We start from the raw sequence: 70,896 nt of genomic DNA on the forward strand, positions 1-70,896 counted from the left end.
CATTTGCGACCAAGTTTTAACTTCCTGACTGATGTCTTGGGATGTTGCTTCAATATATCAACATAATTTTCCTGCCTCATGATGCCATCTATTTTGTGAAGTGAACCAGTCCCTCCTGCAGCGAAGCACCCCCACAACATGATGCTGCCACCCCCGTGCTTCACGGTTGGGATGGTGTTCTTCGGCTTGCAAGCATGCCCATTTTCCTCCAAACATAACAATGGTCATTATGGCCAAACAGTTCTATTTTTGTTTCATCAGACTAGAGGACATTTCTCCAAAAAGTACGACCTTTGTCCGCATGCGCAGTTGCAAACCGTAGTCTGGCTTTTTATTGCGGTTTTGGAGCAGTGGCTTCTTCCTTGCTGAGCGGCATTTCAGGTTATGTCGATATAGGCCTCGTTTTACTGTGGACATAGATACTTTTGTACCTGTTTCCTTCAGCATCTTCACAAGGTCCTTTGCTGTTGTTCTGGGATTGATTTGCACTTCTCGCACCAAAGTATGTTCATCTCTAGGAGACAGAGCGCGTCTCCTTCCTGAGCGGTATGACGGCTGCGTGGTCCCATGGTGTTTATACTTGCGTACTAATGTTTGTACAGATGAACGTGGTACCTTCAGGCGTTTGGAAATTGCTCCCAAGGATGAACCAGACTTCTGGAGGTCTTAGCTGATTTCTTTTGATTTTCCCATGATGTCAAGCGAAGAGGCAATGAGTTTGGCCTTAAAATACATCCACAGGTACACCTCCAATTGACTCAAATTATGCCAATTAGCCTAACAGAAGCTTCTATAGCCATGACATAACTTTCTATGCTGTTTAAAGGCACAGTCAACTTCGTGTATTTAAACTTCTGACCCACTGGAATTGTGATACAGTGAATTATAAGTGAAATAATCTGCAAACAATTGTCTGAAAAATTACTTGTGTCATGCACAAAGTAGATGTCCTAATCGACTTGCCAAAACTATAGTTTGTTAACCAGAAATTTGTGGGAGTGGTTGAAAAACAAATTTTAATGACTCCAACCTAAGTGTATGTAAACTTCCAACTTCAACTGTATATACTTTATTCTATTCTACTGTATTTAGGCTATGTCACTCCGACATTTGATTTGATAAAGTGCAAATATTATATTATCATGGAGCTTCTCACATGACATTTTACACACATGACCAATCCTCATGAGATCCTGAAACAACAGATTCTGATGTTAGAAAGTGAGAGCCCATTTATACTATATAGGGAATGGTAAGTAGGCATTCTGTCCGGATTCTGTTTGGAAGTTATGTGGCTGTGACTAATGCCGCATTTAAAACAACTTTGAACTCAAGTCATGACACCCGTGATCTTCAGGTAGGAACGTCGGAGCTGTAAAAAGAGGCCCGAGTTCCTGAGTTGGAATTCCGAGTTGGATGACAGTTCAAATAGATTTTTCCCAGTCAGAGCTTGTTTTTTTCCCAGAGTTCCCAGTTGTTTTGAATGCACTGAAGTAGTAAGTATGAAATTTCTGAGTTCCCAGTTGTTTCGAACACAGCATAACATCATCCTAAATTCTCCATATTACACAATGATGGAAAGGGAGACCAGACTGGGCTAAATATGTTCTTTGTGTTGGTGTGGAGCAGACCCAGAATTGACCCATTGTAAACCGGGCCTGAGAGAGTCTGGTTAGTACCACATGACATGGCACAGCCTCACGTGGTGGCTGTCATCTACCCTCATACAGAAACATACTGGCCATAGGCCAGTTTAGGTAAGTGCTATGATGGGCCGGGACATCTTTAACCCAGTGGATCAGTCTAAATTGGGTGTTTTGCATAGAATTATCATTAATGGCCTAATAATGGTGGCCTCAAGGGGAAAAAAATTAGCAGTGTGTTACTTTGAGGTCCCAGTCCGTCCATGCCCCCTACACAATCAGGGGCCCAACCCTGGGCATAGTTCTTGTGTGCTCTGATAAAGCCAAGGCAGGCAACCAGGGTTATAGCTCTTTTTCATGTTTACCATTAAGTCAATGTTGACAGATGGCGGCGATCCAGAGAAAATCCTGCCTCCCCAGGTAACCTATTTCTTTTTTCTTTATTCTAATTTCAGTTAAAGGACAGTTAATCAAAATATATGAAAACCTAATGTTAGTGTTGCTTTAATGTCATATTGGAGGACAACAGACATCTTGCATGACCTTGATTACAAACATACCAAGCATATTCATGTACAGTGCACGCTGACAAAAAGTGTGGTTTCCGTTCACATTCGTGTTCCTGTTTTGGTTTTATGTCTCACAATCCTGACAAGGGAATAGTTGTTATGCTGAAGTCATGAAATAATATGCATTCAACTCAGTGATCATATTATTCTGACTGCAAGTCCCTACTGCAATGTTGGGCAGTCGCTAGCAAATGGAATATACATTTTTTTGTTTGTTTAACTGTGAGAAAAGCTCTACTTCCTCTCACTGTTATTACTTCACTTTCAATTTCATGTTTATTTTTTTAAGTGTGGTTAGTGATCTCTAACTCCACTCCTCCCTTCCTCTCTTATATGTCCTGTTTGAAAGTTTAATATTATGACTCTGTCACTGTATGTCAGTTGTCATAAGTGGAATGTAGGTTTTCATCAACTATAACTTTTATGGTTAGCGTTATTTGTTATGTATTATAACTGAAGTATAACAGAGTAAGGAAATCACACATGGACCTTTTGGGGTTCAGCTAGAATGATAAAATAGTATTAACAGAACAGGGTGGACACTAGAAGAACAAGGAATTTTGGATGGAAGTTGGTCGCCTATAACACCATGTTTTCAGAGCCACCAGTGGTGTAAAGTACTTAAGTAAAAATACTTAAAAGTACTACTTAAGTAGTTTTTTTTGGCTATCTGTACTTTACTTTACTATTTATATTTTTACCAACTTTTACTTTTACTTCACTACATTCCAAAAGAAAATAATGTACTTTTTACTCCTTACATTTTTCCTGACACCTAAAAGTACTTGTTATATTTTGACAGGAAAATGGTTGAATTCACACACTTATCAAGAGAACATACATGGTCATCCCTACTGCCTCTAATCTGGTGCTCACTAAACACAAAAGCTTTGTTTGTAAAAGATGTCTGAGTGTTGGAGTGTGCCCCTGGATATCCATCAATAACAACATAAGAAAATTGTGTCATCGGGTTTGCTTAATATTATGAATTTTGAAATGGTTCATACTTTTACTTTTGATACTTTAGTACATTTGAGCAATTCCATTTACTTTTAATACTTAAGTATATTTAAAAACCAAATACTTTTAGACTTTTACTCAAGTAGTATTTTACTGGGTGACTTTCACTTTTACTTGAGTCATTTTCTATTAAGGTATCTTGACTTTTACTCAAGTATGACAATTGAGTACTTTTTCTACCACTGAGAGCCGCCATATAATGACCATTGGTGACAGTGAACACAGACTGGGACCCCATTGTTTGAATTTTGCAGCCTGTTGAATGGCTGCCAAATTGTCCTAAAATGTTAAATTTCATATTGTGTGTTTTTTTGTTTTCAATCCCTTCTATGTGTTTGATGCTTAATCAAAAGGTTGACTATGGTCATATACTCATTAGACTAGCTACTGTCATAGTAGGCATGGGTGAAAAGAAAAGTAAAAGTAAATGGCTGAATATGAATATATCATTTACAAGACTCTACAATAGAGTAGTAGAAGTTTAAATGGTATAGGCGAGGTGTACGTTTTTCCGTTTCACCTAGGAAGTCTGATCCATCATCAAACAACCATCACTCCAATACAGTGACGTAAGGCCATGACGTCAAAGGGTCTGTTCTGTTGACTTCCAGATAGGGGTAGTGTGGGAAAGTGTCACCCGACCCGACCAGCAGACTGTAGACCAGACCAGGAAAAATAAAGAATATTGACTAAAAGAAAGATAGAAACTAACTGTAATCAATTACAAATGAGATACGGTGAAAATCAACTTTGCGATATCTGAAAGCCACCTTGGATAAACGCAACGTTTGTTCTGACACAAAGGTTTATGCCAAGACGCTCCTCTCAATGCATTGGGTTCGGTGACAGCTTTGGACAGGAATAGAGATAGTGACGGGAGAACAATGGTAAGTTTATATATATTTTTTTTTATTTTCAGCAAATTAAAGAATAAAAATGAGTGTATTAATATGTTTATGTTTTCATAAATTAGTTTCTGCACTTCTATTGTACACACGGTACCTGTAGGCTCAGAAGCGTTTTTTGTTGTTGTCACTGTCACTACATTAAGCTACAGCCTTGCGTTGAATTACATTTGACCGTTTTCCCACATTGAACTTGACTGATTTTATGTAAAATACACCTTATTTAAAGGCCGTGTGCTACAGTAATAATATTGCCTTTTTTTATTTTAGTTTAGTTTTGGTTTTCATTTATGAGAGATCATACAAAATTCAAACAAATTCATGCAAATAGATTATTTTATACAGACCCATGTGAGTTTTTATGAAAATGGTTTGTGAGTGTCATTAGAGGGTCAGGTTAATAAGTTAGAGTAGCACTCAATCAACCAAACTTAAATGATTAGATATGTTTTATTATGCTAGTTGATGAAATTGCTATGTGTATTCTGTGGACAACAGTTATAGACCCAGGTCTGTTAGTCTATCCTATAAATATCTGTAAAGTCCATGAGCAGACTATCCCTGTGCGCTTGATTGAACTAGACATGTAAAAATACATATTGTCGATTTGTGAGAGGGGGTTTCCTAGCTAAATGCCAGGTACTCTGTTGAGGCTGGAGTGAGTGAGGAAGGGAGTGAAGGGAGGAAGGAAGCAAGGAGGAGAACTGGAAAAGGCAGCAGTTCCTGTGTTAAGATTCTGTCGCCGGTTGATTTTAAACACAGACTATTCCTCAGCTATGAAAACTTCATTGGTGGGGGCCGAACTTAAACAGTGAAACGCATTTCCTCAAAATGTATGTGTCAATCCAATTTAACTTAAGCAATCCAGTAGCCTATTCACCATATGACAGCTGTAATAGTAAATAGAAATGGGAAAGAAATCCACCTTTCATTAAAGCTTGTATAACTCATGATGTATTGACCGGTAATGTATAACAGCTAGTCCTAACTTGTCACTACGAGGGCACTGAACTAGTGTTCTAACCTGTCCATATCTCATTCCGGTTCTGTGAGTCTAAAAGGGTGTTATTGACGGTGAGATATGGAATCACCAGAGTTACTGAGATTGTACTTGTTTTGTTTGCTCTCTTGGTTTCCTGTAAGTGTCAGCGCAGTCAGCATCCTTGACTCCTGAAACACTCACTTCCCTGTCCGGCACAGAGGGTAAAAGGTCAGGGATAGTCCCGTCAGGATATAAATTATGTTATGTTCAGTCTATTATTATACTGCCTAAATATCATGTTTTAAGTAGGCCTTCTTATTCACCTACAGTACATGTAGGCCTGAATCCTATCTTGAGATTTGTGAGTTTCCGTTCAAGCCTTCCATTGATATCAATCAATGTATTTACCTGAAAGTTAAGTGAAGCGTGCATATCTCACAGTTAGGATGTGGCTGCTATAGTAGATTTTGGTGGAATGCAAGAGTGTCATTGTCACAGTGGGTTGCCCAACATTTGTTGCCCCAGGCTAAAGTGGTTATTTGTTTGTAAAGCTGTAGCGTGCCGCCATGTTCCTCCAGATAGTCAGAGCTTACAGTAAACTGTCACAAGAATTTTCAATTCCAATGATAATAACAATCAATCAATAACTCTGACCAATCCCCTAGATCTGTAAGACCACGGGTTTAATAATAATTAGTCAAAGACTCAGCTTATGAAAAAAGATAGTACCGTTTATTCAGAGAACGTTCTGAAGTCCACAATACAAAGACATCCATTTTATAGCAGTGCACATACTTCCACACAAACAGTAGATATCATACGCACATACACACATCATCAGAATATAATTTTATGATTCTAATCAATTTCATACAATTATATGGTTTCAGGGTGGAATATTCTAATCATTAATTTAAACATATAAATTGCCATGTTCCTCCAGATAGTCAGAGCTTACAGTAAACAGAACCCTCCAAGTCATCCAGATGTCCAGGCTCACCTGCCCCAGTTCAGTTGTTGGCCGTCATCTTCCTGTTCTGTCCTGTTTTCCCCCTATGGAAGCTTAATCTCTCAGCCATTATGACTAATAATTAATGTTAATGTGAACAATGCACTGTTGTTAACCACTGCATAGGTTACACAACATAAAATACATAAAATATCACCTTTAACATGGTAACACAAAGACGGGGACAGATGTTGAAAAAATGTATGTGAGCTATTCATTGTGTCAATTATTGTGTCCGTACCTGCCCCTATTCAAATAAACCATACATCAAATATGCACAAAATCAGAAGTGGTTCCAACTAAGTCCTGTGGCCTTACCAGGATGTATCTTCCATTAACATCAACTTGTTTGTTGTGTGTTCAGGAGAATGGGAAGAACCGCCTGCAGCAGGCCCAGGATGAGGTGGAGGAGGTGAAGGTGATCATGCTAGATAACCTCAACAAGGCTGCCGAGAGGTCAGGCAAGCTGGGAGATCTTGATAACAGGGCAGACGAACTTCTGGAGAAGGTGATTGTTGTACTTTATGGGTGCTCCCCAAATGGCACCGTATTCCTCGATAGTCTACTACCTTTGAACAGGGCCTATAGGGATCTGGTCAAAAGAAGTGCACTATATCGGGAATAAGGTGCCATTTGGGACGTACCCTAAATTAAGAGGCGTAATAAGAGACGTCTTCATGGAACCAAATCATGACTTAATACAAAACACAAACATAATTTGAAGATACTGACTTTGAAGGCCGTACTTTGATGATTGCAATGCTATAATACTGATTAAACTTTAGGTGCGTTTCAGAGAGACACAATAGCACAAAAAGTTTCTCCTTTGGAATTCTCCTTTGGTGTGTCTCATGGTAGTTTTCCAATGTTCCATGGTTCCATACGAGTCCATGGAATAGCCAGGAAATATCATATTGCTGTCTATAAATACACGTTAGGTGGAGTTGGAGGCGAAAAATAATGGACAATTTACATCCTGATTGTGGTTTGCAGTGATATTTTTAGAAAGGTATTTCCTATTGTTGTAATATTAATGAAACCCACTGGTCTCCCTCTGTATTAAGAGAGGGGTGTCCAGGACGTGCCACAGGGCGCATGTCCGTCCTGGTCAACCCTGGGGTCAACCAACCAGGTCGCAGCGTTCCCATATGTTATGTTACAGCCTTATTCTAAAATATATATATATTTTTTAATCTCATCAATCTACGCACAATACCTCATAATGACAAAGCAAAAACAGGCTTTTAGAAATACCTTATTTACATAAGTATTCATAAGTACCCTTTGCTATGGGATTTGAAATTGAGCTCAGGTGCATCCTGTTTCCATTGATCATCCTTGAGATGTTTCTACAACTTGATTGGAGTCCACCTGTGGTAAATTAAATTAATTGGACATTATTTGGAAAGGCACACACATGTCTATATTATGTCCCACAGTTGACAGTGCATCTCAGAGCAAAAACCAAGCCATGACGTCGAAGCAATTGTCCGTAGAGCTCCGAGACAGGTTTGTGTCGAGGCACAGATCTGGGGAAGGGTATCAAAAAATTTCTTCAACATTGAAGGTCCCCAAGAACACAGTGCCCTCCATTTTTCAATGGAAGAAGTTTGGAACCACCAAGACTCTTTCTAGAGCTGACCGCCCGGCCAAACTCAATTGGGCAAGAAGGGCCTTGTTCAGGGAGATGACCAAGAACCCGATGGTCACTCTGACAGAGCTCCAGAGTTTCTCTGTGGTGATGGGAGAACCTTCCAGAAGGAAAACCATCTCTGCAGCACTTTACCAGTCAGGCCTTTATGGTAGAGTGGCCAGACAGAAGCCACACCTCAGTAAAATGCACATGACAGCCCGCTTGCAGTTTGCAAAAAGGAACATAAAGGACTCTCAGACCATGAAAACAAGATTCTCTGGTCTGACGAACCAAGTTTGAACTCTTTGGCCTGAATGCCAAGCGTCACGTCTGGAGGAAACCTGGCACCATCCCTACGGTGAAGCATGGTGATAGCAGCATCATGCTGTGGGGACGTTTTTCAGCAGCAGGGACTAGGAGACTAGTCAGGATCAAGGGAATGATGAACGGAGCAACGTACAGAGAGATCCTTGATGAAAACCTGCTCCAGACCTCTCAAGACCTCAGACTAGGGCGAAGGTTCGCCTTCCAACAGGACAATAACCCTAAGCACACAGCCAAGACAACGCAGGAGTGGCTTCGGGACAAGTCTCTGAATGTCCTTGAGTGGCCCAGACAGAGCCCGACCTTGAACTCGATCGAACATCTCTGGAGAGACCTGTAGATAGCTATGCAGCGACACTCCCCATTCAACCTGACAGAGCTTGAGAGAATCTGCAGCTTGTAGTGTAATACCCAAGAAGACTCAAAGCTTTAATCGCTGCCAAAGGTGCTTCAACAAAGTACTAAGTAAAGGGTTTGATTACTTATGCAAATGTCTATTTCAGTTTGTTTTATTTTATACATTTGTAAAAAAAAATCAAAAAATGTGTTTTTGCATTGTCATTATGGGGTGTTGTGTGTAGATTGATGAGGGAAAAAACAATTTAATACATTTTAGAATAAGGCTGTAACGTAACAAAATGTGGAAAAGTCAAGGGGTCTGAATCCTTCCCGAATGCGCTGTAGTTCTCTGAGAACACACTGAGCGGCTGACTGTGGCTTGTGCCCCAAATTACACCATATTCCCTATATAGTGTACTACTTTTGACGAGGCTCTGGTCAAAAGTAGTGCACTATATAGGGAATAGGGTGCCATGTGGGACGCAGAATAGTTCTTTGAGGACTTGCTGGTCGGCTGACTGGGTCACTGGGATAAACAAAACAGCAGTGCCAAGAAAACAAACACCAGTCTATATTCTTTGGAAAAAACATTGAGAAAGTAGTGTGCACTGTAACTAAAGACTTCTGTCTACCGAATTGTCAGGAAATGGTGGGTTTCATGACATAATGGTTTCTTTTTGGAGTTTAAAATATATACAATGCAGTGCAGCCTCAATTGCAGATATATAGAATACCCCCCCCCCCCCTCCATATTCAGACAGATATAGAATCATAGGGTCTTGGCATGAACATCGGACTAACTTTTAACATCTTATGATGATGTGTTTTCAGAGTAAAGCTTTCTCAAAGTCTGCTCGGAAAGTGAAACAGCAGAAGTGGTGGAAACACATGAAGATGAAAGTGTTGCTGACTGGCGTAGGGGTCGTCATGGCAGCCATCATCATTGGGATTATTGTATGGTCAGCATCTGGACCTGACGACGGAGAGCAACCTGCTGCAGGGCAACCCACCTCAGGACCTTAGGATCCAAGACTGTCTGTCAGAGCAAAGGACATGGAAGAAATGAAGATGGAGGATGGAGATGGACACAGGGGCAGGCGAGACCTCAGAGGAAATAAGGAGTCAGTCAAGACAGAAATAGTGGAGGTAGATAAAGAGTGAGGTTTTCTAGCCTGGTCCCAGATCTGTTTGTGCTTTTGTCAAATACATTGCTGTCATTGTCAAGCCAAACATTTGGCATGATAATGAGTGACAAGAAGTTGGCATGATGATGGCACAAACAGACTGGCACTCAGGCTGTAGGTTTTCCACCTGAGCTCAAACTAGGTTTTGTGGGTTGACTTTTCTGAACTATGCAATCTGTGATATTGTTTGTTTTTAGAGGCATTTCAGGCTCTGTGATCTGTGTGTAGATCGTTGAATGAAATGGTACCATCACCAGCTCAGCTGCTTCCCCATTCGGTATCATCTTCAACTGGCCCTAGTTGGTCAGGCTCACTGGTTTCACATTCATACTCAGAAATGCTTCAGCCTCACCATGAGATTTGGTATAGGTGAATGTTTTGTCAATTCAAATTAATCATATTGTGCCTTTGGAGTGTAAAAAATCCCCATTGGATGAATTGTGTGACCGTTTCAAAGTATTCCATTTAAGCTGTAAGGGGACATCACATAATTATATTTCTCATGAAATGTTATGAGTAATTTCTTCTCATAATTTCATTATTCGTTTTTACGGTCAAAAGAAATATATGAAAATGAACTTAATTTTGATATGTACATAAAACGCGGTTATGTTTGAGGCCAATTTGGGCAATGCAGTGTGAATATTTATATTTCATTTTTCATTCATTGTCTTACAGGTAATCAATGTGTACAGTATTAAAAAAAACAGTGCTAAGAAATCACATATCTTCAGTTGTCCAATATCTGTTTTTTGTATTTTATATTTGTTACAGACTTCCCTTGCCCCTTTGTTGTTTACTCTTGACTTACTAGTATTTGAAATATATATGTAAAACTGTAGTGCATTGTAAAATAAAAGGAATTGACCAGATATATCTGCAGAGAATCTTTATTTTGAATTGTGTGTACAACTGACAGTTGTTGTGTGTACAATTTACATTTGTACACCATAAAGTTACTTTTTATTTGAGAGAGAGACAAAGATTCCGAAAAAGGTCCAGTTACCAGGACTACAAATTCCAACTAGACACACAAAAACTATTCATACCTCAGTCTAAATGTAACAGTATAGCTTCCGTCCCTCTCCTCGCCCCAACCTGGGCTCGAACCAGGGACCCTCTGCACACATCAACCACCGTCACTCATGAAGCATCGTTACCCATCGCGCCACAAAAGCCTACTTCTAGGTCTCAGAGCGAGTGACATCACCGATTGAAACACTATTAGCGCTCACCACCGCTAACTAGCTAGCCATTTCACATCGGCCACACTCACTCCCCTTTTGACCTCCTCCTTTTCAGCAGCAACCAGTGATCCGGGTCAACAGCATCAATGTGTTTTAACTTTAGTTTTAACTTTATTCCGTCCCCTCGCCCCGACCCGGGGACCCTCTGCACACATCAACAACAGTCACCCACGAAGCATCGTTACCCATCGCTTCCCAAAAGCCGCGGCTCTTGCAGAGCAAGGGGAACCACTACTTCAAGGTCTCAGAGCAAGTGACGTCACCGATTGACACTATTAGCGTGCACCACCGCTAACTAGCTAGCCATTTCACATCGGCCACATAAACATCAGCACCACAGGTAACGTCCACAAAGCTGTGAACGATATGAGACAAGGCAAGAAGGGACTCTGCATGCAGAATTCTGCAAAAACATCCTCCATGTAGAACGTAAAACACCAAATAATGCATGCAGAATTAGGCCGATACCCGCTAATTATCAAAGCCCTCACCAACAGAGAGATGAACCTAGAGAATAGTCCCTTAAATTATCTGGTCCTAGGGCTCTGTTCACAAACACAAACAGACCCCACATAATCCCAGGACAGCAACACAACTAGACCCAACAAAATCATGAGAAAACAAAAATATAATTACTTGACACATTAGGAACAATTAACAAAAGAAAAGATCAAACCAGAATGCTATTTGGCCCTAAACAGAAAGTACACAGTGGCAGAATACCTGTCCACTGTGACTGACCCAAAATTAAGAAAAGCTTTGACTATGTACAGACTCAGTGAGCATGGCCTTGCTATTGAGCGAGGCCGCCGTAGGAAGACCTGGCTCTCAAGAGAAGACAAGCTGTGTGCAACAAAATTAGGTGGAAACTGAGCGGCACTTCATAACCTCGTGCCAAATATATTACCATTTTAGAGACACATATTTCCCTCAGATTACACAGACCCACAAAGAATTAGAAAACAATCCAATTTTGATAAACTCCCATATCTACTGTGTGAAATACCACAGTATGCCATCACAGCAGCACGATTTGTGACCTGTTTCCACAAGAAAAAGGCAACCGGTGAAGCACAAACACCATTGTAAATACAACCCATATTTATGTTCATGTATTTTCCCTTTTGTACTGTAACTATTTGCACGTCGTTAAAATGTACATAGCCATAATATGATATTAGATATGTCTCTATTCCTTTGGAACTTTTGTGTATGTAATGTTTACTGTTCATTTTGTATTGTTTTATTTCACTTTTATTTATTATATATTTGACTTGCTTTGACAATGTAAACATATGTCTCCCATGCCAATAAAGCCCTTTGAATTGAATCGAAAGAAAGAGAGATCCTGAACCCCACCCACACATGTGTGATAGGACGGAAAAAGTCACGTGATGGTGCATTGTCATACCCGGTAGACAGTGTGGTGTAGCTAGCTGGCTAGTTGCTGCACATTTCAGGTTATGACAAAACACACAGGTAATGTAAGTCAACTTTTGTGTGACTTTAATTTGATGTCGCAGTATAGCACAGTGTATTCACGGACATTTCTGTGTATTCGACAATTTGGCTAAAACAGCTCAATGAGAGTGGTTGAGCAGTATAGGGGTTAGCTAAATGGATTAGCCTACTGTGTAGCTAGCTAGCTTGCTAATGTTATTGAATCAACTCGAGATCGGAAGGTAGCTTGGGCTTTGAGTGTCATTTTGCTCAATCTATTTTTAGTAAATTCAAAAAGAGTCAAATTAAATTAGCTTCATGGTTAGCTAATGTGGCTAAGGAAAACAGTTTGACGTTCCACAGATTGGTAATCTGAAGATGGCTTCTTATTTTGATGAGCATGACTGTGAACCAACGAATCCCGAAGAACAGTACCGTCAGAATGCACTACTAGAACTGGCCAGGTGAGGTTCAAAGAGCTACCAAACTAACTAGCTAGCAACCCAAGTGATGCAACACAATCCATTCTGTATTTTGTATCCAATATCCTACATTAACTGTCTGCCACTGAGAGACTGACATCGAAGATGTTTTATAACTAAATCAAGATAGACCACAGCCTGTCGTTTCCAATGGGAACAAATTAGTCATAGTGTACAGAACAAGCAATATGGGCAGAGCCAAGCACGAGCTAGCGAGATCCTATTGGCGCGTTTTAGTTCGGTTAGGGAACACCTCTTCTGTGAAGTTTTCGTGTGATGTAACTCAATTCGCCTTTGCACTCCTTCTAAACAACGCAGTTTTTTACAACTTTTGCAAAGGGTAAAGTCTACAAAACATAATCCACTCTGTTCATAACAGATTTTAGTTTAGGGAACAGAACTTTATTGAGATACATTTTTTCATCGATGAGAAAATTTGCAGAATGTCGGCTAAAATCTATCTTTTTCCATATTCTGCCGGGCATTGGGCTTCTTCTCACTACAATATTTGGTAATGAGTGGAAACGCCAAGCGGATGCTTCACATTTATACATCCGGTGAAATATCTATCTCATTGATCTATCTGTGCTGACATTGCCTGTTCTTTTTCTTCGGTGGGGTTTATCGGCAGTTGGCATCCAACGTTATGGTGCCTTACCACCACCTACTGTTACATTGCCTGTTGACCTCTGTGTAGGTCTTTGATGCAGGGCCTCGACATTGACTCAGGAGCGTTTGACCTATCGGACTGGGACCAGCGTCTTCCTCCCCCAGCTGCTAAAACAGCTGTCCAAACCTTACCTGTGGTTGTCATATCCCCAGAGCAAGCAGGTGAGTCCTGCTGCACGAATAAGCTACCCTCTAGCTAATTACCTGTGAAAAACATTTGGGAATTATAGGCTACTATCAAAATACTATGCTGTCTCACGTGGTACCCAATTTTAATTCATTATAATTGCATGCACGACTACCTCTATAGTCTGCAAGTGTAGTCAGTTGTCTGTGGATGTTTCAGACTGTGTGATGGAACTTGCTCTCTCCCCCCTCATCTAGACAAAGGGCTGAAGTGTCCTGTGTGTCTGCTGGAGTTTGAGGAGCAGGAGACGGTGAGGGAGATGCCCTGCAAACACCTCTTTCACTCTGGTTGTATCCTGCCCTGGTTAGGGAAGGTGAGGGCCTGTCCACTGGATCGTCACACACACACACACACACACGGATACATTTTTCACATATAGGTTTGATGGTATGTACAAATGAATGTACTAATTACCTGAAGTGTAATTACTTTCTGAAGTGTCTGTCCTATATCTGAAAGATAGAAATAATCATGTTCCCTGATCTTTCTTATATGTATTTAACCCCTTATTTTTGTCACTAAAACAGTCTACATATATACAGTGCATTCGGAAAGTATTCAGACCCCTTGACTTTTTCCACATTTTGTTACGTTACAGCCTTAATCTAAAATGTATGAAATCCTTTTTTCCCCTCATCAATCTACACACAATACCCCATAATGACATTTATATATATATAATTTGTTTTTTACAGATATCCCATTTACATAAGTATTCAGACCCTTTAATCAGTACTTAGTTGAGCACATTTGGCAGTGACTACAGCCTTGAATCTTCTTGAGTATGACGCTACAACCTAGGCACACCTGTGTTTGGGGAGTTTCTTCCATTCTTCTCTGCAGATCCTCTCAAGCTCTGTCAGGTTGGATGGGGAGCGTTGCTGCACAGCTATTTTCAGGTCTCTCTAGGGATGTTTGATCTGGTTCAAGTCCGGGCTCTCGCTGGGCCACTCAAGTACTTTGAGACTTGTCCCGAAGCCACTCCTGTGTTGTCTTGGCTGTGTGCTTATGGTCATTGTCCTATTGGAAGGTGAACCTTTGCCCCAGTCTGAGGTCCTGAGTACTCTGGAGCAGGTTTTAATCAATAATCTCTCTGTACTTTGCTCCGTTCATCTTTCCCTCGATCCATTTGAGTCCCAGTCCCTGCCGCTGAAAAACGTCCCCACAGCATGATGCTGCCACCACCACCATGCTTCACCGCAGGGATGGTGCCAAGTTTCTTCCAGATGTGGTGCTTGGAATTCAGGCCAAAGAGTTCAATCTTGGTTTCATCAGACCAAAGAATCTTGTTTCTCATGGTCTGAGAGTCTTTAGGTGCCTTTTTGGCAAACACCAAGCGGGCTGTCATGTGCCTTTTACTGAGGAGTGGCTTCTGTCTGGCCACTCTACCATAAAGGCCTGATTGGTGGAGTGCTGCAGAGATGGTTGTCCTTCTGGAAGGTTCTCCCTTCTCCACAGAGGAACTCTGGAGCTCTGTCAGAGTGACCATCGGTTTCTTGGTCACCTCCCTGACCTAGACCCTTCTCCCCCGATTGCTCAGTTTGGCCAGGTGGACAGCTTTAGGAAGAGTCTTGGTGGTTCCAATTTTCTTCCATTTAAGAATGATGGAGGCCACTGTGTTCTTAGGGACCTTCAATTCTTCAGAAATGTTTTGGTACCCTTCCCCAGATCTGTGCCGTGACACAATCCTGTCTCAGAGCTCTACAGACAATTTCTTCGACCTCATGGCTTGGTTTTTGCTCTGACATGCACTGTCAACTGTGGGACCTTATATAGACAGGTGTGCCTTTCCAAATCATATCCAATCAATTGAATTTACCACAGTTGTACTCCAATCAAATTATAGGAAATGGAAACAGGATGCACCTGAGCTCAATTTTGAGTCTCGTAGCGAAGGGTCTGAATACTTATGTATGTCATATCAGTGTTCTTTTTTAAATGAATTAGCAAAAATTTCGTTTTAGATTAAGGCTGTAACGTAACAAAATGTGGAAAAGGGGAAGGGGTCTGAATACATTCCGATTGCATCGTATAGTGTACTTCCATACATTTTTTCAACTGGTACCGGGGGACCGTCAGACAAGTCTTGTGAGGGCATCCTAGCACAAAACAACCGACATGTTCGTGCGAGTCTCACCTTTCCACAGAGGGGTCATATTAGTGTGTAAACTGTTAGGACGCTACAGGCAGAAGTTGGCAGATCGGCTGTACCAACTTCAGACGAGTCCCAAGACGCTTATGGGGATCATAGATCAAAACGGAGAACACCCTGTCTTTGTGAGAGTCTCATCTTTCCATAGATGGGTCATAATAGTTTGCCTAACCGTTCTGACGCTACACACGATTTTGTGAGACCGATTTACCGTTCGGATGCTACAGACAATTTTGTGAGAAGACCGATTTTCGGGAAGTCTCATGGTCTGACAAACACCGCTTTATCTCTGTCAACTTTCACTGCAGATGTGGAAGTGCGACTCTGGCGGATGTGGTGGACTGAGATGCATCCAATGCAAAAAAACATATCTCTAGCTTAAACTGGCAGATTTTTATGGGGATTGTTTCATTATGCTTATTTAGATTTCCGGAGGGCGTGGGTCTTATGGGGTTAACAAGTGACATAAATAAGGGATCATAGCTTTCACCTGGATAATCTGTCATGGAAAGAGTTCATAATGTTTTCTACACTCAATGTATAATCGGTCTTCTCACAAAATTGTCTGTAGCATCCGAACGGTAAATCGGTCTCACAAAATCGTGTGTAGCGTTGGAACGGTTAGGCAAACTATTATGACCCATCTATGGAAAGATGAGACTCTCACAAAGACAGGGTGTTCTCCGTTTTGATCTATGATCCCCATAAGCGTCTTGGGACTCGTCTGAAGTTTACATTTTTGTCATTTACATTTTTGTCATTTAGCAGACGCTCTTATCCAGAGCGACTTACAGGAGCAATTGGGGTTAAGTGCCTTGCTCAAGGGCACTTCAACAGATTTTTCACCTAGTCAGCTTGGGGATTCGAACCAGTTACCTTTCGATTACTGGCCCAACGCTCTTAACCACTAGGCTATAACCCTTGAAGAATCCCTATAACTCTTGCTGTCTATCATCACAGACAAATTCTTGCCCGCTATGCCGTCTCGAGCTACCAACCGACAATCCAGAGTATGAAGAGTTCAAGAAGGACAAGGTGGGTGTGGAACTAGGGTATCAGTCATTATCCTGGGAAATCGAATTCAAAGTGCTTTTCCCTTTTAGAGTTGAAACTTGGTATGCGTCCCAAATGGCACCCTATTAACTGTAGTGGTCTATGGGCCGTGGTCAAAATAAGTAGTGAACTGGATAGGGAATAGGGTGCCATTTGGGACACAGCAATGGTCAGCGTCAACCCATTACTAAATGGAGCATTTCTGTCTGTTACAGGACAGGAGAAAACAGAGGGAACACAGACTGGAAGATCTGCATGGAGCCATGTACACATAACGGCTCAGAGCACACTGCTTATTGCTGATTTCACCTTTCTAGCGTTGGGTCGCAATAGAATTAAGAATTGACAAAAGCTGCAAATATTATGTAGCTATTATGTTTTATCGTATGTACTGTAAATATGTCAGTTTTAAATACAGTCAATTGTACAAAGACCCATTTTGTGATACAGATTGAAATTATGGATGATCATTATACAATGAAAGGAATACTGAGACAGTTGAGTCTGTTTGAACTCTACATTCACTGCCTTAACACATCATAGCATTTCTTCCTTTTCGCCAAGATGCAATACATTTACCAAAACAGATGATTAAATGGCTTTTCATGGCATATGTTTTGCTGGCCGCACCATATTTATCAGACTTTAAATTCAATCTGTTTATAGTGTTGATTGCTTTGGCATCGTCATTAAAGGCCCAGTGCAGTCAAAATTCTGTTTACCTATGTTTTGTATCATTTTGTACAACAGCTGATGAAACACACAAAATATTTGTATACAGTGGGGCAAAAAAGTATTTAGTCAGCCACCAATTGTGCAAGTTCTCCCACTTAAAAAGATGAGAGAGGCCTGCAATTTTCATCATTGGTACACTTCAACTATGACAGACAAAATGAGGGAAGAAAATCCAGAAAATCACATTGTAGGATTTTTTATTAATTTATTTGCAAATTATGGTGGAAAATAAACTTTTGTTATTGACCAAATACTTATCTCAATACTTTGTTATATACCCTTTGTTGGCAATGACAGAGGTCAAACGTTTTCTGTAAGTCTTCACAAGGTTTTCACACACTGTTGCTGGTATTTTGGCCCATTCCTCCATGCATATCTCCTCTAGAGCAGTGATGTTTTGGGGCTGTTGCTGGGCAACACGGACTTTCAACTACCTCCAAAAATGTTCTATGGGGTTGAGATCTGGAGACTGGCTAGGCCACTCCAGGACCTTGAAATGCTTCTTACGAAGCCACTCCTTCGTTGCCCGGGCGGTGTGTTTGGGATCATTGTCATGCTGAAAGACCCAGCCACGTTTCATCTTAAATGCCCTTGCTGATGGAAGGAGGTTTTCACTCAAAATCTCACGATACATGGCCCCATTCATTCTTTCCTTTACACGGATCAGTCGTCCTGGTCCCTTTGCAGAAAAACAGCCCCAAAGCATGATGTTTCCACCCCCATGCTTCACAGTAGGTATGGTGTTCTTTGGATGCAACTTAGCATTCTTTGTCCTCCAAACACGACGAGTTGAGTTTTTACCAAAAAGTTATATTTTGGTTTCATCTGACCATATGACATTCTCCCAATCTTCTTCTGGATCATCCAATTGCTCTCTAGCAAACTTCAGAAGGGTCTGGACATGTACTGGCTTAAGCAGGGGGACACGTCTGGCACTGCAGGATTTGAGTCCCTGGCGGCGTAGTGTGTTACTGATGGTAGGCTTTGTTACTTTGGTCCCAGCTCTCTGCAGGTTATTCACTAGGTCCCCCCGTGTGGTTCTGGGATTTTTGCTCACCGTTCTTGTGATCATTTTGACCCCACGGGGTGAGATCTTGCGTGGAGCCCCAATTTGAGGGGGATTATCAGTGGTCTTATATGTCTTCCATTTCCTAATAATTGCTCCCACAGTTGATTTCTTCAAACCAAGCTGCTTACCTATTGCAGATTCAGTCTTCCCAGCCTGGTGCAGGTCTACAATTTTGTTTCTGGTGTCCTTTGACAGCTCTTTGGTCTTGGCCATAGTGGAGTTTGGAGTGTGACTGTTTGAGGTTGTGGACAGGTGTCTTTTATACTGATAACAAGTTCAAACAGGTGCCATTAATACAGGTAACGAGTGGAGGACAGAGGAGCCTCTTAAAGAAGAAGTTACAGGTCTGTGAGAGCCAGAAATCTTGCTTGTTTGTAGGTGACCAAATACTTATTTTCCACCATAATTTGCAAATAAATTCATAAAAAATCCTACAATGTGATTTTCTGGATATTTTTTTCTCATTTTGTCTGTCATAGTTGAAGTGTACCTATTATGAAAATTACAGGCCTCTCTCATCTTTTTAAGTGGGAGAACTTGCACAATTGGTGGCTGACTAAAAACTTTTTTGGCCCACTGTATATTTCTTTTTAATCAGTGTTATTGGTTATAGTTGCTGGTTATAGATGCTGGTTAAAAATACAATCTACACAGGACTTTCTAATCAGCAGGAGTTCTGGTTTTCCATGGTGACATCACCATGCGGTAAATTGGATAATAGACCAATAACAAAGAGTTCCAAACCTCAGTTTGAATAACTGCTGGTTTTCAGTTTTCCCCTCCCCACTCAGACCACTTCCAGACAGTCCTAGCAAATGTCTTGCTTGAGAAATAGTTGTTTGCTAAAAAAACGATTTTGGTCGATTTTAATGTAACCTCTATTACAGTACGGTACTTAATTGTTATATTGATATAAAAATGGCTGCATTGGGCCTTTAACACCCTACCCTGGTATAGGGTATTGAAGAAAGCTTAAGGAACAGCACTCAGTACACACTCTACCTGTGATAATACACTGAACAAAAATTTAAACACAGCATGCAACATTTTCAAAGATTTTACTGAGTTACAGTTTATATAAGGACATCAGTCATTTGAAATAAATAAATTAGGCCCTAATCTATGGATTTCACATGATTGGAAAACAGACGGGCATCTGTTGGTCAGATCCCTTAAAAAGAAAATAGTGGGGTGGATCAGAAAACCAGTCAGTATCTGGTGTAACCACTATTTGCCTCATGCAGCACGACACGTCTCCTTTGCATAGAGTTGATCAGGCTGTTGATTGTGGCCTGTGGAATGTTGTCCCACTCCTTCAATGGCTGTGCGAAGTTGCTGGATATTGGCGGGAACTGGAAGACGCTGCGTACACGTCGATCCAGAGCATCCCAAACATGCTCAATGGGTGACATGTCTGGTGAGTATGCAGGCCATGGAAGAACTGGGACATTTTCAGCTTACAGGAACTGTGTAGAGATCGTTGAGACTTGGGGCTGTGCATTATTCAGCTGAAATATGAGGTAATGGCAGCGGATGAATGGCATGACAATGGGCCTCAGGATTTCATCACAGTATCTCTGCATTCAAATTGCCATCAACAAAATGCAATTGTGTTCATTGTCCGTAGCTTATGCCTGTCCATACCATAACCCCACCACCACGGGGCTCTCTGTTCACAAAGTTGACATCAGCAAGCAGCTCGCCCAAATACATGCTGTCCGCCATCTGCCCGGTACAGTTGAAACCGGGATTCATTCGTTAAAACACACTTCTCCAGCATGGCTGTGGCCATCAAGGATGAGCATTTGCCCACAAGTCGGTTACAATGCCGAACTGCAGTCAGATCAAGACACTGGTGAGGACGACGAGCACACAGATGAGCTTCCCTGAGACTGTTTCTGGCAGTTTGTGCAGAAGTTCTTCTGTTGTGCAAACCCAGTTTCATCAGCTTTCCTGGGTGGCTGGTCTCAGGCGATCCCGCAGGTGAAGAAGCCGGATGTGGAGGTCCTGGGCTGCCGTGGTTACATGTGGTCTGCGGTTGTGACGCCGGTTGGACGTACTGCTAAATCCTCTAAAACAATGTTGAAGCAGGCTTATGGTAAAGAAATGAACATTACATTCTCTGGCAACAGCTCTGGTGGACATTCCTGCAGTCAGCATGCCAATTGCACACTCCCTCAAAACTTGAGACATCTGTAGAACTATATTGTGTGACAGAACTGCACATTTTAGAGTGGCCTTTTATCGTCCCCAGCATTAAAGTGCACCTGTGTAATTATCATGCTGTTTAATCAGCTTCTTGATATGCCACACCTGTCAGGTGGATGGATTATCTTGGTAAAGGAGAAACTCACTAATAGGGATGTACAGTGCATTCGGGAAGTATTCAGAACCCTAGACTTTTTCCACATTTTGATACAGCCTTATTCTAAATTGGATGAAATTGTTTTTTTCCACTCATCAATTTAAACACAATACCCCATAATGACAAAGCAAAAACAGGTTTTTAGAAATGTTTGCAAATTAATAAAAAATACAAAGGTGAAATATCACAATGGCACAACTATTCAGACCCTTTGTTGAAGCACCTTTGGCAGCGATTACAGCCTCGAGTTTTCTTGGGTATGACGCTACAAGCTTGGTACACCTGTATTTGGGGAGTTTCTCCCATTTCTTCTCTGCAGATCCTCTCAAGCTCTGTCAGGTTGGATGGGGAGCGTCGCTGAAAAGCTATTTCCAGGTCTCCAGTGATGTTCGATCAGGTTCAAGTCTGGCTGGCCACTCAGAGATTTGTCCCGAAGCCACTCCTGCATTGTCTTGGCTGTGTGCTTAGAGTCGTTGTCCTGTTGGAAGGTGAACCTTCGCACCAGTCTGAGGTCCTGAGCACTCTGGAGCAGGTTTTCATCAAGGATCTCTCTGTACGTTGCTCCGTTCATCTTTCCCTCAATCCTGACTAGTCTCCCAGTCCCTGCCGCTGAAAAACTTCCCCACTTGATGATGCCACCACCATGCTTCACCGTAGGGATGGTGCCAGGTTTCCTCCAGATATGACGCTTGGCATTCAGGCCAAAGAGTTCAATCTTGGTTTCATCAGACCAGAGAATCTTGTTTCTCATGGTCTGAGAGACCTTTAGGTTCCTTTTGGCAAACTCCAAGCGGGCTGTCATGTGCATTTTACTGAGGAGTGGCTTCAGTCTGGCCACTCTACCATAAAGGCCTGATTGGTGGAGTGCTGCAGAGATGCTTGTGCTTCTGGAAGTTTCTCCCATCTCCACAGAGGAACTCTGGAGCTCTGTCAGAGTGACCATCGGGTTCTTGGTCAACTCCCTGACCAAGGCCGTTCTCCCCCGAATGCTCAGTTCGGCCCGGCGCCCATTTCTAGGAAGAGTCTTGGTGGTTCCAAACTTCTTCCATTTAAGAATGGAGGAGGCCACTGTGTCCTTGGGGACCTTCAATGCTGCAGAAATGTTTTGGTACCCTTCCCCAGATCTGTGCCTCGACACAACCTGTCTCAGAGCTCTACAATTTCTTTGACCTCATGGCTTGGTTTTTGCTCTGACATGCACTGTCAACTGTGGGACCTTATATAGACAGGTGTAGCATCGGTCCTCAGATCCTCAAAAGGTTCTACAGCTGCACCATCGAGAGCATCCTGACTGGTTGCACCACTACCTGGTATGGCAACTGCTCGGCCTCCGACCGCAAGGCACTACAGATGGCAGTGTGTATGGCTCAGTACATCACTGGTGCCAAGCTTCCTGCCATCCAGGACCTCTATACCAGGCGGTGTCAGAGGAAGACCCTAAAAATTGTCAAAGACTCCAGCCAGCCTAGTCGTAGACTGTTCTCTCTGCTAACGCACGGCAAGCGGTACCGGAGCACCAAGTCTAGGTCCAAGAGGCTATGAAAACAGCTTCTACCCACAAGCCATAAGACTCCTGAACATCTAATCAAACGGCCACCCAGACTATTTGCATTGCCCCCCCCCCCCCCTTTTACACCTACTCTCTGTTGTTATCATCTATGCATAGTCACTTTAATAACTCTACATGTACATATTACCTCAACTAACCGGCGCCCCCGCACATTGACTCTGTACCGATACCCCCCCTGTATATAGTCTCGCTATTGTTATTTTACTGCTGTCTTTAATTACTTGCTTTTATTTCTTATACATTTATTTTTAACTGCATTGTTGGTGAAGGGCTCGTAAGTAAGCATTTCACTGTAAGGTCTACACCTATTGTATTCGGCGCATGTGACTAATAACATTTCATTTGATTTTGTGTGCCTTTCCAAATCATGTCCAATCAATTGAATTTACCACAGGTGGACTCCAATCAAGTTGTAGAAACAGGATGCACCGGAGCTCAATTTGAAGTCTCATAGCAAAGGGTCTGAATACTTACGTAAATAAGGTATACGTTTTTATCTGTCATAAATTTGCAAAAATGTCTCAACTTGTTTTTGCTTTGTCATTATAGGGTACTGTGTGCAGATTGATGAAATGTTTTATTTAATCAATTTTAGAATAAGGCTGTAACGTAACAAGTGGAAAAAGTAATGGGGTCTGTATACTTTACGAATGCGCTGTAAATACATTTGTGCAAACAGTGACAGAAATAAGCTTTTTGTGCGTATGGAACATTTCGATTATCTTTTGTTTCATCTCATGAAACATGGGACAAACACTTTACATGTTGCATTTATATTTGTATTCAGTATAGATTAAGGACCAATCTCACAGCTGTGGTTTTTCTCAGGTCCTCTTGAGCCGAACTGTAAACCACTCAATCTCATTTCCTCAAATATTAAAACGTTTGATATAGTCATGTTATATTTACCCCAAAGAAAATTATCCAGCTTTTTTCACACAAAGTCCCATGGGTGGTTATAAAGCATGTATAGCATTGTTGGTCTGGTTAGCCAAACTGGTTTATGCTTTATGTCCATTCGTAAACATATGACAAAATAACCTCCAACTGCTGACTCCTGTGATTGAGTCCTGAAAATAGACAGTTGCTCTGAAATGCTAACGGTACTCAACTATTTCAAGGCAGGGATAATTGGTTCTGCCATATTTCTCTGACTACAATGAAGGGATGTCTTGTAGAGAACAGAAGTCAAATAATTGAGGAAAGGTAGCCTCAACCTGAGTGATCTTGCAATATCACACATTGCAGTTAGTCTGGTTTCACAAGGCAGAGAGGAGCAGTAATTTTGGAGGGGTTGATGTTCTGGGCTCAATGGAAGGCCTAACGTTGATTTGCCTGTATTTGTCAGACCCAGCCTCTTCAACCATGCCAAGTGGTCTGACGCACCAGGGTAACCCTTGGTAGCTACAATGCAATAATAAAGAGTTGTGAGTCAACTTATGCAATATTGATTAAATAGACATTTTCAGTGGGTAGTCTGCCAAGCCATCCAACTGATTTTTCTGAGAGGATGCAGCTGATACTCATCCCAGATCAGTCATGTCGAAACAAACCATTTACCAATCTTCTGCCCAAAAATAAACCATACAAGAGCAGATCATTTGCTTATAATTCAATTTTATTTCATATTTGAATATAAATCTGACAAAATAAAATTGGTAAATGATAGATAAGCATACACCTTTAGAGACAATTTATAAAAGAAAATGCTTTGTTTGCTTTTTTTGGGGGGGGGGGGGGGGTAATCATCTTTCCTCCCATTATAGAGAAGAATTTAGTAAAATACATGTTTTACATAGTCATTTTATAATCTTTGAAAACTATTATATCTTTCCAAGACATTTGATCTGCATTGCTGTTAGTCTTTTGCAACTGGAATTGGTATTCTCTCACACAAAACGCACAACTAAAAAAGTTACAATAAGTGCAGGAATTGGAACAAAAAAGTACATAAATGCCATATCATGTTTTGGCCTTGTCTACTATAAAGAGAAATGTTTACACAGAATAGTTCCAATCCCGTGTAGGTACATTTTCGTCAAAGCTGCCGGTTGAAGTCTAACCTTGATACTAAGTTACAGTATGGTGAAATACATCACAAAATAAGGTTCTTTGAAATCAAATATTTGAAAAAAACTTTGGCTGGTAGAGAATGAGGGGGAAAAAAGCCAACAGAATCAAACTGAGTGAACTTACACTGGAGCTATAGAATGTTTACATCAGAAACTACCAGTATGCTTTCATTTTGTATTTTCTGTGTGGCCTGGCTGTTTTATAACATAGCCAACCCACCAAATTCCAGTGTAGATTCCTATCTTTTTTGGAAAGAAGAATAGGAAATACCAGCTACGCATCTGCTCAGCATCTGCCTTGGAACAACAAGTCCTCACAATCAGAGGTAGCTGACATGAAGAAAACTAAACATTTAAAATCATTTTGTTGGCTGAAACACCATTCAGTGATTGTATTGTACAGTTGAAAATATACCAGACACACAATGGCCCAACAGAAAATACTGGGTTAGTGATAATGTCATAGATCATTAATGTTATAGGGGCCCACCCCCTAAAAAATTCAATTTTTTTAAATTTCAGGAAATACATAGGCATATAAAGTTCTTTATACATTTGCGTAAAGAAATCTGCCAGTGAAGCCCCTGGGCAGTTGTGGCCCATTTCAATTGAAACCCCTTAAACATAGGCCCCAGGGACTTGGCTATTAATGACTTGCATTTGATTTCTCTCTACGGAGACAATCATTGGCCTCAAGGTGGCGCTGGTTAACTACAGAAATACGTTTTCTCCTGGTGACCCTCACCTGGGGCATATTTGGTTGGTAGTCAGTCAAAGTTGAGAGGTTTATTCTGAACCATTTCAACTCATTACACTTAGATGTTTGGCAATGAGAAATAAATAAGGTTATATTGAAAGGGGAACCTGATCCTAGAGCAGCACTCCTACTCAGACTAGAGGTCGACTGATTAAATAGGGCCAATTTCAAGTTTTCATATCAATCGGTATTTATGGACGCCGATTACATTGCATTCCACGAGGAAACTGTGTGGCAGGCTGACCACCTGTTACGCGAGTGCAGAAAGGAGCCAAGGTAAGTTGCTAGCTAGCATTAAACTTATCTTATAAAAAACAACTAGTGATTATGTGAAGATTGATTAACTACACATGGTTGATGATATTACTAGGTGAACTAGCTTGTCCCGCGTTGCATATAATCAATGTGGTGCCTGTTAATTTATCATCGAATCGCAGCCTACTTCGCCAAACGGGGGATGATTTAACAAAAGAGCATTCGCGGAAAAAGCACAATCGTTGCACGAAATGTACCTAACCATAAACATCAATGCCTTTCTTAAAATCAATACACAGAAGTATACATTTTTAAACCTGCATATATTTAGTTAAGAAATTAATGTTAGCAGGCAACATTAACTAGGGAAATTGTGTCACTTCTCTTGTTCATTGCACAGGGTCAGGTTATATGCAACAGTTTGGGCCGCCTGGCTCATTGCGAACTAATTTGCCAGAATTTTACATAATGACATAACATTGAAGGTTGTGCAATTTAACAGCAATATTTAGACTTAGGGTTGCCGCCCGTTGGGTAAAATACGGAACGGTTCTGTATTTCACTGAAAGAATAAACGTTTTGTTTTCGAAATGATAGTTTCTGGATTTGACCATATTAAATTACCAACGGCTCATATTTCTGTGTTTATTATATTATAATTAAGTCAATGATTTGATAGAGCAGTCTGACTGAGCGGTGGTAGGCGGCAGCATGCTCGTAAGCATTCATTCAAAATGTACTGCGTTTTCCAGCAGTTCTTAGCAATGCTTGCTTCACAGCGCTGTTTATGACTTCAAGCCTATCAACTCTTGAGATTAGGCTGGCAATAGTGTCTATTAGAACATCCAATAGTCAAAGGTATATGAAATACAAATGGTATAGAGAGAAATAGTCGACGCGTCTTAATTCCTATAATAACTACAACCTAAAACTTCTTAACTGGGAATATTGAACCACCAGCTCTCTCATGTTCTGAGCAAGGAACTTAAACGTTAGCTTTTTCTTTTTACATGGCACATATTGCACTTTTACTTCTCAAACACTGTTTTTGCATTATTTAAACCAAATTGAGCATGTTTCATTATTTGAGACTAAATAGATTTGATGTATTATATTAAGTTAAATAGAAGTGTTCATTGAGTATTGTTGTAATTGTCATTATTTAAAATATATATTTTTTAAAGTTTAAAAAAACCTTGGTACTGGCTTTTTTTGCACATCCAATAAAATTGGGATCGGGGTTGAAAAATCATAATCGGTCGACCTCTATCTGAGACGCTCTATAAATACATGCCCTGATCTCAAAATGTACAGTATCTCACTCAGCACATTAATAACAGGCTTTGAGAAGTCTCTTACAGAGATTGTATTGCCCACAGTATCCAAATCAGGCTTCCAAGGAACCAGCCTGGAATCCATCCATTTTCTTTCTCTTTCTCCTGCATTGTTGGGAAGGGCCTGTAAGTAAGCATTTCACTGTTAGTCTACACCGGTTGTTCACAAAGCATGTGACATAAAATTTGACTGGAAATAATATATATATATAAATAAATAAAATAATCTCCAAATAAGACAGTTCAATGAGTCATATTTGCACCTTTCAAAATGGATTGTAGCCAGTGGAGGCTTCAGAGGGGAGGATGGCTCATTATGGCTGGAACGGAAGTAATGGAATGGCAAACTCCTGGAAACCATGTTTGATACCATTCCACTCAAGCCATTACCACGAGCCCGTCCACCCCAATTAAGGTGCCACCAACCTGTGATTGTAGCCGATCAGTTGACTTACTTATAATCGTGTACATTACATGTTGTAATGGCGTGTAGTGGCGTGGCGAGAATCTGTCTCCGCACCACGTGCTCTCACCACTGGTGTCCCCCAGGGCTCTGTTCTAGGCCCTCTCCTATTCTCGCTATACACCAAGTCACTTGGCTCTGTCATATCCTCACATGGTCTCTCCTATCATTGCTATGCAGACGACACACAATTAATCTTCTCCTTTCCCCCCTCTGATAACCAGGTGGTGAATCGCATCTCTGCATGTCTGGCAGACATATCAGTGTGGATGACGGATCACCACCTCAAGCTGAACCTCGGCAAGACGGAGCTGCTCTTCCTCCCGGGGAAGGACTGCCCGTTCCATGATCTCGCCATCACGGTTGACAACTCCATTGTGTCCTCCTCCCAGAGTGCTAAGAACCTTGGCGTGATCCTGGACAACACCCTGTCGTTCTCAACTAACATCAAGGCGGTGACCCGTTCCTGTAGGTTCATGCTCTACAACATTCGCAGAGTACGACCCTGCCTCACGCAGGAAGCGGCGCAGGTCCTAATCCAGGCACTTGTCATCTCCCGTCTGGATTACTGCAACTCGCTGTTGGCTGGGCTCCCTGCCTGTGCCATTAAACCCCTACAACTCATCCAGAACGCCGCAGCCCGTCTGGTGTTCAACTTTCCCAGGTTCTCTCACGTCACCCCGCTCCTCCGCTCTCTCCACTGGCTTCCAGTTGAAGCTCGCATCCGCTACAAGACCATGGTGCTTGCCTACGGAGCTGTGAGGGGAACGGCACCTCCGTACCTTCAGGCTCTGATCAGGCCCTACACCCAAACAAGGGCACTGCGTTCATCCACCTCTGGCCTGCTCGCCTCCCTACCTCTGAGGAAGTACAGTTCCCGCTCAGCCCAGTCAAAACTGTTCGCTGCTCTGGCACCCCAATGGTGGAACAAACTCCCTCACGACGCCAGGTCAGCGGAGTCAATCACCACCTTCCGGAGACACCTGAAACCCCACCTCTTTAAGGAATACCTAGGATAGGATAAAGTAATCCTTCTAACCCCCCCCCCCCCCTTAAAAGAGTTAGATGCACTATTGTAAAGTGGTTGTTCCACTGGATATCATAAGGTGAATGCACCAATTTGTAAGTCGCTCTGGATAAGAGCGTCTGCTAAATGACTTAAATGTAAATGTAATGTTGTACTATAGCTAAAACTCCAGATCAGAATTAAGAGCAATGTGTTTAACTATTCATAGAAAGGTCTCAAACACCTCACAAAATGCAGAACACTACTCTGGGATACTTCACTTTGGCAGATGAAAATTGCCATTACCGTACCAAACGAAGATTGAAAACAGTAAGGTGACCTCGTAAAAAAAACACAAGCCATGTAACCAGTAGGTAACAAGTGAGAAATTCAGAGGCAACATGAATAGGCAATATAAAACAAATCAAGCAAAAGTGATTGAGACGCAGAGGTTGCCCCAGTAAAAGAGGGGCAGAAGAGACCAGCAGGGTTGTGTGAGCATTCTGTCAGCTAGATAGATGTACATAGCATTTTATAGGTGTATGAAATGCTATCTAGGGAATAACTAATATAAATCACTAAACAGAGATATAATTTTAAACAATAAGAAATCAAGTCATATCACTTGCCCTTTTGAGGCCGCTATTAGAGGTCTTGGGCAGGTATTGTGCACAAAATGTGTAAATGTTCTTGTCAAATGACATTGCTAATTTCACAAATCCTTCTCCAGTTCATTTATACTTGATTGATCAATAAAAAGGTGTGCGTACAACCTGTTCAACTTGGTCTCAGGGCTAATCGTATTATTCTGTATGTAAATCTGAGACATCAATTATGTTAAGTTACATTATGAATGGAATAGCAGTCGTACAATATGATACAAATTAGAGGACGTATAGTAATATACGTGTTACCCGGTCGTACAATAGCATACGAATTGGAAGACATAACTTATCATACATCTTTGAGGACGTATAGTATTGCACATCTTTATTTGAGACCAGGTTGCTTGTTGCACCATAACAAAGGAGAATTAACATTGGCAGTTAGGGGAACGAATGACAAAGGTTAGGTGGATTTGGTTACGTTTACAATCAGGGTTAGCTAAAATGCTATAGTTGTCCCTAACGTTTCTAAAACATGCAACCTTTGGCTTGCTAGTCTGTCGCGGGTTACGCCCAACCATCCTCTTTAACCAACCTCCCTACTTTAGTTTGTGTCAAGTAACTAAACCATTAGTAGGTATCATACTTCTGGGAGGTGCTCAGAAATACATTTAGTACATTTTGTATTGCTCTGAGGCCAGACTGAACTGTCATGTACATAACGGTATACAATCTATAGTTCCACTTCTCAAACATTCAATATTTTCTATTACGATGCGTTAACATTGGCAGAGTACAGACAAAAGAAAAAAACTCAGTCTGATCAATCCAACGACGCACTCTACTCTCTCATTCAAATTGTAGCGTGCAGAGTTGAATGGCATGAGAGACCGGGCCCCACCACAAGCCATGGCCAGGTAGAGGAAGTCTGTAAAATGTGGCAGAAAAAAACCTAAAAGTTGGCATATAAAATAAACCTTATTTTGTGTCTGTCATCCCAACATGACAAGGATGAACACTGGCAAAAGCCTCAGTGACCGATCTTTAAGAAAGAAGGTATCATGTCAGTGTGCAGAGGCCAGTAGCCATCTTGGAAACAGTCACAGCATCATCACCCCAGATATTTCATCTTTGTGTAAGTGTTCCTTTCTGCTGATGAAGCGAAGGAAATTCGACCGTAGTGGAGAAGCAGATGGCTTATTAAAACACAAAAACCCAATACAGCTATACCGACCCGGTATGTCACTCTTGTGATTTCCAATGTCTTGTCTCCTCCCTCTGGCTGGCCAGTGCCATCATTGACTCCTGCTGCCTGTGTGGTGGTTCCCATCTGCAGCAGTGTGGTGAACTCCTTGACCCCTGCAGAGCTACAACATGGCTATGCTCTCTGGGGTGCAGTTGAGATGGGTGGATGTGCTGCTTCCTCCAGGGGACTTTAGGCCCTTGGCTCCCATGCCCAGCGACATGGCCCCGGCCGTGCCGCCCATCATGACCCCTGAGTGGTGGTGGGTCTGCTGCAGGCCGACCATCATGGTGTCGTTGGTGACCGTGCCAAACTCGTAGGTGAAGGTGCCGTAGAAGACAAGGATGTCCACGGTGAAGACCCACTCGCAGATGGCTGCTGCATGCTGGAGAACAAAGCTCTCGTGGATGAAGAAGATACCACCTGGGGAAAGAGTTAAGGAGACGCAACAGCCCCATCGATGGAGGAAGACAGGCCACATCACCCGCAGAGGGTCCCAAATGGGACGAATCACCCGCAGAGGGGAGGAGGGATTGGTTTGGGGGTTTTATGCCACCTCACACCAAATCGTAAATTGTATGCAGCAGACGACTCTTTTTGGTCTCTAGTATGGGGGATTGGAATGTCTCTTTGTTACAGGGACATTTTGCCACCCAAAAACTCTAACGTCCAAAAGTGAACACTGGGACAATACATTTCAACATCTGAATGTGGGGAATGATGAGATGGAATATGGGAAATGAATGTCTATCATTAAAAGGTACAAAAGTGATATAACGAAAATATTGTAACTTGAAGAGCTTTCACACTGTGTATATCAGGTTTACATCCTTTACATTGTGTAGGAAATAAAATATGAAAATAATATTTTGTTATGATAGGAATGTGACTAGTTTTCTAACGAGATCATAGTTTTTGATGATGTTTTGGCCCATAACTAGCCACGCCCGAGGGAGCGTGTCAGTATGACAAATGCTCCTTTTAACCAAAGTGCATAAAAGATTGAGTTAAGAATTAACATACCAGACTAGGACTCAAGCTGCAGCTAGGTCTCCATTGGGTCACGACCCTGAAAATCAACACGAGTTGAAGACAACGAAGTAGCCTCTAACAATCAATGTTACGGTTGAGTAGCTGTTCTAAGTACTGTATCTAAGAAAGTGAATTTAAGTAGGACCATCCGATTATTCTCTTCAAATCATCGTCGACTACACTGCTCTCATCACATCTCTGGGGATCATCGACACGGCTGATTAGCTGTCCTCAGAAGACCACTCTTCCAGAACGAGTGAAAGTAAACAAACAACTAAGGAGAAGGACATTGTGACCTCTTGTGGACAATTAGAGCCTTACACTTACGAACTAAGGAGAAGGCCCAATCGAACCCTTTTCACAAAGGCCTGGGTCCAACAGAATTACAAGACGAAGGAAGACCTTCAACACGTAAATACATGCATTACTTCTTACCCAAAACGGGTGGCAGTTCGGGGCAAGGTTTTAGGATTACTGTGAGTGTAGTTCCCAAATAAATCCAAGTGTAGTCTCTCCTTAACTCTCCATCTTTTTTAACAAGTGTCATATTGTGTAAGTCCGCTAGGGATCCATTTTCATCGTATTAAGTTTCTAATCAATAACCTATACCATGTGTGTATATCCTGTGTTATCATTTAGTTATCATTTAGTTAGTAAATAATCAAATCAATTTGTGTGGTACGGAATGATCACTAAGACTGGGGTTTGTGCAGTTTCAAGAAGTCTGCGACGTTCAGAATGAGACTAATATGAAGTAATGATTAATAACTTATCAATATAACACAAATTGAGTTTCAGTCGGGAGATGGTGACGTTATAAACAACTTCTTCCGTGGTGCCCCAAATTCCTAACGTGTTAATAGTTACATGATCAATTTAATATTGGGTAACAATTAAAACATAGTTATTTGTCAAATAAACTGTCATCCCATTAATTAAAGTCACGTCACGACACTATGCAGTGCACTACTTTTGTCCAGAGCCCCATTCATCACAGACAGGAACTAGACTACCGCTTACGTGGTTTCACAGACTAGCCATTGCAAGGTTTCAATACAGAAGAGAAATTACACATTAACTGTGCTTGATTTAAAATTACATGACGCTATGGAGACATGATCAGTCACCTTTTATTAAATGGTGTAATCCATCATGACCAATATCTAATAACCTACCCCCCACCCCTCCACCAATCCCAGCGAGTCAGGAAGGATACTAAGGACAAGTGAGACCAGGGCTCCTGCGGCCAGCGCCACACGGACATGTGCCATCCAGTAGTCAAGGGCGGTGATGGCCATCCGGTAGGTGAGAACACACTGCAGGCACACGAAGAGCAGACCCGCAGGGAATGCCACGCCCGCGCCAACGTAGTGCAGAGACTTGGCATGGTCAACCTGCCCAAGGAGGGGGGGGAAACATGTCAATCCATTTTTTTTAAATTGATATTGAAAACATACATTTTTATACACAAGTGAAGCTGCTCCGAATACTCAAATTCCATTGACTGTCCCCCTGAACCCGCCCACAAGACAAACTCAAAAACGTCACTCACAACAAAAGGGAGCTAACAAAGAAAATCACTTTAACAACTAAAACAGAAAGGGATTCAAAATGGGTTCTGAAAGGCACCCATGTGGGTGCACACTGAAAGTTGGCAAAGCCACTAGTAAGGGGTTATAAAAAAGACACCCACTAGGTTTGCCTCCAAAAAGAAAACAGGATAGGGAGTTAAAAGAATATGGAGCCAAATTTCTTATTTAAAAAAAAACTGGAAACACCAAAACTCAGGCTTCTTTCAAAATCACACCTCAGTTTACATGAGGTGTAGCTCTCCCCAACATCTCTCAAGCTCGCCTGGAGCACAGGGCCAGCCACTCCTAAATAGCACCTGGGCCAACACAGGTGAAACACCTTCCCACTAATGGGATAGCAACCAGCACATGTATAACATACTGTGAGACTGATGAGATGACAACATGTGCTAATGAGCTATACGTGCTAAAGTCCAACCTCAAAACATAAAAAACCCAAAGCCTGTAACACCCACACCCCTTGTTTTTAACCAATAGACAACACAGGCAATCAGCAGGAGAATATAGCCACCACTTGATAATTGACAAAACTGTAAGTTGTTCTGGATAAGAGTGTCTGCTAAAGGACCAAAATTAAAAATGGTGGGGTTTAATTGACATCAAGTCATTGGGATAATACAGTCACAAATGGAGAGGGACTGGTAGGATAGATATGGAATCAAGATGTACTGTATGTCTAGAGAAGAATTGGCGTGAATCACCTGGAAGTTTCCCACCATGACCAGTCCTACAGCGTTGGTGCAGCCAGACAACAGGGCGTTGGTGTTAATCCAGCAACCGTGGCTGTGCTCAATCACCTGGGCATAGCGCAGAAGGCACACCATCACCACTGGGGGGAGAGCAAGAGAGATGCGATGAAGAGGAGCACAGACAAAGGCAGCAGAGTGAGTGGTGATAAGACAGAACAGGAAGTAATGGAGAAGGGTCATGGATGATAAAATAGGGGGGGCAATAATGGAGGAAAGGCCACATGCATTATTGATTGAAGACCAGAGGCCATTTCAAGCCCTTCTGCACATACTGCTGACTAGTGGCATACACCGATTTGCTATGTAAATCCATCTAGACAAGATCAGTTAGGCCTATATAGGAAATTCTTTTAAATATTTGTTTTGATAAAAGTTGACATTATACCTGTGAACTCAGCACCCATTTGCTGTGTCATGGTGATAATGACTACAGTACTAAAAAGGAGATTATGTGAGGTGATATATTTCTTAACACCAATGACAAAAAAAACAAAATGATAGAATGTATATTTATAGGTATTTAATCACCACCGTCAGATCATTATCACCATGACACAGCAAAACAATTCTGCACTGTTGCACAAACAACCAACCTTTCGAATGAGCCAATGATCATATTTGGGCGATATTCCTACTGAGATAATGTTTTTATTACGCCCACCCAGCAGATTGTCGACCAATCGCGTTTATGTTGTCATGCTGCGTCACGTGGTTGCTAAGCTAATCATCATGCAATCCCTTCTCAAAGTCAGTGTATATGTCGAAAACCTGCCTATTTTCCTTGAAAGTACGTAATGTCACGATTCTAAAGCTATATGATACTACAGATGGCAAGTCATTTTTTCTAGGGGGTAGATCAACTTTAATATTGATGTAAACTATAATCTATCTGCAATGTAATTGTCTGCATCATTTAAAATCCCCCATACACAGCACCAGTTTGGACACACTCATTCAAGGGTTTCTCTATTTATTTTTTACATTGTAGAATAATAGTTTAGATGCCAAAGATATGACACACATATTGAAAGTGTTAAACAAATCAAAATATATTTGAGATTCTTCAAAGTAGTCCCCCTATGCCTTGATGACAGCTTTGCACACTCTTGGCATTCTCTCAACCAGCTTCATGAGGTAGTCACCTGGAATGCATTTCAATTAACAGGTGTGCCTTGGAAAGCAATTCCACAAATTAACAAATAGGGCTAAGACCAGGTTCATATTATAGCAAGAACAGCTCAAATAAGCAAAGAGAAGAATCAACAGTCCATTACTTAAAGGCATGAAGATCAGTCAATTAGGAAAATTAAGAACTTTGAAAGTTTCTTCAAGTGCAGTAGCAAAAACCCTCAGGCGCTATGATGAAACTGGCTCTCATGAGGACCATTACAGGAGAGGAAGACCGAGAGTTACATCTGCTGCAGAGGATACATTCCTTAGAGTTACCAGCTTCAGAAATTGCAGCCCAAATAAATGCTTCAGAGTTCAAGTAACAGACATCAACTGTTCAGAGGAGACTGCGTGAATCAGGCCTTCATGGTTTAATTGCTGCAAAGAAACCACTACTAAAGGACACCAATAAGAAGACTTACTTGGGCCAAGAAACATGAGAAATGGACATTAGACTGGTGGAAATCTGTCCTTTGGTCCGTTGAGTCCAAATTTGAGGTTTTTAGTTCCAACCGCCGTGTCTTTGAAACGCAGAGTAGGTGACTGGATGATCTCCGCATGTGTGGTTCCCACCGTGAAGCATGGAGGTTTGAGGTGTGGGGATGTTTTGCCAGTGACACTATCTGTGATTTATTTAAAATTCAAGGCACACTTAACCAGCATGGCTACCACAGCATTCTGCAGCGATACACCATCCCATCTGATTTGTACTTAGTGGGACTATCATTTGTTTTTCAACAGGACAATGACCCAACACATCCAGGTTGTGTAAAGGCTATTTGACCAAGAAGGAGAGTGATGGAGTGCTGCATCAGATAACCTAGCCTCCACAAAAATCACCCAACCTCAACCGAAATGAGATGTTTTGGGATGAGTTGGACCGCAGAGTGAAGGAAAAGCAGCCAACAAGTGCTCAGCATATGTAAGTACCCTTCAAGACAGTTGGAAAAGCATTCCAGGTGAAGCTGGTTGAGAGAAGGCGAAGTGCTATTTTGAAGAATCTCAAATATATTTTGATTTGTTTAACACTTTTTTGGTTACTACCTGATTCCATGTGTTATTTCATAGTTTATATGTCTTCACTATTATTCTACAACGCAGAAAATAGTAAAAAGAGAAAAACCCTTGAATGAGTAGGTGTCCCAAATTTTGACTGGTACTGTATATACACACTTTTTTTGTTATATAATTTTCCTTTATTTTCTCCTAACCCTACCACCTCTCCCCTAATTGGAGTAAACTAATGGACAACAACACTTAGGCTTCTACATACATTTTATGGACAATATATTGTACAAAAGTCATCTTTTGTTTTTAATCCCATCCTTCAGCTACCCTCAAATCTAATCTCTGAAGACCATCCAGATGGCAAGTTAATTATCTCACATCTGAGAAAAGATTTGTAATGTTGTACTTCTTGTTGCTGAAATTCGTGCTAATGTTGGGTTTTTGAGCTAGCGCCCATTGACATAGCATGGGCAAAGTTTCCCCCATCTCCTCAAAAGTATATCTGCCGTTCCGAATGTTAGACTCCACTCTGAGGCACATCAATCTGCAGGTTGAACATGGTGAGATTGTAGACTCCTAAATTGATAGCGGTAAAGTCACACATACTGCACTAACTATCTACGTTACATGCTGATAATGTCTTTTGTTTTATTGCGTGAAGCTACGTTAGCTACCTAGCCAGCCAGCCCATAGAGCAACCATTGCATTGTGGATTTTGTAGTACACTTGAGCTGCTACAGATTCACAACAATTTTACTACCAATCTTATTATAACGGCAAAATGAAACATGTTCGCCAATTTTTTGTTTGTTATTTCACACTGTAAATTAAAGGAATGAGTGGTTTGGGGTGGATTTTTCCTTTGACCTCCAATATGTCACTGATGAGTGATACAAAGGGCACAGTTTATTGTCAGTGTGAGTGATGACAGAAGAGGGCTGCATCCCAAATGACACCCTATTAATCCCTACATAGCTCTCTGTTCAAAAGTAGTGCACTATGGGCCCAGGTCAAAAATAGTACACTAAAATGGTGAAAAGTTTGCCATTTGGGATGGAGAAGATGCTCTTCTTACCCATGAAGCCTCCGACGTTCCCGATCAGACTGAACAGACAGCTCTCAGGGGGGAAGGAGCCACATTTACTGTACGAGACCAGAGGGAGGAAACAACATGTCACTCAAAACGCATAAGGAATCCACTCACAAGTTGACTGCCTATATTATGACCATGATTCAAATGTCATGCATGCCTTTTCCTAACAAGGTTGTTACTATTTCACCATTTCTCTTCTGGTATGGTTACAAGACTGTAGGTGAATGTATTATTAGAGAGTGAGAGAGAGGGAGGAAGAGCGAGAGAGACCCTTATTGACAAACAAAAGCAGTCTTCTCATGCTTGGTTGATTTCAAAAAAAGCGTTGGACACAATTTGGCATGAGGGTCTGCTATACAAGTTGATGGAAAGCAGTGTTGGGGGAAAACATGGCATTATAACATCCATGTACACAAACAAGTATGCAGTTAAAATTAGCAATAAACATCTCTTCAGGGCCAGGGGGTGAGACAGGGATGCAGCTTGAGCCCCACCCTCTTACACTGAGTGTACAAAACATTAGGAACACCTACCTAACATTGAGTTGCACCCCCTTTTGCCCTTAGAACAGCCTCAATTCATCGGGCATGGACTACAAGGTGTCGAAAGTGTTCCATAGGGATACTGGCCCATGTTGACTCCATTGCTTCCTACAGTTTTGTCAAGTTGCCTGTATGTCCTTAGTGTGGTGGACCATTCTTGATACACATGGGAAACTATTGAGCGTGACAGAACCCCAGCAGCGTTGCAGTTCTTGACACAAACCAGTGCACTTGGCACCTACTACCATACCTCATTCAAAAGGCACTTAAATCATGTCTTGCCCAGTCACCTTCTAAATGGCGCACATACACAATCCATGTCTCAATACACAAAAAGCTTTATTTAACCCATCTCCTCCCATTCATCTACACCAGTGGAGGCTCCTCACAGGAGGAAGGGGAGGACCATCCTCCTCAGTGAATTTCAGAAACATTTTAGTGATTTATTTTTAACTAAATATATAGTCACGTCACCAAATAATTCATTAAAAACACACTGTTTCGCAATGTACGTCTTCATAACCTCAACAGCACTCTGTAGGGTAGCACCATGGCGTAGCCGGAGGATAGCTAGTTTCCATCCTCTGGGTACATTGACTTACAGTTGAAGTCGGAAGTTTACATACACCTTAGCCAAATACATTTAAACTCACAATTCCTGACATTTAATCCAAGTAAAAATTCCCTGTTTTAGGTCAGTTAAGATCACCACTTTATTTTAAGAATGTGAAATGTCAGTATAATAGTAGAGAGAATGATTTATTTCAGGTTGTACTTCTTTCATCACATTCCCAGTGGGCCAGAAATGTACATACTCAATTAGTATTTGATAGCATTGCCTTTAAATTGTTGAACTTGGGTCAAACGTGTCAGGTAGCCTTCCACAAGCTTCCCACAATAAGTTGGGTGAATTTTGGCCCATTCCTCCTGACAGAGCTGGTGTAACTGAGTCAGGTTTGTAGGCCTCCTTGCTCACACACGCTTTTTCAGTTCTGCCCACACATTTTTTATGGGATTGAGGTCAGGGCTTTGTGATGGCCACTCCAATACCTTAACCTTGTTGTCCTTAAGCCATTTTGACACAACTTTGGAAGTATGCTTGGGGTCATTGTCCATTTGGAAGACACATTTGCGACCAAGCTTTAACTTCCTGACTGATGTCTTGAGATGTTGCTTCAATATATCCACAATTTTCCTCCCTCATGATGCCACTTATTTTGTGAAGTGCACCAGTCCCTCCTGCAGCGAAGCACCCCCACAACATGATGCTGCCACCCCCGTGCTTCACGGTTGGGATGGTGTTCTTCGGCTTGCAAGCCTGCCCATTTTCCTCCAAACATAACAATGGTCATTATGGCCAAACAGTTCTATTTTTGTTTCATCAGACCAGAGGACATTTCTCTAAAAAGTACAATCTTTGTCCTCATGTAGAGTTGCAAACCGTAGTCTGGCTTTTTATGGCGGTTTTGGAGCAGTGGCTTCTTACATTTATTCTTCCTTGCTCTGCTGCATTTCAGGTTATGTCGATATAGGACTCGTTTTACTGTGGATATAGATATTTTTGTACCTCCAGCATCTTCACAAGGTCCTTTGCTGTTGTTCTGGGATTGATTTGCACTTCTCGCACCAAAGTACGTTCATCTCTAGGAGACAGAACGCGTCTCCTTCCTGAGCAGGATGACGGCTGCGTGGTCCCATGGTGTTTGTACTTGCGTACTATTGTTTGTACAGATGAACGTGGTACCTTCAGGCGTTTGGAAATTGCCTGATTTCTTTTCATTTTCCCATGATGTCAAGCAAAGAGGCACTGAGTTTGAAGGTAGGCCTTGAAATACATCCACAGGTACACCTCCAATTGACTCAAATGATGTCAATTAGCCTATCAGAAGCTTCTAAAGCCATGACATCATTTTCTGGAATTTTCCAAGCTGTTTAAAGGCACAGTCAACTTAGTGAATGTAAACTTCTGACCCACTGGAATTGTGAATTATAAGTGAAATAATCTGTCTGTAAACAATTGTTGGAAAAATTACTTGTGTCATGCACAAAGTAGATGTCCTAACAGACTTGCCAAAACTATAGTTTGTTAACAAGAAATTTGTGGAGTGGTTGAAAAACGAGTTTTAATGACTCCAACCTAAGTGCATGTAAACTTCCGACTTCAATTGTAAATACAAAACCTAGGAAGCTCATGGTTCTCACTCCCTTCCACAGTAATTATGACAACTTCCGGAGGATGTCTTTGAACCTATCAGAGATCTTGAAGCATAAAATGACGTCCACCCAAATCAAAAGATCAGAGAATGAATGTAGTACTGAAAGTCTAAGCTGAAGCTATCTAGCACTGCAATGCATGTTGACTCAAAGAGAAAGACAATAGTTGAACAAAGTAACAAAACTGGGATAAACTTATCTGAATTTGTCCAATAGAAACTCTCGTTTGCAACTTTTGGACTAATGATTACACCCTAGATCAGCTAGATGCAGCCAAGAGTGTGCAAGACGGTATTGAAAGTTTCACTGTGTCACCTTGATTACTCAAATTTCTCTCTCAACCTGTGCACAGACGTTGTAAACTTTTCATTGGCTATGTTGCAGCAACCTCTTGATGGGTATAGGGAAAATTCAAGTATCATGTAGTAGCCTAAACCTATCGATGTCATATTGAGCTCGGTGAATGGAATGAGTCATCCAATATGCTGTTAAAGAAATTAGGCATTAATACATTTTTGAAAATGTAATTACAATAAAACAGTATTACCTTATTTACATAAGTATTCAGACCCTTTGATAGGAGACTCGAAATTGAGCTCTGGTGCATCCTGTTCACATTGATCATCCTTGAGATGTTTCAAGAACTTGGAGTCCACCTGTGCTAAATTCAATTGATTGGACATGATTTGGATAGGCACACACCTGTCTCTATAAAAAGGTCCCACAATTGACAGTGTATGTCAGAACAAAAACCAAGCCATGAGGTCAAAGGAATTGTCCATAGAGCTAAGAGACAGGATTGTGTGAGGCACAAATCTGGGGAAGGGTACCATATTTTTTTTGAAGCATTGAAGTTCCAAGAACAAAGTGGCCCCCATTATTAAATGGATAAGTTTGAAACCACCAAGACTCTTCCTAGAGCTGGCCGCTCAGCCAAACTGAGCAATCAGGGGAGAAAGGCCTTGGGGAGGTGACCAAGAACCCGATGGTCACTCTGACAGAGCTCCAGAGTTCCTCTGTGGAGAAGGGAGAACCTTCCAGAAGGACAACTATGCAGCACTCCACTAATCAGGATTTTATGGTAGAGCGGCCAGACTGAAGCCACTCCTCAGTAAAAGGCATATGACAGCCCGCTTGGAGTTTGCCAAAAGGAACCTAAAGACTCTCAGACCATGAGAAACAAGATTCTCTAGTCTGATGAAACCAAGATTGAACTCTTTGGCCTGAATGCCAAGCATCACGTCTGGAAGAAACCTGACACCATCCCTACGGTGAAGCATGGTGATGGCAGCATCATGCCGTGGGGATGTTTTTCAGCGGCAGGGACTGGAAGACTAGTCAGGATCGAGGGAAAGTTGAATGGAGCAAAGTACAGAGAGATCCTTGATGAAAACCTGCTCCAGAGTGCTCAGGACCTCAGACTGGGGCAAAGGTTCACCTTTCAACAGGACAACGACCCTAAGCACACAGCCAAGACAATGCAGGAGTGGCTTCAGGACAAGTCTCTGAATGTCCTTGAGAGGCCCAGACAGAACATCTCTGGAGAGACCTGAAAACAGCTGTGCAGCGACACTCCCATCCAACCTGACAGAGCTTGAGAGGACCTGCAGAGAAGAATGGGAGAAACTCCAAATACAATTGTGCCAAGCTTGTAGTGTCATACCCAAGAAGACTCAAGGCTGTAATCGCTGCCAAAGGTGCTTCAACAAAGTACTGAGTAAAGGGTCTGAATACATCTGTGATATTTTTTATTTAATACATTTGCAAATATATCTTAGAACCAGTTTTTGCTTCCTCATTATGGGGTACTGTGTGTAGATTGAGGAGAAAACAATTTAATCAATTTTAGAATAAGACTAACGTAACAAAATGTGGAAAAAGGCCAATGGGTCTAAATACTTTCCGAATGCACTGTATATCAATGAATTGTCGAGAACACTAGACCAGTCTGCAGCCTTACCCTACTGGACTCGAAAATCAAATGTCTGTTTGCAGAATATCTGGTGCGTCGGTCCCCAACCAAGAAGGGCCTACAGCAGCACCTAAGCTTCTGCACAGATTCTGGCCCTGACAGTAAATCTCAGGAAGACAAAAATAATGATGTACCAAAAAAGGTCTAGTAGCCAGGACAACAATTTTCAGTGGTATTGTTAACAAGCACACCCACATAAAAAAGAAAACCGGTTCAGCCCCTGGTTTGACCGTGATCTTGCAGAGTTACTCCACCACAAGAATTGCATTTGGCGAAAGGCTTGGCATACGCATACTCAGGCTGACTGGCTCTCGTTCAGGCAAATGAGTAATAAGTGCACTCAGGCTATCCGGAAGGCAAAAGTTGGTGACTTAAAAGGAGAAGTTCTCCCTCTCTGTGGGTCTAACCCCAAGAGGTTCTGGTAAACGGTTAAAGATCTGGAGAATAAGCCCTCACAGCTGCCCATGTCCCTTAATGTTGATGTGGTTGTTACTGACAAGAAGCACATGGCTGAACTCCTTAAATCACCACTTCATTAAGTCAGGATTCCTATTTGACTCAGCCATGCCTCCTTGCCCGTCCAACACTTCCTCATCTCCCGCTTCTCCCTCTTTTTCCCCTGTTCCGCTACAAAGTTTCATCCTTTATTTAAAAATGGGGAGATCAAGCTGATCCTAACTGTTATAGGCTTATTTCTATTTTGCCCTGTTTATCTGACTGGCTTTCTTGATGTCTATAGTATTCTCTCTGGTATGCAATCTAGTTTCCGCTCAGGTTATGGATGTGTCACTGCAACCTTAAAGGTCCTCAATGATGAAACCATTGCCCTTGATTCTAAGCAATGTTGTGCTGCTATTTTTATTGACTTGGCCAAAGCTTTTGATGTCTCTGAGGGGTCTTTGGCCTGGTTTGCTAACTACTGCTCTCAAAAAGTGCAGTGCATAAACTCAGAACATCTGCTGTCTCAGCCACTGCCTGTCACCAAGGGTGTACCCCAAGGCTCAATCCTAGGCCCCACGCTCTTCTCAATTTACATCAACAACATAGCTCAGGCAGTAGGAAGCTCTCATCCATTTATATGCAGATGATACAGTCTTATACTCATCTGGCCCCTCCCCGGATTATGTGTTAAATTCTCTACGACAAAGCTTTTAGTGTCCAACAAGCTTTCTCTGCCCTTAACACATCCAAAACAAAGGTCATGTGGTTTGGTAAGAAGAATGTCCCTCTTCCCACAGGTGTTATTACTACCGCTGAGGGTTTAGAACTTGAGATAGTCACCTCATACAAGTACTTGGGAGTATGGCTAGACGGTACACTGTCCTTCTCTCAGCACATATTAAAGCTGCAGGCTAAAGTTAAATCTAGACTTGGTTTCCTCTATCGTAACTGCTCCTTTTTCACCCCAGCTGTCAAACTAACCCTGATAAAAATGACCATCCTACCCATACTAGAATACTGGGACGTAATGTATAGATCGGCAGGTAAGGGTGCTCTCGAGCGGCTAGATGTTCTTTACCTTTAGGCCATCTGATTTGCCACCAATGCTCCTTATAGGACACATCACTGCACTCTATATGCCCTCTATGGTTGTGAGGTCTGTGGTCCACTAACCAACCAATAATTCACAAAATGGCACAAACACCCAATTGAGACTATAATTTTGTAGAATTCTGCATGTAATTTGTGTACAACACAAGCAATGTATACAGAGCAGAATTAGGACTTCGCCCACTAGTAACAAAATCCAGAAAATATATATCTTAAATTCTACAACCATCTAAAAGGAAGCGATGCTCACACATCCTATGACAAAATCATCACCTACAGAGAGATGAACCTAGAGAAGAGTCCCCTCAGCCAGCTGGTTCTGGGGCTCTGTTCAAAAACACAAACAGACCCCACAAAGATCCAGGACAGCAACACAATTACACCCAACCAAATTATAAGAACGCAAAAAGAAAACTATGACATACTAGAAAGAAACAAAAAAAAAAAAGAGCAAACTAATGCCATTTGGCTGTAAACAGAATACCTGACCACTGACTGACAAAATAAAAATAAAATGATTGACTATGTACAGACTCAGTGAGCATAGCCTTGCTATTGAGAGCCATAGCCCGTCTTCTCTACAGAGCCATGTTTGCCTCTGTGCCCACAAAATGAGGTGGACACTGAGCTGCACTTCCTAACCTCCTACCAAATGCATGACCACATTAGAGATACATATTTCCCAGAGACCCAAATAAAACATTGATCAACTCCCATACCGGTTACATAATGACCAAACCAGCGCCGTGCGTGTGCTTGTTGAGTTTGTCTATCCCCACTTAGGACACGCAGGTTGAAATATCAAAATTAACTCTGAACCAACTATAATAATTTGGGGACAGGTCAAAAAACACATTAAACATTCATGGACATTTAGCTAGCTAGCTTGCTGTTGCTAATTTGTCCTGGGATAAAAAAATTAGCTAGTTATTTTACCTGAAATGTACCGTCTTTTTTTTTTTTGCTTGATCATTGTAGAATATCGGCCCATTTAGAGTTACAACATCGTGTGTTCTATACTCTGACAATTAATCCACAGATTAAAAGGGGAAACCTAGTTAGTTTAGGTTGGCAACCACCTTTAAGATGCACTACTGCAACCAACCCGACTGGAGTGTGGACCTCGTTCATCTTTCAATCACCCACATGTATATGCTCCTAAAAACCAATGAGGAGATGGGAGATGCAGGTCTTGCAGTGCGTCAAGTGTCTATTTTAGCGCCTAGCTACGCTAACACTCATTGATGCGCACAAGCAGTTTTGATGAGATGACTGAACACGTGTACATTATTTTGCAATGCTCACGCACAAAACGCAGCAGGTGTGGTCAGCATGAAAGGTGAGAGAGAGAGCAAGCGAACGAAGGAATGTGAGACCTGATGAGAGGGATGTCCTGTATGGTGCAGCACGTCTTAGGGAAGCCTGGCCTGGCCATCTCCTCTGTACATGTCACATTGTAGGACCTGCACACAAGACACACAATTTTGGGAGGGAATTAGCCCTTTTTTGTTGTCAAGCAGATGATATACTGTAGTATCAAGTCAATGTAGGCTATAAATCCAAAGACAAAACTGTGTCTTCTTTACTCCCACAAAGTTTTATATGAAACTCACTGATGGGTCACTCACCAGTTCTCCACAGGACAAACGTGATGATTCATCACAGCCATGGCGTAGCTGTGGGGGAAAACAAACAGATCAATGACTTAAAATCACAACATTATGGACTGGATTCCTGGACATATATTAAGCCTAGTCCTGCACTAAAAATGTAGATTCTCCATTAAGCATGCTTTTTTAAATCCAGGACTGGGCTTAATCTGTGTTCTTAAATTGGTGTCCTTAATCGGTGTCCAAGAAACCAGTTATCAATGTTTCTCTGTCAATCACTTTGTAGTACACCCTTAGTAAGGAAGACAAATGTAACTGGAGCCTAGTATTTGAGAACTCACACTATCCATATTCCTGTGATGGAGAAGGCAGAGAGGCTGACAGGCAAGACGATCCAGGCAGTCATTGGACTGGCAGTGTGCGATCTTTGTTCAAAGCATGAGGGAGAGGAGGGCTTCAGGCTGGACAAGGCAGACAATGAGGGGACAAGGTGGGGACACTAACAGGTAGGGAGGACAGACACGGGGGGGGGGGGGGGCATGAGAGGAGGACAGGGGGATGGCACACTGCTTGTGTTATGCCGCTCGATGCCTGCAACCAGCAGCTGTCTTTACCACAGAGCAGGGAGTGAGACAGTTGAACAAAAGGCCAAATGTGAGCAGAGGAGAAAAGAGGGGCAGGGGAGAAAGAACAATTAGGCATAGTATTTGTAGTTTATTTTTCAGTAGGGTGACTTCACTTTCTTTAGTTGCCTGAAAAAAAATGTCAGACATTAGGAATTCTAAAATCAGGTATCCAGGGTCTAGGAAAATCACACCACAATAACATTTAACAGTTTATTAATTTAGCAGACACTCTTATTCAGAGCGACTTACAGGAGCAATTAAGGTTAAGTGCCTTGCTCAAGAACACATCAACAGATTTTTCACCTAGTCGGCTCAGGGATTCACACCAGCGACCTTTCGATTACTGGCCCTGCCATTGTTGTTTCCTGATACATTTACACAGGGAAGAGATAATGGAGAGGTTCATGACAGAATATTTCCTGTCTAGGCTTGATCAATTTCCCCATTTAGCTGGTTATCGCTTCTCAAGTCTCACAATTATCAACCCCCACTGTTACTGAAGCATCGGACTTGGCTAGGGCAGGGGTCCCTCTCTATCGTGCTAGGCTAATTAATTTGAGGTCCAACTGCAGCAAGCAACAATTATTGGGTTATCTAGATGACTGATGTTGAAATTGAGTAGTTATGATCCATTGTTGCACTGTGGCTGGCATGGATGATCAGATTATCATTGTCAGAACACCGGCTGTTAGCCAGCTATCAAGCCAACGTTAGCTAACCACTAGCTAGCTAGCTAGCTAATTAAAGCTAGTCTCAAATGGTTGGCAGTACACCCTGCAAGTGTGACAGGTAAACTAGCCAGCTACAGTAGGATCAAATGCATTACCTAGCTACCAACAGTAGTTAATGTATTTGATCCTATTAACGTTACATCGTTCCTCCTAGTTAGCTAACGACATAACGTCTTTTTTCGCTAACCAACGTTGGTCCATACGCAAACGAACGTAAGCTAACTAGTCAACACTGCTACTAACTAACAAGTTAAAGCGGGGGTTGCGTGGCAGTAACGTTGGGTAAAGTGTGTTCACTGACAGACAGCTGGTTTATGCTGGCTAAATAATTATTCTCCCCTTTCTCCAAAGCAAGTAGCTAACTTAGCTGGCGGGCTGGACAACTGAACAAAATAGAGGGGTTAGCGGTGCCTGACTGGCTAATTTTGATCTGCATACAAGTTAAACGTCCACAACAGTAGCACATATATTGAAACCCACTATGTACATACCCCAGATCCCGCTATTCCCACCACGAACCTCAACATTGGTTTCCCTTTAAAACGGACCCCTCCACTCAAATCGTGCGTGCCACTCTTCTGCCTCTTCTTCCTCTGTGGGTTTTATGGCGGACTACTACCTCAAAAGTTGTATTGCCGCCACCAACTGGACGGGTTGAAACCAAAACAAGGTAAAAAAGAAAATCCATACGTGATTGTGAAACTAACTTAATTCACCAAAATAAAAATAGTACATTGACAAAACAAAACTCCTACTTCTTCCTTCTTTCAATTCTCAATATCTACCTTCTCAGGCTCTAGGACCTGAGGGTGGTACAGCTTGTGACAATATTCCATGTAATACCTTTGCTGAGAAATCTTTCAGCCCCAGGAACCACTCCACAACTTCCACAATGATTTCTATCTTCCTGGACCTTCTCTCCACCTTGGCAGTGCCATTTATCACTCTAGCTATAAAGGTCAAAACTCCACCTTCCTAACCTTTAAAATGTCAGGATCCTGCAGCCTGCAGTTAAGGCCTATCAAATCAATTCAAATCCATTTTTATTGTTCACATACACATGGTTAGCAGATATTATTGCGAGTGTAGCAAAATGCTTACGCTTCTAGAGCCGACAGCGAAGCAGTATCTAACAGGTAATATCTAACAATTCCACAACAAACCTAATATCTAACAAATTCCACAACAAAACCTAATACACACAATCTAGTAAAGGAATGGGATAAGAATATATAAGTATAAAATATATGGATGAGCAGTGACAGAGCGGCTAAGATGCAATAGATAGTAAAGAATAGATTGTGAAGGATGCAGTATACATTAAATACAAAGTAGATGAGTAATGCAAGATATGTAAACATTCTTAAAGTGGCATTATTAAAGTGACTAGTGTACCATTTATTAAAGTGGCCAATGGCCATCTCTCTGTGCTAGTGGTGGCTGTTTAACAATCTGATGGCCTTGAGATAGAAGCTGTTTTTCAATCTCTCTGTCCCAGCTTTGATGCACCTGTACTGACCTCGCCTTCTGGATGGAAGCGGGGTGAACAGGCAGTGGCTCAGGTGGTTATTGTCCTTGATGATATTTTTTGCCTTCCTGTGACATCGGGTGTTGTAGGTGTCCTGGAGGGCAGGTAGTTTGCCCCCGGTGATGCGTTGTGCAGATTGCACCATCCTCTGGAGAGCCTTGCGGTTGTGGGTGGTGCAATTGCCGTACCAGGCGGTGATACAGCCCAAAAGGATGCGCTCAATTTTGCACCTGTAAAAGTTAGTGAGGGTTTTTGGTGACAAGCCACATTTTTTCAGCCTCCTGAGGTTGAAGAGGCGCTGTTGCGCCGTCTTCACCACACTGTCTGTGTGCATGGACCATTTCAGTTTGTCGGTGATATAAACGCAGAGGAACTTAAAATCCACCACCATGGACTCTTCAAGGGCACCATTCAAACCCTCAACCTTTTTAACAGCTGCTCTGGATAGCCCTTACTTTGGCCACCTCATTCTCTTTCACCCTTGTGGGGCATTCGAACGACATGGCTTCATGGTTCCCACCACAATTGCAACATGTCACATTTTCATCACTTTTATAACACATATGATCTTTTCCACAACTTGGACATCTCGGCTTCTCCCTTCTGAAAACACTTTAAACATTTATCTTGGGATAAATGCTCTGACTCTGCTCTGACTCTAATATAACCCAACTGCACTTGAATAGGGAGAGACTCCATATCAAAAAACAAAAGAACAGATAGACTCTTCACTTTTTCTTCATTCACCACACGATTCATCCGACGTGCATCAATCCCTTCAGGAAGTAAAGCCAGTGTGTCTATGTATGCGGACGAGTCAACACTATACACGTCAGCTACTACAGTGACTGAAATAACTGCAGCACTTAACAAAGAGCTGGAGTTAGTTTCAGAGTGGGTGGCAAGGAATAAGTTGGTCCTAAATATTTCTAAAACTAAAAGCATTGTATTTAGGACAAATCATTCACTAAACCCTAAACCTCAACTGAATCTTGTAATAAATAATGTGGAATTTGAACAAGTTGAGGTGACTAAACTGCTTGGAGTAACCCCGGATTGTAAACTGTCATGGTGAAAACATATTGATACAATAGTAGCTAAGATGGGAAGAATTGTCAAAGACCCCAGCCAACCCAGTCATAGACTGTTATCTCTACTACCGCAAGTCTAGGACAAAAAGGCTTCTCAACAGTTTTTACCCCCAAGCCATAAGACTCCTGAACAGGTAGTCAAATGGCTACCCGGACTATTTGCATTGTGTGCCCCCCCCCCCCCAACCCCTCTTTTACACTGCTGATACTCTCTGTTTATCATATATGCATAGTCACTTTAACTATACATGCATGTACATACTACCTCAATTTGCCCGACCAACCAGTGCCCCCGCACATTGGCTAACCGGGCTATCTGCATTGTGGGTCAACACTGCAAATATTGACTCTGCATCAACTTCATGTAATTGTCAATAAAAGCCTTCGACACTTATGAAATGCTTGTGTCACGTTCGTTATAGCGATGAGACCAAAGCGCAGCGTGATTTGAATGCATCTTCTTTTAATAAAGAAAGAACACGGAATGAACTATACAAAAACAACGTGAAGCTATATAATCATAGTGCTGACACAAGCAACTAAACATAGACATAGATAATCACCCACGAAATACTCAAGGAATATGGCTGCCTAAATATGGTTCCCAATCAGAGACAACGATAAACAGCTGCCTCTAATTGAGAACCAATCTAGGCAACCATAGACATACAAAACCCCTAGACTGGTACAACCCCATAAACATACAAAAACCCTAGACAGGACAAAAACATATAATCACCCATGTCACACCCTGACCTAACCAAAATAATAAAGAAAACAAAGAATACTAAGGTCAGGGCGTGACAGTACTGATGGTTGAGTCTAGAGTGAGTGGCGCCTCTGGACCGACGGGCGGCTCTGGCAGATCCGGACTAAAGGGAGACTCTGGCAGATCCTGACTGGAGGGAGACTCTGGCAGATCCGGACTGGAGGCAGACTCTGGCAGATCCGGACTGGAGGGAGACTCTGGCAGTTCCGGACTGGAGGGAGACTCTGGCAGATCCGGACTGGAGGGAGACTCTGGCAGATCCGGACTGGAGGGAGCTTGTAATTATACTTCAGTATTCCAGCGTAACATCTGACAAAAACATCTTAAGACACTGAAGCAGCACACTTTGTGAAATTTAATATTTGTGTCATTCTCAAAACGTTTGGCCACGACTGTACACCTGTTGTATTCGACGCACGTGACAAATAAACTTTGATTTGATTTGAATGATGTACCTAATAAAGCACTGCTCTACCTTCTTGACAGCACTATCAACAAGGCAGGTCCTACAGGTCCTTGTTTTGTCGCACCTGGACTACTGTTCAGTCGTGTGGTCAGATGCCACAAAAGGGGACTTAGGAAAATTGCAAATGGCTCAGAACAGGGCAGCACGGCTGGCCCTTGGATGGACACAGAGAGCTAATATTCTTAATATGCATGTCAATCTCTCCTGACTCAAAGTGGAGGAGAGATTGACTTCATCACTAATTGTATTTATGAGAGGTATTGACATGTTGAGTACACCGAGCTGTCTGTTTGAACTACTGGCACACAGCTCTGACACCCATGCATACCCTACAAGACATGCAACAAGAGGTCTCTTCACAGTCCGCAAGTCCAGAACAGACAATGTGAGCTGCACAGTACTACATAGAGCCATGACTACATGGAACTCTATTCCACATCAAGTAACTGATGCATGCAGTAAAATTAGATTTAAAAAACTGATAAAAATACACCTTATGGAACAGCGGGGACTGTGAAGCAACACAAACATAGGCACAGACACATGCATACACACACACAATAACATACGCACAATACACACACATACACATGGATTTTGTACTGTAGATATGTGGTAGTGGTGGAGTAGGGGCCTGAGGGCACACAGTGTGATGTGAAATCTGTGAATGTATTGTAATGTTTTTAAAACTGTATAAACTGCCTTAATTTTGCTGGACCCCAGGAAGAGTAAGCTTTCAAGCTTTATCGTGTTATCCTTGATGATTCTCTTAAATTGTATGTGGAGGCATCAAGGCTGGAGCACCCCCCTTATGTATGTATTTAAAAAAGAAAAGTATAACAAATTCAATCAATCAATCAAATAGGGCTCCCCACCTCCGAATACACATAGTATTCCATGCTATGGGTGTACTGTATATACTTCATTATAATGTCTATGGATTTATTGGCCCAATGAATCAACTCAGATGTTGCATGGTCATGTAATAAACAAAGAACACCCTGTATAACTGGTTCTCAAATCCCTCCTACTGAAGGTATGCTGTTTTAATGTCAAGCTCATCGAACACAATCACAATCACAACCCAATCAGAGAATCTTAGAGGACACACTGTTTCCATGTTTATAGAGGAACCTCGCTCTTCATTCAATTGAAGGTAATACTAGATTTCAGTTATGCCAATTGACTGATAATAAGGGACTTTTCGTAAGGTAATTCTATTAGGCTAAATTAAGATTGCAATTTTTTGGTCTTGGTATATCATCGGATTTGTGTACTGCTGCACCGCTATACAAACACTAAAGCTTAGAATAATTACATTAACTGATTAAAAACATAATCCTGATTTAAACAAAAACGATTTCTACTACTTCTACTACTACTGCTGCTAATATTATCATCATAATCATTCAACACATTGTCACTGTCATCATCATTATTATGACCATCATATGTTTGTGAATCTGTGACTCTCAGCAGGACATCAATTGCCTGATGAACCATGGGGCCGAGGCTCTCTCATGGCGGTTGGCTGTGGGTGTTCATGTCCCTACTGGGTGCTGCAGACTGCACTTACCACTGCCTCAGCAGCAGCAGTGACACACAACCTTTCCTCTCCTTGACCCAAACTCAGACTTGGCGGGTGGAAAGCGATGGTGGTTGCCTGAAGCCCCTGTATAACTTTGCCAAGCTTTTCCTTGAGTCAGTACAGCCAAATCCTTTCCCGGAAGGTAAGCAAGCAACATTGATGAGGCTTAACTACACTGTCTGTTGCACAGGGAATTGGGGCAACCTTTTGAAAGCCCAAATTCTTAGAACACACTGTGAGTTCGTTGCACTGTGAGTGACTTATTTTAAGCATTCTAATAGCTGTCCTACCTACTGAATAGCCATATGATGTTAACATCTGCTACTTCCCTTTATTGACCTTGAAATTATACTACTTAGAAGACAGAAGTAAAGAAGTATTGTGACACAGAATCAATATAACAATGGCTAGATGTCCTAAAAATTACCACTTTCCCTTGGCTTAGTATAAAAACAAAACCTGTATGATTTCTATTTTCAGATATCATCTCTACAGCTTTAAAGACTGAACAACTAGATATTCCACAGGTATGTGCTTCCTATGGTCTGTCTCAATGGTGTTCCCTGGCCTTTCTTATGTCTTCCTGTTTCAGACATATTCCTGATTTATATGTTGAATATTATACCTTCATGGACAAGATGGTCTGCTATGCCTTTACAATCATATCAGCTCGACAGATCATTTCAGAACCTCTGTCCCACACTGGTAACATTACTGGTTTGTGCAACTGATTTCCTCCTCCTACAGTGGGGGTAACATTATGTTAATGCATGTTTTTTTTAGCAGACACTCTTATCCAGAGAGACTTATGGTTAGGTGCCTTGTTCAAGGGCACATTGACAGATGTTTCAGCTACAGAGCTCAGGGATTTGAACGCTGGCCCAACTGCTTAACCGCTAGGCTACCTACTGCCTCTTACTCTAAGGGATTATTATCTCAATCCGATTTCCGTCAATGGATAACACTATTCTGAACTTTATGAAGTATTTGCTATTTGAAATGGTTGTTGCTTATGATGTAATCTTGGTGGTTTTGTTCTGCAAAATTCCCTTCTTTCCTCTCAACAGCTGGTTCGGTATGAGGCTGGATACATAGTGTGTTTGCTCTTGGCTGTACTTTACCTGCTCGTGATGTCAGTTGCCGGTGGAGTTCTTGCTTGGGGGCATTTCCATAGCAGGAAGGTGGAGTTGAAGAACACTCAGTCATCATCATTAGCATCCCTCTACCATCAGGACATCGGCGTGGCAGCTTGTCTTGTTCTTGTCAACATTTTACTCCTGTAAGAAAGTATACACACGCACGTATGAACACACACAGGCACACACACGCACACGTATGAAGTTATATAATTACACTGTATGACTGTGTATAGGTGGATATTGTGTGACGTGTGATTTCTTCCTTTGTATGTGTGTTTAGGACAGGGGTGATCCTGGCTTTCACCGTGAACAGTCGAGTCAGTGAGAACATGCACCCAGGCCTGTATCATGTAGAGACCAGCGCCAGGATCATTGAAGACTCTCTAACTTCAATTACACAGGTCTGGCCGGCCACCATAACACACCATAACACTCTATCTTCCTGGAATTCGTTTTTGATAGTTGGTTTATTCTGGGGTTTAGCATTTTGGAAATATACAGTTGTAGCCCTAATGCACTCTCTTTGCTTGCATTTTTCTGTACAGAAAATGAAAGTCATTATGGAACAGTATTCCATTCCCAAAGCAGAAATCTCAAAGGAAATAAATGGTAAATAAAGTTGATACGGTGTATTTAGTTGATGTAGTGGTCTTACTTGATCTGTTTTATAAATAAAATGTTGCCTATCTTTCAAAAAATGTAAGTGTCACTGCTGTCGTCAGAAGGAGACCAAGGTGCAGCGTGGTGAGCGTACATTTTCCTTTTATTTTAATGTCGCCAACAAAACAAGAAACAAAGAAACGACCGTGAAGCTTAACAGGGCTATAGTGCCACTAACAAAGATAACTAAAGGCTGCCTAAGTATGATTCCCAATCAGAGACAACAAATGACAGCTCTCCCTGATTGAGAACCATACCCGGCCAAAACATAGAAATACAAAACATAGAAATAAAGAACATAGAATGCCCACCCAAATCACACCCTGACCAAACCAAATAGAGACATAAAAAGGCTCTCTAAGGTCAGGGCGTGACAGTAAGTATGTGGACAATCTGTACTTTACAGATGCTGACGACATCGTTGGTGCAACAATCATCTCCTCTTTCAACACTGATGTTGATGAAGATCTCACAGACTTATCTGCCTCCATCGAAGGTGTGTTTCGCTACATTGTGTTTCGCTACATATTTAAAAAAAAAATGTTTATTTCACCTTTATTTAACCAAGTAGGCTAGTTGAGAACAAGTTCTCATTTACAACTGCGACCTGGCCAAGACAAAGCAAAGCAGTGAGACACAAACAACAACACAGAGTTACACATGGGATAAACAAATATACTGTACAGTCAATAATACAATAGAAAAAGTCTATATACAGTGTGTGCAAATGAGGTAGGATAAGGGAGGTAAGGCAATAAATAGGCCATAGTGGCGAAATAATTACAATATAGCAATTAAACACTGGAGTGATAGATGTGCAGAAGATGAGTGGGCAAGTAGAGATAATGGGGTGCAAAGGAGCAAAATAAATAAAATAAATAACAGTATGGGGATGAGGTAGTTGGATGGGCCTAGAGCGTGGCAATATACCTAGAGTGTGACAAAATTCTGCCTAGGGGAGCAGGTAAACTACTTTTCCTGTACTTTTCCTGCTTCTGATGGTAGTTGCTGGTAGAGTTCTTGCTTGGAGGTGTTTCCATAGCAGGAAGGTAGAGGTGAACAACACTCAGTCATCATTATCATCATAACTCTACCATCAGGACATCAGTGTGGCAGCTTGTCTTGTTCTTGTCATCATTTATTCCTGTAAGAAAGTATACACACATGCCCACGGACATACACACACGCACACGGACATACACACACCCATTCATATCATATTCAAATGCTAAATATTTTGCTGAAATGCATTGTCTTACGCCTGACTTAAGACAAGGCAATACACCTAGTCAACTATTGTGACAGATATGATTGGTAAATTCAGTTCATATGTAAACCTGTTAGATGTTTTGTAGTGATGAGTTAGTACAATCCAGGGAGTGCCATTGGCTTGCACTCTGGCATACTTTAGCTACCATGATCACAGTTAGACAAAGGTATTCATTGTCTCTCATCCAGAGAAGATATCCGATTACATACACAAAACAAAGTCATGTCTTCTGAGTCATGTCTTCTCAACAGACACAAAAACCAGGGTCTGTATTCATAAAGCACCTGAGTAGGAGTGCCGATCTAGGATATTTTTTAGATCATAATGAATAAGAGGGGGTACCTGATCCTAGATCTGCTCTGAGACACTTTACGAAAAACAGGCCATGGCCACTAGTCAAAATCAGTATCTGCCACCCAGTACTTAATCAGACATTGTTTCTTATGTTTTATTCAAGTACAGGATCTGACTCAGTCTCAGTGACATTCATTTCCTTCCCCATGGGCCTGTGTGTCTGTCTGTATGGACACAGATGCTATTGGAACCTTTGAGAACCTGCAGCTGTATCAGACGACCAGGACAGACCTGCAGGCCAATCAAACGACCCTGCAGAACGGCATCCAGGGACTACAGAGCCGAGTGGAGAGTCTGGGGAAATGTCACACCTGTGACGTCCCCAACCCAAGCAACCTGACTACTGTTGCTAACTACTACCTGGTATGAAAAATGGCACCCTTTTCGATATTTAGTGCAGTAGTTTTTGAACAGGGCCCATTTGAACAGGGCATCCAATGTGTCTTTCTCCAATGTTGTTTTCTTGTCTGTCAAAACCAAAGATTTGATGGAAAATGTAATTTTCCCAGTGTATGTTGTATATTATGTCTGGTTCTGAATAATGTTACAGTGTCTATTCTGTGTTTGTCATTGTAGATCCCCAGTGTGGATGACAAGCTGAATGATATGCCACCTGCATCCAGCCTCGCAGGCCTCATTGAACAGGTGGGCATACAAACAGGATTAGTTTAACCACACCAGAATGGAAATGTTTGCAAAACTATTCTTCATATGTTGTTGCATTGGACTGGAGAAAATCAAACTGAAATAATGTTTTTATCGGCTGTCTTCTAGGGGAACCTAACCTTCCATGACATTCCACAAAAGTGCTCAGAGCAAGTGGCTCCCACAATATCAGGTGAATTTGAAGACGGCCTTCTTGTTCTTCATCATTATTCGCTATATTTAATTATGTCTAATGACCAAGTAAATGGATGCAAGGCATAAATGTGCAATTTATCAAAACCTCTCTCTCTCTCTCAAATCAAAGTTTATTGGTTGCGTACACAGTTTAGCAGATGTTATAGCAGGTGCAGCGAAATGCTAGTGTTACTAGCTCCTGACAGTGCAGCAAAAATGTTGAAAAATACACAAATAATAATGAAAACTAGAAACAAGAAATCACGAATGTCAGAACGAATCCATGTAACAACCCAAATAACACTGTATCAGTAATCTAATACAATCTATGCGTATATATACCAAAATATATATTAAGAATGATATGCACGTCATTAGATATATTACAGTGAGCTATGTTGAGAATCCGGTGTATAAATAAACAGTGGAACAAAATGCAATGTACAGTAGTAGATATACTATATATACACAAGTATGTGGACATCCCTTCAAATTAGTGGATTCGGCTATTTCAGCCACACCCGTGGCTGACAGGTGTGGCTGTCAGCACACAGCCATGCAATCTCCATAGACAAACATTGGCAGTAGAATGGCCTTACTAAAGAGCTCAGTGACTTTCAACGTGGCACCGTCATAGGATGCCACCTTTCCAAGAAGTCAGTTTGTAAAATGTCTGCCCTGCTAGAGCTGCCCCAGTATGTGAAGTGAAAATGTCTAGGAGCAACAACGGCTCAGCCGCGAAGTAGTAAGCCACACAAGCTCACAGAATGGGATCGCCGAGTGCTGAAGCGCGTAGTGCATAAAAATTGTCTGTCGTCGGTTGCAACACTCACTACCAAGTTCTTAACTGTCTCTGGAAGCAACGTCAGCATAAGAACTGTTTATCAGGAGCTTCATGAAATGGGTTTCCATGGCCGAGCAGCCGCACACAAGCCTAAGATCACCATGCGCAATGCCAAGTGCCGGCTGGAATGGTGTAAAACCTGCCGCCATTGGACTCTGGAGCAGTGGAAACACGTTTTCTGGAGTGATCAATCATGCTTCACCCTCTGGGTGTCCGACGGACGAATCTGGGTTCACCATCTGATGAACGAATCAGGGTTTGGCGGATGCCAGCAGAACGCTACCTGCCTGAATGCATAGTGCCGACAGTAAAGTTTGGTGGAGGAGGAATAATGATCTTTTTTTTTTTTTTTCATGGTTCGGCCTAGTCCCCTTAGTTCCAGTGAAGGGAAATCTGAACGTTACAGCATACAATGACATTCTAGATGATTCTGTGCTTCCAACTTGGCAACAGTTTGGGGAAGACCCTTTCCTGTTTCAGCATATCCCCGTGCACAAAGCAAGGTCCATACAGAAATGGTTTGTTGAGATTGGTGTGGAAGAACTTGACTGGCCTGCACAGAGCCCTGACCTCCTTTGGGATGAATTGGAACACTGACTATGAGCCGGGCCTAATCGCCCAACATCAGTGCCCGACCTCACTAATGCTCTTGTGGCTGAATGGAAGCAAGTCCCTGCATCAATGGTCCAACATCTCGCGAAAAGCCTTCCCAGAAGAGTGGAGGCTGTTATAGCAGCAAAGGGGGAACCAACTCCATATGAATGCCAATGATATTGGAATGAGATGTTCACGAGGAGGTGTCCACATACTTTTGGTCATGTAGTGTATATTAGAATGAGCAATGTGAAGAATCTCTCTCTCTCTCTGTGTGTGTCTCTCTCTGTCTCGCTCTCTCTCTGTCTCTCTTTCTCTCTCTCTATCTCTGTCTCTCTCTGTCTCTCTCTCGCTTTCCTTCTCTCCTTGTCATTACTCTATTTATGAAACCCTCTGCCCTCTGTGTCTGGTTGACGTAGCTCTCATGTCAGTGCTGAATGAAACCCAAGAAGAGTTGCTGAACACCAGCCATAGGTTCCCCTCGCTGGAGTCTCTCATTGAGGCTGTGTCTGACTGTAAAACCACTGTGAGACGCTTTGCAGACCCAGTAGATTACTACGACTTTGTCAGGTAACATTTTGTTGAGTTCCAAATGGTACCCTATTCTCTATATAGTAAACTACTTTTGACCAGAGCCCACAAGTTGTGCACTATGTAGGGTGCCATTTGTGATACAACCTATGACTATCATGGAACATTTATCACCAGAGTCATAAAATCATATCAATGCTGTCAGTTGTTGATCTCTCGTGGACAGACTACGTAAACATAAAATGTGCCATAGATTTGTCCTGTTACAACGGGATGCATGAGATCAGCAGCATTAGTTCCAGTGCTTGGGTTTTTCATCACTGGTTATTCGAATATCTGAAAGTTAAGGGACATTTGGCCCATAGACTTGCCTGTAACATTCAAAGAGAAAGGGTGGAGCTCTTCATTCCGGTTCCTAACCTCGTACTATCGCTCCGAATGGGCCCACAATTTAATTGAGCATCTGACCAATTACGCAAGATTTTTGTTCTGGATTAATCAAGATGAGTCACTTGTTAAAGGCCCAGAGCCGTCAAATACGATTTTCCTGTGTTTTATATATATTTCCACACTATGAGGTTGGAATAATACTTTGAAATTGTGAAATGATTGTAATGTTGTTTTAGTGTAAGAGCTGTTTGAAAAGACCGCCTGAAATGTATGCTTATTTTGCATGGGTTGGTATTTGGACCGCTTGGCGACATCACCAGGCAGTATCACCAGGCGGTAGGAAGTGAATAGACAAATAACAAAGAGAGTTTCAAACCTCTCTGCCAATAACAGCTTGTTTTCAGGTTTCATATCTCTATTAGGCTCCTCCCATTCGGCTCCTCCAATTAGGGCCCTCACTTAGACCACTCCCTGACAGTCCTAGCAAAATTCTTGCTAGACATATAGTTTTTTTGCTAAGAAGGAGCTATTTTTGTTTATTTTTGACCATTTCAATTGAAAACAATTACAATATCGTACTTAATTGTTACCCAGAAAGTATTTGATATTGAGAACAAAAAACAGCTGCATTGGACCTTTAATACTAAGGTGTCATACCATACAGATACAGAAGCCTAATGAACCTGTCTACCACATTACAGGCATGGTTCCCTTAGCAGTCAGTAGCTTAGGCACATATCAGTGTATTGTAAACTCTTTTCCATGTGACTGATACGGTATTTTGATTATCTCTGTCACTTACAGTATCTCAAGACATACAAAAACAAATTTGATAGCGTTTACCCACAGACTTCTGTATGCATATGTCCCCCTTGTCTTCCCCTATAGGGTCACACATATTTTTCCATCATTTATAAAATAATGACATGTTGACATACTTTTTGCTGAAAGACATTGAGGTGGATTGACGCCAGTGTGCTCTCTGGCGCGCTCTCCAGGTGGGCAGTGTCATTGACACTCTGCATGGTGATGCTGGTCATAGTGGTTCTGATGGTGGCTGCTCTCTCTCTGGGACTGCCTGTGTTCTTCTACCCTACAATTTACTCCACATACCAAGATGCTCGACTGGAACACAAAGCAATTGGCCTGTATAGAGCGTAAGTGAAGTATACCTGATTTAGCATATCATGGCCAGTATTCATAAAACACCAAAGAGCAGGAGTGCTGATCTAGGATCAAATGAATCCCACCCTGTCCATGTAATCATATTCATTGTGGTGTTAAAGCAAAAACTGATCCTAGATAAAATGTCCTAATCTGAGATATTTTAAGAATACCTGTATCTTCTCACAGGTTACAGATCCAATCCTGTCCTCTTCTGACATGGACCTGTTTTCTCCTGACGGTATTGACTGTGTTTTTCTTTAATTATATTGTTTTCTGTCATCATTCCACAGAGCTGTAGTAGCGAGCTCCGTGTTCTCCTGGCTTTTCATCCTCTTGGTCTATATTGTGTTGTTTTTCGGGGGGAATGCCCACACCCTGGGCTGCCGGAGCTGGAGCCATGGACAGCTCTTTGGGGTCAGTGAGGGCCCCTATGGAGCTAATGGGAAATATATATGCATAGGGAATAATCTGTGTGTACAAAGCTATTTTAAAAACCTTATACTTATTTAACTTAAATTAATACATACACAACTCATTAAAATGATTCTCTCCCCCGTTGTCATTTCTATCACAGTTCTTAGACCAGCAGAATAATATTTTCAGCAGCCTAAACAACAGCAGTCAAGGCTTCAACACCAGTCAAAGCCTCAACACCAGTCAAAGACCCAATATCAGTCAAGAGACCAACTCTGAGACCCACCAAATTCAGCCCAGCACCTCAGCAATATACCAGTGAGCTCTCAATTGCTGCTCAATGAGCATCTGTCCTTTCATGTACTACTGCCCCTCGCATTCCACAATGATGCTCAGTCACAATCACATTGTCTCAGACCGTTAAAGTGGATAACAGCTTTTGTACCCTGTTTCTGGGTTTGGTCATACATTCCTCTGTCTGTGCTCTTTGTTTCAGTGGCTGTAAGAGTGGACAGTCATTGTTCCACAGCATGCACATGGAGCAGCACTTTGATCTGGAGGACTTCCTCAATGCCAGCAAGGTGTTGCTCAATTTGTCATCTTGTCATATTTCATTTGTTTTCTGTTCTTTCAAAAAATCACCCTGTGTGTCTGAGGTACTGTTACTACTGCACCTTTGATTACAGTATATTTACATTTTCAAATGGCATATAATAATGATACTGTCTGTGCCAGTTATTTAATATGTGCCTGGATGTTTCTCCTCTCATTTGTTGTAGTACTTGGATGGATTCAATGAGACTGCTCAGAACATGTCAGTCAACCTGGATGGCTTGAAATTGCTACCTGACAATGGCAGACAGGGCCTGCTGAGCTTTAAACAGTGTGGGATAGACAGCATCAACTACCATGAGCTATTACTGCTGGTATACACAGGAGCAGCAAATTGTGTGTGTGTGTGTGTGTGTGTGTGTGTGTGTGTGTGTGTGTGTGTGTGTGTGTGTGTGTGTGTGTGTGTGTGTGTGTGTGTGTGTGTGTGTGTGTGTGTGTGTGTGTGTGTGTGTGTGTGTCAGAAAGCTCCATATTTATGTTGTCCATTTATCCATTTATTGTCTCTGTAGCTAAGCACACCAGTTGTGAAGACAGACCTTGGAGTATTTGCCGATGAACTGGATAAGAAGGCAGAAGTTCCTGTAAGTCTGTCTTGGGTTAGGTAACAAATAAACCTCAGAACACAATGGACCATGTAAATTGCAATGCATGATTATTTTCTTCACATCAGGCAAATGCTGGAATTAAGGAAGATTTGAAAAAAGAGGCAGAAACAACCAGATATCTGAACACCATCGTTAAGCAACAGCAGACAAATGCAGTGAGTTTTATTTTGACATTTATTTTCACCCCAAACACAAGCATTTATAAGTGTTAATGTTCCACCCCAAAATAAGCACATAGAAATTGTAGCTCTAAGTAGATTTTTTTCTATAACTAATTAGACTCGCTTAGTCCTACATTTGCAAAGTATTTTATTGCCTCAAATTTGAATGTTTTCACTACTCAGGCAAAGATGAGCCAAATTGTGAGTGCCTTGAAGACTATCAGCACAGTCTACAAGGTAGAGTACTGTCACTATCTGATGATGATACCTTTGAGATACAATTACCACTGAGTTGTGTCTGTGTGTCTGTGTGTGTGTTTTAATGTGATTATTTGAGTGTGGTGATCAATACCTTAACAACTAATTAATCTCACTCTAGGCTAATGTAGACAAAACTCTGGAAAGTTTGACCCAGACAGAAGTGGCACTCCATAACCAGGTTCCTTACATTGTGGGAAATGTAAGACCAAAATTAAATTGTTTTCCATTATTCTCTATGCACTTGGTCAAGGACTACATTACAATTAATTGTATACAGGAAAGTTGAATGTAGAATAGCTCTGGTCCAGAACGTTATGTGTGGCACGTTACCACACGTAACGCCCTGGACCAGAGCTAAATGTAGAGCTGCTCTTAAAAGTTATGATGAATGACACTGCCAAAACTTTTCAGGGGTCATAGTTATAATGGTTCTAGACTGAGGTGAGGTTTTTCTCTGCAGGTGTCTCAGTGTATCATGGAGAAAGGAGAACAATCCCTGCTTCGGTACCTAGATTGGGTCCGTCATGCGGTAAGTACTGTACTAATATGCCATAGAATTACACAGAGATAATAATAGCACTTAGCAACACTGTGTAAACCAGAATGGGTACTTTTGGTAGGTAATTTCTCATGTCACTGTTTTATTATAGTCATGTTTTCAAAATGTACATCATTGTTATGGTGTTGATGTACAGGACTGTGCAGTTATTACTAGCACAACAAATGTCATACAGAAATAATTTCACTGGCAGGCACCATGTTGCTGCCTCTGAGCATTACATTTGGATACCACTACAGAATAATCTCTCCCCAAAGTGTTTGCAATAGTAAGGTCAAAAGGACAGTTGTTCCTATACCATGATTCTTGAAACAGTGGAATATTGTTTCATAATGTCATGCTGGTAGGGTGTCAATAGATGTGAGGACATCCCATGTGTTTGGTTTTAAAGAGGGTAAATTGAGTAAGTGACATGACAAGAAACATATTGCTTTGATGGATTGGTTATCATAGTTCCTTTCAAAACATCAGCATATATTACATCCTTTTTCTATGCACATTAGTCTCTATGGAGAGAGACCTACTCGATAATTGATACTGTATTTTCCCATGTACAGATCTTATATAAGGTCCTGGATTGCCATTGGCTTGCTGTGTCAATGGACAATGTGTATACAGCAGTCTGTCTCAATGTGGTTGATCCATTGGTGAGCGTTTTCTCTATTACTATATCCCAAACATACCATGCCATCTGATCTCACTTTCTCTCCCGCTGCCTCTCTTCCTTTCTTTTTCTGTCTTTCTCTTCCAATCAATCTGAGCATGTTACTCATCTCTGTCTGTTTGTCTGTCTCTCTTCATCTCTATGGTTTTGTTTCTCTCTGCATGAAGAATGCATTCTGGCTGTGTCTGGGATGGTGTTGTGCATTCCTGGTCCCTGGAGTGATCTTCAGCATCTATACAGCCAGGCGATTAGGTGAGAGAACCTTGCTCAGAACACTGATACAACATTCTCCTCATATAACTAGAATAAATAGAACTAGAATATAACTTATTCTAGTTTTGTGGTACTCCTTTCAACTCAATGTATGACTACTGTCCATGTTACAGTTTTTCTCAGTCACTTTGGTGCATTTTTCACATCATCCCTAACATGTGCAAAATAATAAGTGCATTTCTCAGAACAATTTGTACAAACTGCAATATACAATAGATATGTTTCTAAAGCTAGTCAGTCACTAAAAATCATTAGTACATCTCTCAAAAGTAAATATTCATGCCAATGATCATGTCAGTGTCATCAGAATGATAAGTCATTGAGTCATTGTTCACGAACAAGGTCATCAAAATGTTTAGGCATGTTGTCAATGTAACTGTGTACTTTGACAGTATTACCTGATGTAAACTTAGGCTACAGTTTGGATGACAGTTACTGTATTGAAAGTGCACAAGGCTGCACTTCTATGGCATATATCAATTTCAACAGTACTATTTACATATTACTGTATGTGGGTTATTGATTGAAAGAGACTGGACAACCCAAGGGGCACAAAGGAAAAAAAACTAAATTAGAAAGAAACACAGGAAACCACCCCTAAGGCACAACTTTGCCCGCAGAACTGTTGTGCTGTCTCTACACATCCAGATGTTCCTGTCTGTCGGCCCACATATTCTCATCCACATCACACCGGATATTTTCCCTTCCAATGCAACATGGAAAGAATCTTTTGGAATGCCTTATCCATCCTCTGCAGGCGTCTACTGTGATGTCCTCACATGCTGCATCCATTGCAGCCAGTAGGGTCATGTGTGTGTGTGGCTGACGATCGTACACCTTCCACCTCCATGCTGAAAAGAACTCCTCAATTGGGTTAAGGAATGGTGAATAAGGTGGGAGGAATTCTATGAGCATCCTCGGGTGGGTCACAAACCATTGCCTTATGATGTTTGATCGATGGAAACTCACATTATCACAAATGACCACATACTTTGGCAAATCCTCTCTAAACAGACCCCTCTCATCATCAGGGATGAGAGCCCTGAGGAGAGTCTCTAAAAGGTTGAGTAGATGCTGGGTGTTGTATGGCCCTATAAGGGGGATATGGGTTAGGACACCATGCTCCGAAATAGCAGCACACATGCTGATATTTCCTCCCCGTTGGTCTGGCAAATCCACAGTAGCTCTGTGACCGATGATATTCCGACCCCGCCTTCTGCATTTGGTCAGGTTGAAGCCAGCCTCATCCACGTATACAAAGTTGTGAGAGGGTTCACTTGATTCCAACTCCATTATACGCTATATCCCAGAACACACAGTTGAATTTGTTTTGGTAAGGAAGAGTGACATAAAATTTACATACAGTGGGGAGAACAAGTATTTGATACACTGCCGATTTTGCAGGTTTTCCTACTTACAAAGCATGTAGAGGTCTGTCATTTTTATCATAGGTACACTTCAACTGTGAGAGACGGAATCTAAAACAAAAGTCCAGAAAATCACATTGTATGATTTTTAAGTAATTAATTTGCATTTTATTGCATGACATAAGTATTTGATCACCTACCAACCAGTAAGAATTCCGGCTCTCACAGACCTGTTAGTTTTTCTTTAAGAAGCCCTCCTGTTCTCCACTCATTACCTGTATTAACTGCACCTGTTTGAACTCGTTACCTGTATAAAAGACACCTGTCCACACACTCAATCAAACAGACTCCAACCTCTCCACAATGGCCAAGACCAGAGAGCTGTGTAAGGACATCAGGGATAAATTGTAGACCTGTACAAGGCTGGGATGGGCTACAGGACAATAGGCAAGCAGCTTGATGAGAAGGCAACAACTGTTGGCACAATTATTAGAAAATGGAAGAAGTTCAAGATGACGGTCAATCACCCTCGGTCTGGGGCTCCATGCAAGATCTCACCTCGTGGGGCATCAATGATCATGAGGAATGTGAGGGATCAGCCCAGAACTACACGGCAGGACCTGGTCAATGACCTGAAGAGAGCTGGGACCACAGTCTCAAAGAAAACCATTAGTAACACACTACGCCGTCATGGATTAAAATCCTGCAGCGCACGCAAGGTCCCCCTGCTCAAGCCAGCGCATGTCCAGGCCCGTCTGAAGTTTGCCAATGACCATCTGGATGATCCAGAGGAGGAATGGGAGAAGGTCATGTGGTCTGATGAGACAAAAATAGAGCTTTTTGCTCTAAACTCCACTCGCCGTGTTTGGAGGAATAGAAGGATGAGTACAACCCCAAGAACACCATCCCAACCGTGAAGCATGGAGGTGGAAACATCATTCTTTGGGGATGCTTTTCTGCAAAGGGGACAGGACGACTGCACCGTATTGAGGGGAGGATGGATGGGGCCATGTATCGCGAGATCTACACCAACAACCTCCTTCCCTCAGTAAGAGCATTGAAGATGGGTCGTGGCTGGGTCTTCCAGCATGACAACGACCCGAAACACACAGCCAGGGCAACTAAGGAGTGGCTCCGTAAGAAGCATTTCAAGGTCCTGGAGTGGCCTAGCCAGTCTCCAGACCTGAACCCAATAGAAAATCTTTGGAGGGAGCCGAAAGTCCGTATTGCCCAGCGACAGCCCCGAAACCTGAAGGATCTGGAGAAGGTCTGTATGGAGGAGTGGGCCAAAATCCCTGCTGCAGTGTGTGCAAACCTGGTCAAGAACTACAGGAAACGTATGATCTCTGTAATTGCAAACTAAGGTTTCTGTACCAAATATTAAGTTCTGCTTTTCTGATGTATCAAATACTTATGTCATGCAATAAAATGCAAATTAATTACTTAAAAATCATACAATGTGATTTTCTGGATTTTTGTTTTAGATTCCGTCTCTCACAGTTGAAGTGTACCTATGATAAAAATTACAGACCTCTACATGCTTTGTAAGTAGGAAAACCTGCAAAATCATCAGTGTATCAAATACTTGTTCTCCCCACTGTATATTGCATGTTCCTTCCACAGCAATGGAAATGTGTGCAGTTTATGCTTACTGTACTATGTATCACTATAAAATATTACTGTAAAGTAGTTACATAGATATATGTTTTACCTGTACATACTGGTACCGTAGCTCCTTAACTCTGTCCTCATTCCTTTGGAATGGTACACGGTACAGCTGTTTCATACTCATCTGGTTTCTATGCAGCACCCTGTCGATGGTTGAGATGCTGTCGATGGTTGAGATGCTAACCGTATGGATGTTTTCAAAGACATCGTTGTCTTCTATAATGGTCCTTTGTATTTCCCTGAGTCTCATGGCATTGTTTGCTCGGACCATGGTGCAAATAGCCTCCTCCTGTTGAGGTGTGAAAAGGCGTCCTCTGCCACCGGTTTGAGGTAATCTTGCAGTCCTATGTGGGGAAAAATGCAGTGATGCATCGCACACTTTCACATAGACAAAAACTATGCGAACACACATTTTACTGTAAAACATACAGGTGGGTGCATGTAAGGTGCAGTATGTATCTGTATAGAGTATATTTCTGTATGCTGTGAAATACAAGTGGACTACTGTAATATGAAGCATTGTAGGAAGTATACAGTATACTGCTTATATACAGTAACAGTGCACTGTACATTGGTGGACATACCTGTTCTCTCTTCGAAACGTTTGAACTATTGAGGACACGGTTGATCTCCCAATATTCGGCTGCACCCTTCGACCCGCCTCAGCCATTGTAAGGCCATGATTGACAACATGGTCTACAATAGTGGCCCTTATGTCATCAGATATGCGCCTATGTCCTCTTCTGCCTCTTCCTCTGTTTTGCCTTCCACCACGCATCCTTGCTCCTCTTCTTCCTCCTCTTGGCTGTTGACCCTGTTCGTTTCCTGGTCCATCCATTATTGGAAAATTGCAACTCTGTGTTGTGGTCTGTCTATATATGTTTGCTAATTGATTCTTCGTGAGATGCATCAACTGGTTGATTGTTGGTTGAACTAACACTTTACATTCCTTCATGAGTCAGGGTCAATTTCACCTGCACGATTCATCAAGTCACGTTTTTGTACAAAAGGTCTAATAGAAATGTATAAAACTATGCTTGACAGTTTATGACAAATAGTTCAACAATTTTGCATGTAATGGCTTATGCAAGGAACTAATGCCTAGATGTTTTGAGGGGTAAGACTATTCAACAGAGAACCATCTACTATATTTTGATCAACATGACATGAGCAATTGATAATGTGGAAAAAAGCTGACACTTGTACATTATCAATTGCAATTTGTTCAAAGGAATAAGAAATTGCTTTAATGATGTGCACAAGTGACTAGATGATTTGGAATTTGTACAAGTAGTATCAAGAATTGCACTTTTGATCTAAGAAATGCACCAAAGCGACTGAGAAAAACTGTAACCTGACTGCATGGCATGGGCGCCTAGCAATTATCTACTGTCTTTATTGGCTCCCACTGAATTGCATCATGACATGCTGACCGACACGTCTCGTGCGCGAGCGTCGCAAAATAAATTTAGAAATCCATGTTATTCAATTATTGCACCCACATTGCTTGCGCCGCCAACTAGCGTCTGCGATGCCAAGGGCTAAAATAGAAGTCATTCCTATTTCTGACGCAGATCGCGCTGAAAGTCCTGCCTCTCCCATCTCCTCATTGGTTTATAGAAGCAGGTATGTGCCATCTCCTCATTGGTTATACCCACGTGGGTGATTGAAAGACGAACTGTTTTGCCGATAGTCATGGTAATTAATACTATTGAAAGTTTAGATGTGATCACCATATAAGTTCAACGATGAAAAAGCCTGGAAGGAGGAGAGATGACTAGAAACGATTCGGTTTGCCGTTTTATGTGTGGATTAATTTGTCGGAGTAGAGGACCTTGTGCAGTTCAGGTAAAATAACAACTCAATGTTTATATCCCAGGACAAATTAGCTAGCAACAGCAAGCTAGCTAAATAGGACAAATTAGCTATTATGTGCAAGCTAACTAGTTAAATTGCCATACATGTTTAATGCTTTTCGACCTGTCCCCAAATTAATGTCATTGGTTCAGAGTTTGTTTTGATATTTTAACCTGCGTGTCGTGATCGCGTTTGGTGTAGGGGGACAAATTAAATGTATGCACGATAGCGCACGCGCGCAGCCGGTTTGGGTTCCGTGTGAGACAAATCTCTAACCATGTTTGCTCATACGTTGTGCTATAATACTAGTATGGTTGACGCCAGCTTTAGCGCGCGGTGTAGTCACGTGGGTCACTCGTCAGCGCGGCTACTAAAATATAATACGCCCTTGCTCTATAAATGTAGTTCAACATAACACTGTCGTTTTAATTATATATTGCTGTTTATATCTGCAGAGAGGATACATTAATCTTGCCTGAGAAGACAGAGAATATGAAATGCCATACAGAGAAAGCTGCATCCAACAACTACATGAGTTTAGAAGAAGTCCATGAGATGAGCATGGTTTCTGAATACATCAAGAGCAAAAAAATTGAAGACTATGACACTTGAATTTAAATGCAAAAAAAGATGATACTATGTTGAAAGCAAAATGGTGGAGTTACCCCATATGGAATCTTGTCGATTATAGTAATAATTTGTGTAACAACTCCTGACATCCTGACAACGTTAGTTGTGGTATCTATCTCTATGTGGTCTCGGGTATCTTTTCAACTGGGCTAGCCAGCCTCTATAATTCATCTGAAGCACATGCCTATTTAATCAAAAGCTAAGGCCTATTTAATCTGATAAATTGGTTTATTTGTTCCTATGAGGTTTTTTTCTACTAAGTTTTTATAATGAATAAAAAATGAATACATGTATCATACAAATAATTGAATTACTAAAAGCATTACCTGTCTCATTACTATTATCACTGTAGTTATCCCTTATATCATCAGCGCCGCTGGTGTAATGGTATCATGGAAGATTCCCATTCTTTCGACCCGGGTTCGATTCCCGGGCGGCGCACAAGTTTTATTTCTTTGTTCTCGCCAAATTCCAATTCAAAAATGATTGTTAAGAAACTAAAATATGTATTGAGTAATATATCCACCATCACCTATGTATGTGGATGCGTTCATCTCACATGAGAGCAAACCAAAGATTTTCAAAGGTCCAACTACTTAACCCACCCTGGCCCCACTCAAGGGGAGTTTAGTTTGGATTTGCAAAAAAACACATTCCCAATTCACACTTGTATATATGTGTGTAATAAGACAAATATAAGCACAAATTATTATTGTAGAATTATTGCATTGTCAACCCCTATCTCTGACGCTAACGTTAGCTACAAGTTTGCTGGTTGTGATCAGTCACGTGAGTTTCCCAGACGTGTGTTATTTTTTGGAAGGAAGATTTTATTATTTTTTGTTATTCACTAGGGATAATGTCTCAATTCAATCAAAAATATTTGTAATTTTGGTATAGAATTCTGGAATTTTTGTTTGTGTATAAAGTATTTGGCAACAAGAATAAAAAAATTCACAATCATTTCAATGGTCTTGTTATTATTGCAATAGTAACATATTATATCCTTCATGTCAAAAACATGGGTGGTGTTCAAAATGGTAAATAACTATTCTGCAATGTTTTCCCAAAAATCTCACAGATTTACATTCATAGAACAAGTGTGTCAGATTTTCACATTTTTCACAGAAAACGCAGATATCATCAATGGCCACATAGAATTACATGGATATATCTTATATCTTATGTGGAATTTTAAAGTGCACAATATTTGTAAGGCATCAACCAAGTTTTTCCCCAGACAATGTCAGGATTTGTTCATCACCAGTGTCTTTGTTATGTCACTTAAAAGGTCGTCATTATAAAACGCAAGATTACAAGCAGATATGGTTTCGAAATAGTGATTTTACTGACGCCTGCAGCTGAAGTGTGTTACACATTATTTGGTCCATTCATTGCGCATGCGACCGTGGACATCCGCTCTTATTTTCCGCCATCTTCCACTTCGGTTGTGCGCCCATTGTTCATACAAGCTGATCACGGCTGGTTTGCACAGTCAGCGACTGAGGTGATTTGTGCCCTTTTTTATAAATACTCCTGTAAGTCTGCATGAACTGTATCAAAAAGTGACATATTTGGAAAGTGCTTGTGTATCCCTCAAAATACCATACACTGATTACTCTCGCAGGGCGCGACCTACGAAAACATGATGATGATGATGGACGACGAACAGCCCAAAACCCTGTAAGTAACTAACATTAACGCGGGCTGGCTAGCCAAATCAGTTCAGTAGCTAGCTACTTTACATGTGTCTATAATAAAGTATGTTCCAGCATATAAAAACGTCCATGTACTCATGTCTTGTTATTTATCAATGTGTGACCATTATTGATGTAGATGGTGTTACTCAATCGGGCCAGTCCATGGCTCGAGATTTGTCAGAACACATAACGTTAGTTGGCTAGCTAGTTGCTCGTTCGCTTTCGCCGAAACGAAAACTAGTTCTAGTTAGCTAACCAGCTAACGTTAGCTACCTACGTCTCAAAATACTAGCTATGTATATATCGTTCTAACCAGCTAACTACTAGCTAGTTACTTGATATTGATTTGATTCACATGTCCATAACATAAATTAGCTACTGCTGTTACTTTTAACGTTACCGTCTTGTCAAAGCAGCAATCATTGGCTAACTTTCAGCTAACAACGTTACTTTCGTGGCAAATATGCAGAGACAGGCGTGTCATCCACTAATTTGTGCCCTGGCGTCAGCCAATTTGCCCAGTATTACATTTATTCGGTAACAAATGATGTTATGGACTTATTGAGTTTAATATGATAGCTAGCTGGCTAACTAGCTTACATCCACACATTCCAACAAGCAAGGGACTGCGCGAGGCCCAACTCAAAGGGTCATGCAATGCATGCCTTTCTACCGGCTGCTGGGGATGATAG

General features: G+C 41.6%; 5 protein-coding genes and 1 non-coding gene across 18 annotated transcripts in view; 5 read left to right on the top strand and 1 right to left on the bottom strand.

Moving 5' to 3' along the window:
• The first annotated feature begins 3,829 nt into the window (after nucleotides 1-3,829).
• LOC139545163 (vesicle-associated membrane protein 5-like) lies at nucleotides 3,830-10,480 on the top strand. Its single transcript, XM_071352621.1, has 3 exons — nucleotides 3,830-4,119; nucleotides 6,493-6,636; nucleotides 9,256-10,480. Exons 1-3 carry the CDS (start codon nucleotides 4,117-4,119, stop codon nucleotides 9,445-9,447), a joined length of 339 nt encoding a protein of 112 aa, XP_071208722.1. The 5' UTR covers nucleotides 3,830-4,116; the 3' UTR covers nucleotides 9,448-10,480.
• A 1,690-nt stretch (nucleotides 10,481-12,170) lies between these two features.
• Nucleotides 12,171-17,559, top strand: rnf181 (ring finger protein 181). 4 transcript variants are annotated; one of them, XM_071352624.1, is made up of 6 exons: nucleotides 12,171-12,334; nucleotides 12,659-12,759; nucleotides 13,475-13,608; nucleotides 13,831-13,946; nucleotides 16,746-16,820; nucleotides 17,054-17,559. In XM_071352624.1, the coding sequence occupies exons 2-6, from the start codon at nucleotides 12,674-12,676 to the stop codon at nucleotides 17,111-17,113; spliced, it is 471 nt and encodes a 156-aa protein (XP_071208725.1). In that variant the 5' UTR covers nucleotides 12,171-12,334; nucleotides 12,659-12,673; the 3' UTR covers nucleotides 17,114-17,559. The 4 variants fall into 4 exon arrangements, with proteins under 4 accessions (XP_071208725.1, XP_071208727.1, XP_071208726.1 ...); XM_071352626.1 differs by having other exon boundaries at nucleotides 12,196-12,339; XM_071352625.1 differs by having other exon boundaries at nucleotides 12,246-12,334; nucleotides 12,644-12,759.
• An 11,880-nt stretch (nucleotides 17,560-29,439) lies between these two features.
• LOC139545165 (transmembrane protein 150A-like) lies at nucleotides 29,440-46,847 on the bottom strand. 5 transcript variants are annotated; one of them, XM_071352630.1, is made up of 9 exons: nucleotides 46,694-46,741; nucleotides 45,721-45,836; nucleotides 45,187-45,453; nucleotides 44,864-44,911; nucleotides 44,612-44,698; nucleotides 36,939-37,006; nucleotides 33,638-33,765; nucleotides 32,561-32,738; nucleotides 29,440-30,735 (listed from the first exon to the last, which is right to left on the bottom strand). In XM_071352630.1, exons 3-9 carry the CDS (start codon nucleotides 45,249-45,251, stop codon nucleotides 30,437-30,439), a joined length of 873 nt encoding a protein of 290 aa, XP_071208731.1. In that variant the 5' UTR covers nucleotides 45,252-45,453; nucleotides 45,721-45,836; nucleotides 46,694-46,741; the 3' UTR covers nucleotides 29,440-30,436. The 5 variants fall into 5 exon arrangements, with proteins under 5 accessions (XP_071208731.1, XP_071208729.1, XP_071208732.1 ...); XM_071352628.1 differs by lacking the exon at nucleotides 45,721-45,836 and having other exon boundaries at nucleotides 46,722-46,847; XM_071352631.1 differs by lacking the exon at nucleotides 45,721-45,836 and having other exon boundaries at nucleotides 45,187-45,449; nucleotides 46,722-46,840.
• A 4,280-nt stretch (nucleotides 46,848-51,127) lies between these two features.
• On the top strand, nucleotides 51,128-69,467 carry LOC139545166 (prominin-2-like). 3 transcript variants are annotated; one of them, XM_071352633.1, is made up of 24 exons: nucleotides 51,128-51,212; nucleotides 51,533-51,786; nucleotides 52,125-52,171; nucleotides 52,712-52,923; nucleotides 53,064-53,184; nucleotides 53,329-53,392; nucleotides 53,850-53,939; nucleotides 55,246-55,430; nucleotides 55,644-55,712; nucleotides 55,842-55,905; nucleotides 57,765-57,915; nucleotides 59,265-59,423; nucleotides 59,620-59,671; nucleotides 60,008-60,165; nucleotides 60,344-60,428; nucleotides 60,627-60,773; nucleotides 60,969-61,040; nucleotides 61,130-61,219; nucleotides 61,409-61,462; nucleotides 61,605-61,685; nucleotides 61,947-62,015; nucleotides 62,603-62,692; nucleotides 62,877-62,961; nucleotides 68,330-69,467. In XM_071352633.1, exons 2-24 carry the CDS (start codon nucleotides 51,558-51,560, stop codon nucleotides 68,341-68,343), a joined length of 2,388 nt encoding a protein of 795 aa, XP_071208734.1. In that variant the 5' UTR covers nucleotides 51,128-51,212; nucleotides 51,533-51,557; the 3' UTR covers nucleotides 68,344-69,467. The 3 variants fall into 3 exon arrangements, with proteins under 3 accessions (XP_071208734.1, XP_071208733.1, XP_071208735.1); XM_071352632.1 differs by lacking the exon at nucleotides 59,620-59,671 and adding an exon at nucleotides 59,724-59,847; XM_071352634.1 differs by lacking the exons at nucleotides 59,265-59,423; nucleotides 59,620-59,671 and adding an exon at nucleotides 59,724-59,847.
• trnag-ccc (transfer RNA glycine (anticodon CCC)) lies at nucleotides 68,875-68,945 on the top strand. The gene has a single exon. It is a non-coding gene; the product is annotated as a tRNA-Gly (tRNA).
• A 370-nt stretch (nucleotides 69,468-69,837) lies between the features above and the next one.
• The window catches only part of LOC139545167 (cytotoxic granule associated RNA binding protein TIA1-like), a 9,233-nt gene continuing 8,174 nt past the window's right edge, over nucleotides 69,838-70,896 (top strand). Inside the window, exons 1-2 of one of the 4 annotated variants that reach the window (XM_071352635.1) lie at nucleotides 69,838-70,011; nucleotides 70,132-70,187. In XM_071352635.1, the coding sequence (XP_071208736.1) occupies nucleotides 70,150-70,187 (38 nt within the window). In that variant the 5' untranslated portion in view covers nucleotides 69,838-70,011; nucleotides 70,132-70,149. Of the gene's footprint in view, nucleotides 70,188-70,896 lie in introns of all 4 variants that reach the window. The other 3 variants (XM_071352638.1, XM_071352637.1, XM_071352636.1) reach the window with 3 other exon arrangements.

Source organism: Salvelinus alpinus, chromosome 19, assembly GCF_045679555.1.
Source record: "Salvelinus alpinus chromosome 19, SLU_Salpinus.1, whole genome shotgun sequence".
NCBI lineage: Eukaryota > Metazoa > Chordata > Actinopteri > Salmoniformes > Salmonidae > Salvelinus > Salvelinus alpinus.

What these genes read in the sequence shown, in the direction of transcription:
- LOC139545163 (XM_071352621.1), top strand. An exon ending in CAGACGAACTTCTGGAGAAG is followed by an intron (nt 6,637 to 9,255) that starts GTGATTGTTGTA and finishes ATGTGTTTTCAG; the next exon opens with AGTAAAGCTTTCTCAAAGTC.
- LOC139545166 (XM_071352632.1), top strand. Translation starts at nt 51,558, where the DNA reads ATGGGGCCGAGGCTCTCTCATGGCGGTTGGCTGTGGGTGTTCATGTCC. An exon ending in AATCTCAAAGGAAATAAATG is followed by an intron (nt 53,393 to 53,849) that starts GTAAATAAAGTT and finishes TGTACTTTACAG; the next exon opens with ATGCTGACGACATCGTTGGT. An exon ending in TAGATTGGGTCCGTCATGCG is followed by an intron (nt 62,016 to 62,602) that starts GTAAGTACTGTA and finishes TCCCATGTACAG; the next exon opens with ATCTTATATAAGGTCCTGGA.
- rnf181 (XM_071352623.1), top strand. Translation starts at nt 12,319, where the DNA reads ATGACAAAACACACAGGTAAT. An exon ending in GCACTACTAGAACTGGCCAG is followed by an intron (nt 12,760 to 13,474) that starts GTGAGGTTCAAA and finishes ACCTCTGTGTAG; the next exon opens with GTCTTTGATGCAGGGCCTCG. An exon ending in CATATCCCCAGAGCAAGCAG is followed by an intron (nt 13,609 to 13,830) that starts GTGAGTCCTGCT and finishes CCCCTCATCTAG; the next exon opens with ACAAAGGGCTGAAGTGTCCT.
- LOC139545165 (XM_071352628.1), bottom strand. Translation starts at nt 45,251, where the DNA reads ATGACTGCCTGGATCGTCTTGCCTGTCAGCCTCTCTGCCTTCTCCATC. An exon ending in CAGGACATCCCTCTCATCAG is followed by an intron (nt 37,007 to 44,611) that starts GTCTCACATTCC and finishes GGTCTCGTACAG; the next exon opens with TAAATGTGGCTCCTTCCCCC. An exon ending in TCATGGTGGGAAACTTCCAG is followed by an intron (nt 32,739 to 33,637) that starts GTGATTCACGCC and finishes CTCCTTGGGCAG; the next exon opens with GTTGACCATGCCAAGTCTCT.